Consider the following 72089-nt stretch of genomic DNA (forward strand, 5'->3'; position numbering starts at 1 on the left):
GTGTGGAAAAAGAGATAGTAACATTGTCCCCTTTTTTGGGCCTTTCTTTTTTTCTATTTGGCCTTTTTTTATTTGGCCTTTCTTTTTTTATTTGGGGACAATGCTCTAATAATGATGATCATCACACTTCTATTTATTTACAAATCATGAATTACAACTCAAAACTAGAACAAGATATGACTCTATATGAATGCCCGACGGTGTACCGGGATGGGCAATGAATCAAGAGTGACATGTATGAAAAATTATGCATGGTGGATTTGCCACAAATATGATGTCAACTACATGATCATGCAAGGCAATATGACAATGATGATGTGTGTCATGATGATAAACGGAACGGTGGAAAGTTGCATGGCAATATATCTCAGAATGGCTATGGAAATGCCATAATAGGTAGGTATGGTGGCTGTTTTGAGGAGGATATAAGGAGGTTTATGTGTGATAGAGTGTATCGTATCACGGGGTTTGGATGCACCGGCGAAGTTTGCACCAACTCTCAAGGTGAGAAAGGGCAATGCACGGTACCGAAGAGGCTAGTAATGATGGAAGGGTGAGAGTGCATATAATCCATGGACTCAACATTAGTCAAAAGAACTCATATACTTATTGCAAAAATCTACAAGTCATCAAAAACCAAGCACTACATGCATGCTCCTAGGGGGATAGATTGGTAGGAAAAGACCATCGCTCGTCCCCGACCGCCACTCATAAGGATGCACAATCTAAGAACACCTCATGTTTCAAATTTGTTACACATTTTTCACCATACGTGCATGCTACGGGACTTGCTAACTTCAACACAAGCATTCTTTAAATTCATAATCACCCAACTAGCATGAATCTAATATCACTACCTCCATATCTCAAAACAATTATCAAGTATCAAATTGATCACAGCATCCAATTCACTTCCTATGATAGTTTTTATTATACCCAACTTGGATGCCCACCATTCTAGGACCAATTTTATAACCATAGCAAATACCATGCTGTTCTAAGAGACTCTCAAAATAATATAAGTGAAGCATTAGAGACTAACAATTTCTACAAAATTAAGCCACCGCCGTGCTCTAAAAGATATAAGTGAAGTACTAGAGCAAAAACTATCTACTCAAAAGATATAAGTGAAGCACATAGAGTATTCTAATAAATTCCAATCAAGTGGGTTTCTCCCAAACAGTGTGTACGGCAAGGATGATCGTGGTAAACTAAAAATAAAAGACTAATATCATACAAGACGCTCCAAGCAAAACACATATCATGTGGCGAATAAAAATATAGCTCCAAGTAAAGTTATCGATAAACGAAGACGAAAGAGGGGATGCCTTCCGGGGGCATCCCCAAGCTTAGGCTTTTGTCTATTCTTGAATATCTTGGGGTGCCTTGGGCATCCCCAAGCTTAGGCTCTTACCACTCCTTATTCCATAGTCCATCAAATCTTTACCCAAAACTTGAAAACTTCACAACACAAAACTCAACATGAAATCTCATAAGCTCCGTTAGTGAAAGAAAGCAAAACCACCACATAAGGTACTGTAATTAACTAATTATTTATTTATATTGGTATTTAACCTACTGTATTCCAAGTTCTCTATGGTTCTTACCCTTACATACTAGCCATAGATGCATCAAAATAAGCAAACAATACACGAAAAACAGAATCTGTCAAAAACAGAACAGTCTGTAGCAATCTGTAACTCTCGAATACTTCTGGAAATCTAAAATTCCTACCAAAATAAGAAGCCCTGGGAAATTTGTCTGTTGATCTACAGCAAAAGGAATCAACGCAAAAGCATGTTTCTGTGAATTACTAAAATTATTTTCGTGAGCGCAAAGTTTCTGTTTTTCAGCAGAATTAAATTAACTATCACCATAGGTTATCCTCTAGGTTCTACTTGGCACAAACACTAATTAAAACATGAAAACACATCTAAACAAAAAGTAGATGCAAAATTTATTACTAAACAGAAGCAAAAACAAAAAACACAAATAAAATTTGGTTGCCTCCCAACTAGCGCTATCGTTTAACGCCCCTAGCTAGGCATAAAAGCGAGGATAAATCTAAGTAGTGCCATTGAGAATAATTAGCCATTGTAAGTGTATCTAGTGCCCCTTAGTGATTTTGGTGTATTGAAGACTTATAGGTTAAGGGACTAATGCGTTTGTGAGTGTACACAGGTCTATAAGTCTATGAGGAGTTTGATATTTACAGAGAAAGTCGACCCCTAAAAATGAAGTTCTTCAACTGAAGACTTTGATATTCTGAAGACTTTCTGAAGACTTTGAAAGTGAAGAAATTGGTGTGACCCTGAAGACTTGGTATTCATTTGAGGAACATGAAGCGTGAAGACTTTTGTTTTCGTAGTTTCATTTTCTCTTTCTTGAGTCATAGGAAACACCGTACTGTTAAAGGGGGTCGAGGAAATACTAAGGAAAAATTTCCATGTGATGCTCAACTCAGAATCCTACACGTACCAATCCCTTCGAGTGAAGCCTTTGGAAATCTCATACAGTTCAGTCACTTTCTTCAGTGACAGAGACGAAGTCCTTCTGGTCGCTGATGAATTTGTTCTGACTGAGGAGTTAGGAATTCGCCAGTGCGAATTACCTACACAGTGAGGAACATGATAGCCCTGAGGAATTTGAGAGTCAAATTTCCGACCATTGCTGTGCTGCGCGCCAGCTGTCCCAAAATATCTTATCCACCTAACGGTCATATCATTGAAGGGCATTTATGTCTTATCATGTCGGGCTACTCCCTAGGCTATAAATAGCTTCCCCCTACAACCACTAGCTGGTTGGCTGCTCCGAGAGAACTTGACACTTGTCATTTGAGAGCAACCCATCCTCCGAGGACTTTGAGCGAAAATCATCAAGTGAGGAAAAACCCCAAAACCAAACCCCTACAAACCCAAAGTGATTGAGCATCACTAAAGAAATTGATCCTGCGTGGATCCGATGCTTGTTACCTTTGAAGACTGTGCTTCTTCCAGACGGTTAGGCGTCAAGGTCTAGAGCATCCAAGAAGAATTGTGGATCGCCGAGTGACCAAGTCTGTGAAGGTTTGGAAGTTGCCTGAAGACTTACCACGAGTGATTGGACGGGATCTGTGTGATCTTAGTTCAAGGAGAATATGGTGAGGACTGGGTGTCCTGAGCTGCGTGCTCAGAGACTGGGTGTCCGGGACTGTGTGTCCTCGAGTTTAAATACTTAGCCGCTCCAACCAGACGTACAACTGAGACAGCAGTTGGAACTGGTCTACCAAATCATTGTCTTCACCAACCTAACTGGTTCTATTTCCTCAACCCTTTCATTTCCTCATTACTGTGTTGAGTGTTTGTTCATAACTGTGTTTGAAGACTTTGACTGAAGACTTTCTCAATTTCCTCAGTTCAATTTCTTCAGTCTGTTTGTCTTCATCTTGTGTTATCCTGTGATTATGCTTTCTGTACTCTGTGCTTGTCTTCATTTCATCATGATGACCATGTGTGTATTCTGTCATGCTTACTTCTGCGTACTTATTCCGCTGCTAATAGTTCTTCGCTAAGGAATTTCCTCACCGGCAAATTCCTCAGTGCAGAATTCATAAAAATCGCCTATTCACCCCCCCTCTAGTCGACATAACGCACTTTCAATTGGTATCAGAGCAAGGTACTCCCTTGTTCTGTGTGATTTTGGTTTAACCGCCTGTAGTTTAGTTATGTCGACCGCAGGTATGAAGAAAGTGACATGCCCTATCTTTGACGGTCGTGATTATCCCAAGTGGAAGGCCATGATGAGGAAGCGCCTCATGGCAAGGGACAGCGAGCTGTGGACTGTCACCGAGATTGGTCTTACTGATCTATGCAAGTCGGCGAATGCACATGATATTCGCAAATACACTCAACTTGACTGCATGGCGAAGGATATCATCTGTTCCTGCCTATCCAGAGACCAAATCAGGCACATTATGCATCTTTGCAATGCAAAGCTTATCTGGGACCGAATCTCTGATGTCTATGAAGGTCATCGAACCCGTCATGATCCTTGGTTTGAGGACTTCAAGGAATCTCTCAAAACGATGACTTTCGAGCCAGAATCATCATCGTCTGCATCATGTCTCATGGCAAAGGGTGACGAGGTAACCGAATGTTCCTCATCTGAATTTAGTGACTGTGAATCTGATGATGATGAATCTGATGATGATATTGAACCTTGCTATACCAAACTTGTTTGCATTGCCACCAAACAACAACATGCCTTGGAAAAGGTTTAAAACATGCTAGCTAAGAGTGATTATATGTTAGGTGAAGAAATGGATCGCACTAAAGCCCTGACTGAAAATCTTCAGAGAGTTCAGTCTAGGTTTGATAACCTTCAAAGTCATCATAACACTCTCTTATCTGATCATGAGAAACTTTCTTATGAATTTCTTCAAAGAAAGCAAGATCTTGAGAAGCTAAGAGTGAGTTATGAAGATCTTCAGAAGGAGCGCGATTCATTACTTGCTCAACAAATCAGCACTTCTCAGGAAGAATTTGTTCCTCCATGCTTAAAGTGCATTGAACGTGAATCTGCTAATTCTTCACCTGAATGTTCAAATGCTTCAACTGTTACAAATTCTTCATCTGCCTCTGCTATCACTAATTCCTCATCTGAGGACATTGCTAGTATCACTGACGATGCAGGGCTAAAGGAACTGTACACTACAGGCATGTACAAAAGCCTCAAAGGGCATCAGATTCTTTGTGATGTGCTCAAAAAGCAGATCCTAAACAGAAACCCTAGGAAAGAGGGTATTGCCTTTGAGAGAAACTCAATGCTGATGGAACATATTGGAAGCCTGAGCAGTACCCCAAAACCTCATGGGTTGCTGCAAAGGGACCTCTAGTTGATCCATCCTTGTTATCTGGCTTTACATGTGAATCTCCTCATTCTTCTGATGAGTCATTTGACTCCAACTATAAACTATTCAAAAATCAGAATGGTGAAGTATTTGCTAGATATGTTCGGACTAACTGTAGGAACGGTTCCCCTATGAAGAAAATATGGGTTCCCAAAAGTTATGTTGAAAGTCTTCAGGTGAATGTCCTCATGACACCACCTGTGAAGAATAGGAACCCCAGATCAAACTCTTCATATGGACCAAATTCTTCATATGGATCCAAGTCCTCATACGGACCAAATTCCTCAAATGGATCAAAATCCTCACATGATTATGTCAGGACCCCGACTCAATGCCACATCGATCTAGCATGTAACACCTCATATCACTTTGCGGCCTCACGCACGGTATTCCCACGGGTGTCGCCTTACCTTAGCCCGGGACCGTTTGCGCCTTTTGGCACACGTATATGACAGTGTCGCTAGCATCCATATGATAAGGAGCCCGGGCTGACATGGCTAGTCGTAAACCCAAAGTGGCACAGACTTACAGGGACAGGCATCCATGACCCAGCATCGAACGTGTCGGTCATCAGCGAGTGAATCCAGGCTGTAGCACTGGGCTAGCAGGACTCCGGTGAACCGGGCTGTAGCGGGCTAACAGGACTCCGGTATTCATCGCGTGACATTTCCCCGAAGGGACAGACACAGGAACGAAGAAGGACACATGCCGGCCAGCCTAAGTGTTCCGGAGCAGTAGCAAGCTACCATGGCTCAGTGGAAACACTAGGAGACATTTCCCGGTAAGAGAGGCTACTAAAGATAAACAACTAGATGGTCAGATCCCACACATACCAAGCATTTCAATAACATACACACAATATGCTCGATATTTGCAAATACAACATGGCATCACAACATGACTCTACGACTCAAGTATTTATTCAGTAGGCTCCGAGGAGCGAGATATTACAACCATGGGTCTCATGACCCAACACTCTGAGCATACAAATCAAAGCACAAGCGGAAGCTATCATGTCTGAGTACAGACATCTATAAATGAAGAAGGCTGAGGAGCCTGACTATCCACCAGATCCTGCCGAGGGCACAAGACCGTAGCTGAGGTAACAAGCTAAACGTCGAAGTCCACGCAAAACTACTAGTGAGATCGAAGTCTCTCTGCAAAAACATAAAATAGGCAAACGTGAGTACAAATGTACCCAGCAAGACTTACATCAGAACTAACTACATATGCATCATTATGAACAAAGGGGTGGTGGGGTTTAACTGCAGCAAGCCAGCTTTGACTCGGTGGCTATCTTAACTACGACTGCAAGTAACTCTTTTGAGGTGGCGCACACGAGTCCACATATTCACCATATCAATACACCACTATGGATCCGCTCCCGTCTCCCTACGAGAACGCCATCCATAGCACTCACGCTTATCTTGCGTATTTTAGAGTATCCACTTTCACTTGTCTATGAACTATGCAAGGGGTCCAAGTTTCCATATCCGAGGAATCCGGCTATTCGAATAGATGATGTTAACCCTGCAGGGGTGTACTTCTTCACACACGCTTTCGCCACTTATCGCCCTGTACACGTCATGTACCTCGGCAACCTTCAAGCGGAAGCCGGGCGAGGGAGTCGGCCACGACCTGACTAACCGAACAAGTCTCTAGTCCAGGTTTATCGCCTATTCAGGTTCCATCCGCAAGGAGATCCGGTCGGGGTGTCACTTACGGCCCCAAACGATGTGTGCAGGGTTCCCAAGCCCACCAACCGGGTGCCACTTGGTACACCGTGCCACTGTGCCTAGTCTGTCCCAAGCCCACCTGTACCGGGTGCCACTTGGTAGACTACTAACCCTACCTACAAACACCAGAAACTAGTTGCAACTCCTGGACAGAGATCAAGTTGATTAATAAGTCGAGAGAGCTTGGAGCGCCCGGAGCCCAATGTGTGGTAGTAACTGGTCATGGATCACAAACACAGAACTCAGTTCCTGAGGACGGCTGCAATGAGACAACCCACCATGTACTCCTACATGGCCTCTCACCGCTACCTTTACCAAATCGTGTTCACACACTTAGCTCACACACAGTAGGACATGTTCACACGCCTCTGATTCATCCCCGATGAATCAGACCTGACTCAACTCTAAGCAATAGCAGGCATGACAAACAAACATGAATGAGTAGGCACAACAGGGCTCAAACAACTCCTACTCATGCTAGTGGGTTTCATCTATTTACTGTGGAATGACAGGTCATGCAAAGGATAAAGGGGTTCAGCTACCGCAGCAAGTAACAAATATGTCATTGTTGTCCTAATGCAGTAAAAGAGAGCAGGAGCGAGAGAGTGGGATTTTATCGGAATGAACAAGGGGGTTTTGCTTGCCTGGCACTTCTGAAGATAACATTGAGTCTTCATCAGTGTCAACGATCACATCATCGGTATCACGTCTATCGAGAGGGGACAAATACCGGCAACAAGGAAGAAATACAATCAATGCAATGTACAATATGATGCATGCTCATGACATGGCAATATGAATGTGTTTTGGGCTAATGCACCTAAAACCAGATTAAATGAAGTTGGTTTGAATCCAAGATTCAAATTCAAACTCCATATGTGGTTATTTAAATGTCATTCACTTCATTTGTCCTAAACAGTAGTGATAAGTTGTTCTAACATGCATGAAAATGGTACAGATGGATTCCTTGAATTTTTCTGATAATTTTTCATATATAAATTATTTAATTTGGAGTTACGGTTGAATTTCTATGATTTATTGAAGTTTATACAATTTTCTGGAATTTCTGATTTATAATAATTCCAGTAATTCATTACTGCGTCAGCCTGACGTCAGTGTGACGTCAGCAGGTCAACAGGGACTGGTCCGGCTCAAACCTGACCAGTGGGGCCCACTGGTCAGTGACTCAGGTGACTAACAGAGTTAATTAACTCTAACTAATCAAATTAATAGCCACGGGGCCCACTGTCAGTGTCAGCAGGGGGTAGTTAGTTTAACTAATTTGATTAGTGCTAATCCTAATTAGCTAACAGGGCTGGGCCCACCTGTCATGGACATAGGGGGGGGGTCCCGCCGTGGTCAGAGTGAGTCAAACCCACCGGCGACATGACGCCGGCGAGGCCCGAGACGGCGGCGCGAATCGGAAACGCGCTACAGGGCACGGGCGAGGCCGTGCTTGGGCTCGTTGGAGAGCCCTTGCTGGTGCGCATCGAACGGTGGTGGTGGCCGTGCCGGTGGTGGCCGGTACCGACGACGGCGAGCTCGTGAGCGGCGGCCGGAGTTCGGGTGCGGTCGGGTTCGGCGCTGCTGCTCACAGACGAGGGAGCTGAGGTGCTGGAGGGGCTCTACGGGTCGCGGCAAGCACAACGGGTGCACGCCCGTGACCAAATGGTCACCGGGGTTTCGCCGGCGACGATCCCATGCGGCGGCGGCTGCTGTTAGCAAGGGGGCGGTGGCTACGGCAAACAAACGAAGGCGGGATTAGGGGGAAGAGGACCGGGGGCTCACAGCGGTGCCGACGGAACGCTCGGCAAGGTCGGGGACGGTCCGGAGCCGACGAATTTGACGGTGATGGCCGGCGGGTCCGAGGTAGAAGACAACGGCGATGGCGACGAAGCAAAGCCCTCCGGCTCGTTTCCTTCGGCTTGGGGATGTGGTGCTCGATTGCGGAGCTGCTGGGCACGGCCACGGGACGAGGGGTGGCCGATGGTCATGGCTACGGCGAGCGGCGCTCTCAGGTGCGTTCGGTGACGAGAGGGAGGAAGAGCAGAGGAGGAGGAGGGGGTCCAGAGAGCGAGGGAGAAGTGAGAGGGGGTCGGGGAGGCGCGTGGCGTCACCGGAGCGTCCAGGCGGAGGAGGAGGCAGGCAGGCAAGGAGGAGGTGGCCGGGGCGCGTGGCCGCGCGCGCCGGGCGCGTGCTCATCCTCCTGGCAGAGGAGGAAGGCGACAGAGAAGGAGGCGGTGGGCTGGGCCGCACAGTGCTGGACCAGCACAGGAGCTGGGCCGGCTCTGGTGGGCTGCACGGGTAAGGCCAGGTAGGCTTTCTGCTCTGTTTTATATTTTTCTTCTGTTTTGTTTTTTATTTAATCTTTTGCCACTGTTTTGAATTAAAATAATAATTCAAACAATGCCAAAGCTCCTCTGAATATTTTTTTATTTTTGCTAGATGGACTTTTCCAAAAGCTCATAAAATATTTCAGGGGTATTTGAAATTATATTCTAATTATATGAATATAATTCAAATTCAAATAGCTAATGATTTAAATTCAAAGTCCCAAAAATAAATCCTTAAAAATGTTCAATATTTTGGTGGGGACCAGAACCCTTGCCAAAAATTATCAAACATTTAAGAAGAGCATTTTGGAACAATGAATGAGATTTTAGGGTTTTTGCCCTTCTATTATTTAAATTTTTGAGGCTTCCAAAATTCCTCAGTTCAAATTTCAGAATTTAAACATGATGCACACATGAAGCTAGCCTAGAGCATTACCAGAAGCTAGGGATGTGACAACTCACCCCCACTAAACAAGAATCTCGTCTCGAGATTCAAGCGTAGGGTAGGATGAAGGGGAAACGCAAACTAGTATAATCTTCACGATCCAGGTTGCACTTCATAGGAACGTTGATTTGAACACCATCTTTGTTTTGTCGTCTTGCTCTGAGAACTCCAGCTAATCATGACAAGAAGAGGAAAGGAAAACTCTAGAAGGGTCGATCATCTCGAAGATCGAACAACTCACGGAATGAGACATAGGACCATTTCTCGGGTTGAGACACGAGATACACATCGAGAGGGGTGGAAAGAAACGGATGACGAAGGTTCACTAGGTAGACAACGATTCCACACCTAAGAAGGTGGTAAACGATTGTCCACGTAGCGAGGAGTTGAGTTGCCATGATACCACGACGAAACATCCTGAAGGAGGGTGATTCATAGATTATTACCTTAAGTGGCAGAAAGAATTACCTTTGATATAGAGATCATTGAGACTCTTTATACCAGCCTAAGGCAATCACAAGCGATCATTTGGAGGGGGTCGGTAGAATGGCATACTCGGACTTGGATGATGTGGATTACCTCGTTGAAGACAACGTAATGGATGAATTTGCTTATCACCGGAGATGGGAGGGACCCGTGGTAGAATGGCACATTGGCGGTGCAAGCTGGGAACAAAATGCAAATGCTGGGAATGATTCTGGTAACTGGGGAAGAACCCAACAACAGAGAGTGAATTCACGGTTTGAAGAGATCATAGCATTGCCGAGGAAACTGAGAGCAAACCCAGTTAGTGCCGATGATAACACGTAGCGCTTGTGCGTGCTCTCAAGAACTTGAGTATTTCCATATTCATCAAGGTTTTACCAACATCCGTATCAAGGATCCTGGCAACACAACATACCACCATGATGAACAACGATGGGCGATGCAGATGCATAGGAAGATAACACTTTCTCAGATTTCACCTTAGCGAGGCCAAGGGAATGAAATCTGGGTGATCGACCCAGAGACATTTAGCACTCCGCTTCTAATGTTCTCCTTGATGTGTTAGCGTATCCCATTCATAGACATGGTTTGATAACTAGAACATCAAGTAAAAGGTCGGACTTCGGGAACACAAAAAATCCATAGGGGCAACTAGGGAGTAAACCCTACGAAATCCCTATGGGAAGGTGGCCAACTTCATCAATCAAGATATTATAATAACAGGTCTTCCAGCTGGGTGTGTTGGGCACGACATCCACTCTACCGGTTATTGCGCGACCAATATTATAATTCTTGGGAAATATTCCAACCATCATATCTGCCTGAAATTCAGATCTGGTTGGTGGCAGGATATTCCAGACTCATCGAGTCTAGGAAGAAAAATGAAAGTTTGCAACACAAATCGACGAGATGACGTTGTGAGATTCTCGAGGGACGAACTGCGATAGCCAGCTCCAAAACATGAGCTGGTTCTGCTAAAAACATGTGAACACGCTGTCCTAGACAAACATTATCACATGGTAGTCTTACAATAAAACACTACCGAGTTCAGGTGGGGAATCATAATCGAGGATATTGAAGTCTTGTGCATGACCTAGGATTAGCACATCAACTCCTTTTCCGTGAACAAATCAATCAGTGGCTTGGTGTGCTAGGATATACATATGGAATGAAGATGATCAGTCTAACAGACCACAGAACTCTTCGCACGTGCAGGACCGACTTGGGATGATTCCAAAGGAGCAAAAACAAACTTTCTCTAATTCATCACGGCAACTTACATCAAAATGCACGTGAATCAAAGGAAGTCACTCCTTTCATCAAACAAGTACTTCATGAGCTAGCATGAAGAAAATGCTTTCAAAAGTTTCCAACACTAACTTAATGTTCAACAACATCATGGAGGAGATAAGGATGTTGTCAATGGGCTCAACAACAACTCATCGGAATTTCCATATCACTGGACTTCCACCATCATGTGAACACGGTGATAGCATTGGTCAGACCCAAAAGATATAATGGTGTATGCTCGAGGGATCAACCACGAGTAAGACAACATTACGAACATCGTTGGTTCTGACTTGATTTGACGATAGCCCACACTCAAATCAAAGGATTGATAAGACAATAGGTCCAGCAACTGATCACAGGGACCAATCGATGAAGATATCATCTTTCTTCAACACACACTACACAGGAATATCCCTTTGGAACGAACTAAGTCAGGCAAGCTTTTATCTTCCAACCCTCCAAGTTGTCGTTTAGCTTAACCAACTAGCTCAGGGATATCTAACACCGATTCTTGGAGAGAAGGTGGTTCACAAGAAACCAACTTGATCACGAGCTCAACATAGCGGTCAGGTGACAACCTGGTAATACTTCCGAGAAGATCTTCGGAAATCACGAACCACCGATATGTTACTAAGCTCGAGAACAATCTTGCTTTTCAGGGCAAGACGATATGATCAAATGGGTGAGGACTTGACAAGATCCTAACTCATCAATCGAAGGGTGCACCAAAATAAGGACTAGGTAGCACGATCAATCTTAGAAGGATGATTCAAAAACCAACATGCTAAGAATGAAATTATTATCCTTTAACTACCAAGCAACGAGGTTGCTGGGAGTATTGATTTCACACATCACAATTCATTTGTCGGTATTCCGGTTGCATCAACACGAGGCCCGAGGAATGACTAATGATGGTGAGAAGTATCACTACGTCAAAATTCACAAAAGGTGGTGCAATTCTCATGAAATTCCTGTCATAAAGAAGGTAATACTTCAGGGTAGAGCAGACCAGAAGCTAGATTGTAACTTGATCTGCGGAACACAACTACTTTGACCCAATCCTAGATATGGATGAGGTACTGGAGTTTGTTTCTCCTAGCCACTCTCTGGAGTAGAATGGCTTGACGGACCACAAGAGTAATAAGCATTAACAACACGAATGCACAATTACTTCTGACTATCAATTGATAGACGAGGGCCAGAAAACAACTAAAGAGGGACAACTCAAAGGAACATATGATTTTCTGAGTGGTGAATGCATAGATTAGCATGTCGAACGAGTTCAACATATTTCTCCCGGACAATCCATGCGGAAAGTTAGAACTGGCAGAGTCACAATTATGAATGGAGAACCCATCGAGAGCACTCCAGTTGTGATCTTTTGATCCAACAAACTTTTGCCGTAAGTGGTTCATGGTATTTGGAAGAAGGATATACCACGGACCTCGAGAACTACTGCAAAGGTTACTAATAACCTAAGGGAGCTAGCAATTACTATCAACATGAAGTAAGTAGGGTGAATCTCGGGTTCAAGAACCCAGGAATAGAATACCTACTACTAAGTAGCATCACGGAATGCTTTTGCGAATAAAGGCCAGGATCATCACACTAGGACACAAATCATGGCTAGACCACTAGATGATCCCCTAAGCACTTAGGGTCATACTTATTAACTCCATCATATATGTCGAGGCAATAAAGTACCTCAACTCACTAATTTGTGTGATTAATCTGGCCCAAAGGACATCGGGAACGGAAAGAAGGGATTTGCAAATGCATCAGACTGTTTGGAAACCTGGGATGACTCGGACAGCATAACGGCTGTAAATGCTCAGAAAAGAATTGAGACATTCACAAAAATGGTGGCATAACCACTCGGAAGCACAATATCAAGGTTTCGAGATCAACAGTTAACATACAGAAGTCGTAGGAACTGAACTTAAGCTTAAATCCAACAATCTTATAGGTCTACGGATTAGTAACACGTGATCCTAATAGAAGAAGAGATAGCCTAGTTCTTAATCCTCGCAGGAAAGATAAGATGGCTCAGATCAGAAGGGCATAAGGTATAAGGAGTAAAAAGAGCCTTACGTTCCATCCCACAATCAATTCCCTTATATAACTAAAGAATTTCTAGACTCAACTTCGACCAGTTTGGCTTGGTAATCCTGCAGGCAGTCAAGCTCTGATACCAACGCTGTCAGGACCCCGACTCAATGCCACATCGATCTAGCATGTAACACCTCATATCACTTTGCGGCCTCACGCACGGTATTCCCACGGGTGTCGCCTTACCTTAGCCCGGGACCGTTTGCGCCTTTTGGCACACGTATATGACAGTGTCGCTAGCATCCATATGATAAGGAGCCCGGGCTGACATGGCTAGTCGTAAACCCAAAGTGGCACAGACTTACAGGGACAGGCATCCATGACCCAGCATCGAACGTGTCGGTCATCAGCGAGTGAATCCAGGCTGTAGCACTGGGCTAGCAGGACTCCGGTGAACCGGGCTGTAGCAGGCTAACAGGACTCCGGTATTCATCGCGTGACATTTCCCCGAAGGGACAGACACAGGAACGAAGAAGGACACATGCCGGCCAGCCTAAATGTTCCGGAGCAGTAGCAAGCTACCATGGCTCAGTGAAACACTAGGAGACATTTCCCGGTAAGAGAGGCTACTAAAGATAAACAACTAGATGGTCAGATCCCACACATACCAAGCATTTCAATAACATACACACAATATGCTCGATATGTGCAATACAACATGGCATCACAAAATGACTCTACGACTCAAGTAGTTTATTCAATAGGCTCCGAGGAGCGAGACATTACAAACATGGGTCTTATGACCCAACAATCAGAGCATACAAGTCAAAGCACAAGCGGAAGCTATCATGTCTGAGTACAGACATCTATAAATGAAAAAGGCTGAGAAGCCTGACTATCTATCAGATCCTGCCGAGGGCACAAGATCGTAGCTGAGGTATCAAGCTAAACGTCGAAGTCCAAGCGGAACTACTAGTGAGACTGAAGTCTCTCTGCAAAACATAAAATAGGCAAACGTGAGTACAAATGTACCCAGCAAGACTTACATCAGAACTAACTACATATGCATCATTTTCAACAAGGGGATGGTGGGGTTTAACTGCAGCAAGCCAGCTTTGACTCGGTGGCTATCCTAAACTACGACTGCAAGTAACTCTTTTGAGGTGGCGCACACGAGTCCACATATTCACCATATCAATACACCACTATGGATCCGCTCCCGTCTCCCTACGAGAACGCCATCCATAGCACTCACGCTTATCTTGCGTATTTTAGAGTATCCACTTTCACTTGTCTATGAACTATGCAAGGGGTCCAAGTTTCCATATCCGAGGAATCCGGCTATTCGAATAGATGATGTTAACCCTGCAGGGGTGTACTTCTTCACACACGCTTTCGCCACTTATCGCCCTGTACACGTCATGTACCTCGGCAACCTTCAAGCGGAAGCCGGGCGAGGGAGTCGGCCACGACCTGACTAACCGAACAAGTCTCTAGTCCAGGTTTATCGCCTATTCAGGTTCCATCCGCAAGGAGATCCGGCCGGGGTGTCGCTTACGACCCCAAACGATGTGTGCAGGGTTCCCAAGCCCACCAACCGGGTGCCACTTGGTACACCGTGCCACTGTGCCTAGTCTGTCCCAAGCCCACCTGTACCGGGTGCCACTTGGTAGACTACTAACACTACCTACAAACACCAGAAACTAGTTGCAACTCCTGGACAGAGATCAAGTTGATTAATAAGTCGAGAGAGCTTGGAGCGCCCGGAGCCCAATGTGTGGTAGTAACTGGTCATGGATCACAAACACAGAACTCAGTTCCTGAGGACGGCTGCAATGAGACAACCCACCATGTACTCCTACATGGCCTCTCACCGCTACCTTTACCAAATCGTGTTCACACACTTAGCTCACACACAGTAGGACATGTTCACATGCCTCTGATTCATCCCCGATGAATCAGACCTGACTCAACTCTAAGCAATAGCAGGCATGACAAACAAACATGAATGAGTAGGCACAACAGGGCTCAAACAACTCCTACTCATGCTAGTGGGTTTCATCTATTTACTGTGGAATGACAGGTCATGCAAAGGATAAAGGGGTTCAGCTACCGCAGCAAGTAACAAATATGTCGTTGTTGTCCTAATGCAGTAAAAGAGAGCAGGAGCGAGAGAGTGGGATTTTATCGGAATGAACAAGGGGGTTTTGCTTGCCTGGCACTTCTGAAGATAACATTGAGTCTTCATCAGTGTCAACGATCACATCATCGGTATCACGTCTATCGAGAGGGGACAAATACCGGCAACAAGGAAGAAATACAATCAATGCAATGCACAATATGATGCATGCTCATGACATGGCAATATGAATGTGTTTTGGGCTAATGCACCTAAAACCAGATTAAATGAAGTTGGTTTGAATCCAAGATTCAAATTCAAACTCCATATGTGGTTATTTAAATGTCATTGACTTCATTTGTCCTAAACAGTAGTGATAAGTTGTTCTAACATGCATGAAAATGGTACAGATGGATTCCTTGAATTTTTCTGATAATTTTTCATATATAAATTATTTAATTTGGAGTTACGGTTGAATTTCTATGATTTATTGAAGTTTATACAATTTTCTGGAATTTCTGATTTATAATAATTCCAGTAATTCATTACTGCGTCAGCCTGACGTCAGTGTGACGTCAGCAGGTCAACAGGGACTGGTCCGGGTCAAACCTGACCAGTGGGGCCCACTGGTCAGTGACTCAGGTGACTAACAGAGTTAATTAACTCTAACTAATCAAATTAATAGCCACGGGGCCCACTGTCAGTGTCAGCAGGGGGTAGTTAGTTTAACTAATTTGATTAGTGCTAATCCTAATTAGCTAACAGGGCTGGGCCCACCTGTCATGGACACAGGGGGGGGTCCCGCCGTGGTCAGAGTGAGTCAAACCCACCGGCGACATGACGCCGGCGAGGCCCGAGACGGCGGCGCGAATCGGAAACGCGCTACAGGGCACGGGCGAGGCCGTGCTTGGGCTCGTTGGAGAGCCCTTGCTGGTGCGCATCGAACGGTGGTGGTGGCCGTGTCGGTGGTGGCCGGTACCAACGACGGCGAGCTCGTGAGCGGCGGCCGGAGTTCGGGTGCGGTCGGGTTCGGCGCTGCTGCTCACAGACGAGAGAGCTGAGGCGCTGGAGGGGCTCTACGGGTCGCGGCAAGCACAACGGGTGCACGCCCGTGACCAAATGGTCACTGGGGTTTCGCCGGCGACGATCCCATGCGGCGGCGGCTGCTGTTAGCAAGGGGGCGGTGGCTACGGCAAACAAATGAAGGCGGGATTAGGGGGAAGAGGACCGGGGGCTCACAGCGGTGCCGACGGAACGCTCGGCGAGGTCGGGGACGGTCCGGAGCCGACGAATTTGACGGTGATGGCCAGCGGGTCCGAGGTAGAAGACGACGGCGATGGCGACGAAGCAAAGCCCTCCGGCTCGTTTCCTTCGGCTTGGGGATGTGGTGCTCGATTGCGGAGCTGGTGGGCACGGCCACGGGACGAGGGGTGGCCGGTGGTCATGGCTACGGCGAGCGGCGCTCTCAGGTGCGTTCGGTGACGAGAGGAAGGAAGAGCAGAGGAGGAGGAGGGGGTCCAGAGAGCGAGGGAGAAGTGAGAGGGGGTCGGGGAGGCGCGTGGCGTCACCGAAGCGTCCAGGCGGAGGAGGAGGCAGGCAGGCAAGGAGGAGGTGGCCGGGGCGCGTGGCCGCGCGCGCCGGGCGCGTGCTCATCCTCCTGGCCGAGGAGGAAGGCGACAGAGAAGGAGGCGGTGGGCTGGGCCGCACAGTGCTGGACCAGCACAGGAGCTGGGCCGGCTCTGGTGGGCTGCACGGGTAAGGCCAGGTAGGCTTTCTGCTCTGTTTTATATTTTTCTTCTGTTTTGTTTTTTATTTAATCTTTTGCCACTGTTTTGAATTAAAATAATAATTCAAACAATGCCAAAGCTCCTCTGAATATTTTTTTATTTTTGCTAGATGGACTTTTCCAAAAGCTCATAAAATATTTCAGGGGTATTTGAAGTTATATTCTAATTATATGAATATAATTCAAATTCAAATAGCTAATGATTTAAATTCAAAGTCCCAAAAATAAATCCTTAAAAATGTTCAATATTTTGGTGGGGACCAGAACCCTTGCCAAAATTATCAAACATTTAAGAAGAGCATTTTGGAACAATGAACGAGATTTTAGGGTTTTTGCCCTTCTATTATTTAAATTTTTGAGGCTTCCAAAATTCCTCAGTTCAAATTTCAGAATTTAAACATGATGCACACATGAAGCTAGCCTAGAGCATTACCAGAAGCTAGGGATGTGACAGATTATCATAGTGCTAACAACTCTGTTTCGTAGGGTAGAGCTAAGGGCTATGAATATGCACATTATTCTTCAAATCATTATGCTCATAAGTCCTCGAAGAATTTCTCTGCTTATTCATATGCTTACCCTAACCCCTCTTATGTGAAACGAAATGGTCTGGCTTCTATGCCACCATTCTCGTATGGTGCTCACAGAGTGATGAACTCTTTGCCACCCCTTCAGATGTGGGTGGTGAAGAAAAAGAACTAATCTCTTCTGCAGGGTCAGGTCTCCAGACGTGCCTTAACGTCTGAAGAATTTGCTGGGGACCTGACAAAACTGCCTGAAAGGACGCAGGCTAACCATGATGAAATGAACTTTCATTTCACATGTCCTCATACTACTATATCTGTTTACCGCTTGATGAAATTCATCTGATGAACTTGATATCATATTCTTCATTGATGAAGCATATGAGATTGTAAGTTACACTAATTCATCTGCAGGATGATCAACCCAAAACCACTGAATGGGTCCTCGATAGTGGATGTACAAATCACATGACTGGTGACAAGAATCTTTTGATGGATGCTCCCTTATCACTGTCACATCTGAAGCATATCATCTTTGCTGACAAAGGCAAAAGTCAGGTATTGGGTCTTGGTAAGGTTGCGATCTCTAAGGATAAACACATGGACAAAGTCATGCTTGTTGAGTCCTTAGGATACCATCTCATGTCAGTCTCAATGCTTTGTGATCTTGATATGGTTGTTGTCTTTGGCAAGTATCGCTGTGTTGTGATTATGGAAGCTGACAATTCCAAAGTCTTCGAAGGCTTTAGGAGAGGAGATTTGTGTTAATTTCTCTACAGGACCACAACCAGCCGTGTGCCTACTTGCAAAAGCTTCAGAAGGCTGGCTATGGCATCGACGACTTGGTCACGCAGGCATGAGGAATTTGCACACGCTTGCGAAGAAGAAGCATGTCATTGGCATTGAGAATGACAAATTCCTCAAGGATCACTTATGCGGAGCCTGTGAAGCTGGAAAAATGACCAAGGCCAAGCATCCAGCGAAGACTATCATGACCACTACTCATCCATTCGAATTGCTTCACATGGACCTCTTCGGACCAAATCATTACTCAGCATTCTCTAATGCTGCATCTCTATATGGTTTTGTCATTGTTGATGATTACTCTCGATATACTTGGGTACACATTGTTACTTACAAACATGAAGTGCAGGAAGTCTTCAAACGATTTTTCTCGAGGGCTTCAACCACCTTTGGTGTGAAGATCAAGCACATCAGAAGTGACAATGGAACTGAGTTCAAGAATTCCAGTCTTGATGACTATCTTGATGAACTTGGTATTACTCATGAGTTATCTGCTCCTTATACTCCTCAGCAAAATGGCGTCGTGGAGCGCAAGAACAGAACTCTTGTTGAGATGGCTCGCACTATGCTTGATGAATACAAAACGCCTTATCGTTTTTGGATTGATGCAATTGATACTGCGTGCCACATCATCAACAGAGTATATCTTCAAAAATTCTTCAAGAAGACGGCCTATGAACTCCTCACTGACAAGAAACCCAATGTGAGTTATTTCAAAGTCTTCAGCGCAAAATGTTGGATTAGAGATCCTCACCACAATTCTAAATTTGCACCGAAAGCACATGAAGGTTTTATGCTTGGTTACGGAAAGGACTCGCACACCTACAGAGTCTTCAACATCGCTCTTCACAAGATTGTTGAAACTGTAGATGTGCGGTTCGATGAAACTAATGACTCGCAAAGAGAGCACCTATCTTCTGTGTTATATGAACCAGCACCTGAGGATTCTATCAAGTTCAAGGCAACTGAGGATGTCATTCCTACTGAAGAAATTGCTGAAGAATTCATTCCAGTACGTGAAGAACATTGAGCTGACGCACCTGAAGATAATGCTGAAGACAATGGTGCTGAGGAAAATGATCAAATACCTCGGCGTCAACCAGCTCATCCTCGCGTTGCAAAAGAAGTACAAGTTGACAAGATCATCGATGACATTGAAGCGCCAGGTCCTCTCACACGCTCAAAAGCTTCACATTTATCTAACTTTTGTGGGCACTATGCTTTTGTTTCTATCACAGAGCCCACTAAGGTAGATGAAGCATTTTTGGAGCCGGAGTGGATTCAGGCTATGCAAGAAGAATTACATCAGTTCGAGCTCAACAATGTCTGGGAACTGGTCAAACGTCCAGATCCTCGCAAGCATAATATCATTGGCACAAAGTGGATCTACCGCAACAAGTAAGATGAAAATGGCCTTGTGGTAAGGAATAAGGCACGACTAGTAGCTCAAGGCTACACACAGGTTGAAAGAATTGATTTTGATGAAACTTTTGCACCTGTTGCTAGACTTGAGGCTATTCGCATATTACTTGCTTATGCTAATCATCATGATATCATCTTATATCAAATGGATGTGAAAAGTGCATTCCTCAATGGTAAGCTTGAGGAAGAAGTATATGTTGCTCAACCCCCAGGTTTTGAAGATCCAAAGAATCCTGACAAAGTCTTCAAACTTAATAAGGCACTCTATGGCCTCAAGCAAGCCCCTCGGGCGTGGTATGATACATTGAAGGAATTCTTCGTGAAGAATGGCTTCACACCCGGTTCACTCGACCCTACTCTCTTTACTAAATCTTATGATGGTGAACTGTTTGTGTGCCAAATATATGTTGATGATATTATCTTTGGCTGTACTGACCAACGCTATAGTGATGAATTTGCCTATATGATGAGTGAAGAATATCAAATGTCTATGATGGGAGAGTTGAAATTCTTCTTAGGTCTTCAAATTCGTCAACAGCGCAATGGCATATTCATATCTCAGGAGAAATACCTCAAGGATGTACTGAGGAAATTCGGCATGCAAGATTGCAAAGGCGTCAAAATTCCTATGCCCACAAAAGGCCATCTATGCACTGATGAAAATGGTATTGACTTCGATCACAAGGTATACCGCTCCATGATTGGTTCTTTATTGTACTTATGTGCATCTAGGCCAGATATAATGCTTAGTGTTTGCATGTGTGCCCGATTTCAAGCTGCACCGAAGGAATGACACCATAAGGCTGTCAAGCATATTCTTCGATATCTGGCTCACACACCAACACTAGGATTATGGTACCCCAAGGGCTCTGTCCTTGATCTCATTGGATATTCTGACTCTGACTATGCTGGTGATCGTGTGGACCGCAAGTCAACCTCTGGCACTTGTCATTTCCTCGGACGATCTTTGGTCTATTGGTCCTCGAAGAAACAGAACTGCGTATCACTATCCACTGCGGAAGCCGAATACATTGCTGCTGGCTCTTGCTGTGCTCAACTACTTTGGATGAAGCAAACACTCAAGGACTATGGAGTCAACGTGAAGAATGTGCCTCTCCTTTGCGACAATGAGAGTGCCATCAAGATTGCTCACAACCCAGTTCAGCACTCGAAGACAAAGCACATCCAGATTCGTCATCATTTTCTTCGTGATCATGTGTTGAAGGGCGACATCTCTATCGAGCACGTGAAGACTGAAGAACAGCTAGCTGATATGTTCACTAAGCCCTTGGATGAGAAGAGATTTAGCAAGTTGCGGTGTGAGCTAAATATCTTAGAATCTTCGAATGTTCTTTGAAAAGGACACACATCCTAACACTTATGCAAAATTGATGACTTAGATGTGCAACACATGAAGAAACGTTTTTCTTCAATCAATGAAGAATAACACTCTAAGTGTGAAGAAATTAATGAAGAATTTGATTCTCAGAACCCTACGACAATTGTACGCGGTGTCTGAAATCATCATTCTAATACGGTGGGTCACGCCACCACAAAAAGTTGAAAATTTTCAATTTGAGTTTTCCCTCAGTTTTGAATGTCTTCAGTTTTTCAAATTCTTCAACTTTGCAAATTCTTCACTGTTCCCTTCGGTTTTTTTTCATTGGCTATATACATATGTGAGTTTATGTCCTCTACAGCATTCACTTATAGCTATTTCTTCAAGTTGTTGTTTTTTGCTAAGTGAATGTGATCGGACCCTTCCCCCTCTATGCTATACTCAACCCAATCTATTCACAAATTCTTCATGTGCGTTCTATTTGAAACTCGTTCAAAATCTTCACTATGTCCTTGTCAGCTGAAGAAATTGCGAACGAAACTTTAAAACAAATCTTATCCAAATTTTCGGTTTTTGCCGCTCAAACTGTTCCGCATTCCACGATGCATTATTCTATTCACCCACGATCGTACACGATCTCCACTACATAGTACGTGGGTGACACATGTCGTGTGAAGGAGAAAGGGCAGGGGCACGTTTGTCCCAAATCTTCGGGCGAACAGTTTTTCACCATGTCTATAAATACCCCTCTCCCCTTCCTCACTTCATTTACTCCGCTCGACCATCTCTCTCCCGCTCGAGCTCCTCAAACCCTAGTGCCACCGCTACTCCATCATCGCCGGTGAGGAAGAGCTTCGCTGCCTCGACCTCGTCGCCGCCGTACTCACGCCGATCGCGGAAATCTTCACTCCGCCGCTGCCGTAGCTGTCTTCCTCCGCCGAGTTAGGGCAAGGAAGATCTAACCTGACGAACTTCCCGTCTGTTCTTCTCAGTTCTCGTGTTCTTCATTTCGGGTAATTAAACGTTACTTTTATTACTCGCCTTGATTCTCAAGCTTTCCTGAAAATCTTCAAAGGTGTTTATTCTTCAAATCTTCACATATATGAACACCTCAAACAAACTATGCTCTTGATTCGTTTCTCTAAGCAATGATTTACCTCAAGATTCCTCAATTGTGTGGATCCTCGATCTATACAACTCTGGAACCTAAGACAAAGATCGCTTAGTGAAATTCTTCAAGGCTCATCTGGTCAAATTCCTCAAAACTTGTTCTTTTCAAAAACCTTCTCAGAACGCATATGACCTCTCCAAATTCCTCGCACCTGTACTCTGTTCACGGGTACTCATGTCTGCTGCTGAATCACTAGGTTCTCATCAACTTAACTCATTTGCAGCGTTCCTCGAAGAAAAACTGCATACTTCTTTAGAGAACTCATTTGTTCAAATTCCTCAACTGAAGAATATGGCAGACGGTAAGAAGCCGCAGAAAGGAGGAAAGAAACCTGAGGTTATGACTGTGTTTGAAATCCCTGAGGAAATATATGCTGACTATTGCACACCTGATGAAGCAAAATTTGGCAAAGAAAACAAAAATCAGCGCAAGGTGCGCATTCAGAAGATTGAACGGAGATGGGCAAGGGAATGGAGGGAATACAGATATGTGACTCCAAAGTACATGAAGAAATTCGCCCTCAATCCTCCGTGCCCAAGAGCTCCATTGGCACCTGGCCAAGTAGCTGATCCCACAAGCATCAAACGTGGTGAGGATTTTCCTGAAGAATGGGCTAAGCGCCAAGCCAAATTGGCAAGACAAGCCAAGGAGGCAGTGAAGAAATTCAATGAGGATTCTGCCACTGCTACTGCTACTGAGGCCTCGGTCCAACCGAGGAAATCCATGCCAAAGAAGCCCGCTCGTAAGCCAAGTGCTTCACCATCAGCGCACTCACGGCAAATTCCTCACACTGCTCCTGCTCCTCCCAAGTCCTCAGCAGTTCCGACAAAGTCCTCAGCACCTGTGCATCTGACTACATGTCAAAGGACTACTGGTTTCTCGATTGCCTCTGGTGTCTCAGCAAGTTCCTCAGCTGCACCAATTTCATCATCTGGCCTGACTCTGCTGAAGACCAAAGCAACAGCTGGACGAGGTCCTCGGCCAAGTCCAAAGAAGAAACAGGTTGCATTTCATGTGCCATCTGATGATGAAGCTTCTGATGACGAACTTGCAGAAATCATCAGAGACAGACAGGTGAAGGCCGCTAGAGCCAAAGGCACATCTGTGCCATTGCTGTTGGATCCGAGGAAAATCCTCGATTATATTGATCTCTGGCACAAGGATCCAAACACCCCCATGCCTGATTTCCATCTGACCGCTGGTCAAAATCACATGCTGACCCATTTCATCACTGAAGAGAAATGGAAGTTTGAAAAGGCAAGAGAGATCAAGAAAGATCAATACAGAAAGGAGAAGTTCCTGAAGAAAAACGTTGTCAAAATGACACCTGAAGAACTTCTCAAGATCCAGACTGAAATTCAAGACCTCAGCAAAAACTTCGATGCTTATTATGCTGATTTGCAAGGGGCCAAGGTCAGATTTGTCAACCTAACGAAGAAATTCACCAATGTTGCAGCCCGAACGCAACATGAAATTCCTCAGGCTGAAGTGTCAGCTCAGCCGACTGAAGAACATGCCAGCACCGCTGATGAAGTTCCGGCTGCTGATGAAAATGCTAGTTCCAGGGCTGATGATCCCATTCCAGCCGCTGAAGAAATTCCCAGGGCATCCACTAGTGGTGCGCCTGAAGAAACTGAAGAAGTCAGGGCAACTGCAGCAGTTGCGCCTGAAGAAATTCAACCAGATTCCTCAGCTCCTCCTGCGCCTACACCAACTCCAATTCTTCCATGTGCATTTGATGTGAAGAAAACCAAGGCTGCAGAGCGAGCTGCAGTGAAGAAAAGGAAGGCATCAGCTGTGTCAAATTCTTTGGCTGCGAAGAAAATGAAGCCAATGACCAGCTCACTTGAAAATCCAATTGATGCTATTCCAATTTCCTCCAAGCCGTCAAAGGACCTTGTTCCTTTTGGAGAAGACTATGAGATCCCCATCGGATCTGATGAAGAACATCATTCTGCTACTTCGTCAGAGCAGATTGATGAAGAAATTGAAGTGGACGCAATCCCTTCAACGCCAGTCATTTCCTCACCTATGCCTCAGTTCACAGCTGAAGAGGCTGGTGTTGAGGAAATTGAAGATGAAGATGTGGATATAGGATGCACCACACCTATGATGAATGATGACTTTTGGGAAAGTCAGCATCCCAATACTCCTCTCTTCACCCCGCTCCAACAGATTCCTCAGTCCCCTGCACCAACAGTTCAAATGGGCTCTGAAGAAACTCAACCCACTCTCTCTGTGCATGAAGAAATTCCAGCCACTAGTGCTGATGAACCTGCTGCTGCTGATCCTGAGACTGCACCTGTTGAGGAACAAGAAATTCCTCAGCCTGAAGAACCTGAGCTCGCGATTCCTGAGGTGGTGATGCAACTCACTGACACCCCTCTGCTAAAGCAAAAGAATCCGTTCTCAAGCAAACAGAAGTTCAAGGCTGAAGATTTCTTTGCCGAGCACGTATTCTTCACTGATTATAATCCATATGATTCTGCTCGCATAAGGAAGAGGCGTTTCTGGACTGCCAGCCAAGCCAATTTCTATTCCTCAGTACTCTTCAACAAAGACAAAGTCTTCGATCATGCACATATTCCTCATGTGGACATGGAGTCTCTGCCCGGCTTTGAGCCAGTCCTCAGTGTTCTTCACGATGCAGGACTTCTGAATTTCTGCATTGATATCTGTCACTAGAATGAAGAACTCATTCTTCAATTTTATGCAACCCTGCACATCACCGGAAACGCTGAAGACGTGTACACATGGGTATTAGACTGGATGTCCGAAAATACTCACTAGAAGGCACCTGCAACTGAATTGCTTCATGCTCTACCACTCAGTCCTCCACTTGATGATGCTCGTTGTATCTACAACGAACCAGAACTTTCAAATCACTATATGCAAGTGCTGATGAAGCCTTTGAAGCCAAGGCAGGCCCCAAGAACCAAATTCCTCGTCAAGGAATTACTCTATGTGCCTCGGACTGTCTATCGAATTCTGACGAAGACAATGAGTCCTATCAAAGGCCATGACTCAAATGATGAAGAAGTCGTTGGCATCATGAAGAATATGCTTTTCAACATCATTCATGGCGTTCCCATAAACTTCCATGATTTCTTCATGAGGACTCTGGCCAATATTGCTATGTCACCATTCGAGCTGAAGCCCTATGCTCCTTGGATTATGAGATTCATCAGGGCAAGATCTTCGTTGAATTACAAAGCTGACACTCTGAACCATGGTAGCTACTTGCCTCCCATTGAAGTCCTCAAACGAACAGTTTCATCAGCTGATGATAAAGGCAAGGCCGCTGCTGTGATCGATGAAGGCATTCGTCCTTTGGATGGGCAATTTCGCAAAGCTACATCTTACTCTACCAATGATGATTCTGCCACACATGACTCTGCCCCCAATACCTGAGCCAAGCAAAATCCTCAAGCCACAGCACCCAGGGTGATGACTGATTGTGAGTTACTCCTCAGTCTTCATTAGAAGGTTGATCGCAATCATAAATGGGTCAAGCGTCAGTTTGGTTCAATTCTTCAGAACATGACCTCCACACACAATGCAGTGAAGAAGAACCACTACTACCTCCATGAAACCCTCAACCGCACCTGGGCTGTTCTCTCTCATGTCTACAACGCTGCAGATCTGAAGAATATGGGTCTCAAGGAAGACTTTGACTGGTCTGCACCTCCACCGAAGAAATTCAAGAAGGTAAAAGTTCCTTCCTTGGTGGCCAGCTCTTATTCTTCATCGCGTGCCACTAATGAGTATGAAGATTTGGACGACACTGCGGCAGGCCCTGCTCCAACACACAACCCCGACAACGCTGACGCTCCTCCATCAACTTGAAATTCTTCAGGGGCGTTAGTCCTTAGTTTCAATCCTTTTGGTCATTTGATGACAAAGGGGGAGAAATCTGAGTTAGTCTTCAAGCGGGTCTATATTAAGGGCAATTTTTTGTTAAGTTACAACTCTCGTTCTTCTCAAACTTTTATTTGGATCGAGTTGTAATCTTAAACCCGATGGTGCTCTGACACTTTTGTTGCATTATGCTCTGCATGCTTATTTCCTCGTTAATGACATTGCACGCATGCTGAACCTCATTAGGCACCATATTTCATCATGCATTTCAAATTCTTCATATTATATATCAAATGCGTGTATGAATTACAACATATAGGGGGAGATCTCCATGATTCAACTCTTCAAATGTGCATTGTCTCAAAAGCAAATTCCTCACTATGCACATCTTTAGGGGGAGTTCTACTATATCTTGTAATCAGATTCCTCAATATCAGTGTATACACTTCATATATTTATCCCCGTTGAAAACATAACCTATGTTGTCATCAATCACCAAAAAGGGGGAGATTGTAAGTGCATCTAGTGCCCCTTAGTGATTTTGCTGTATTGAAGACTTATAGGTTAAGGGACTAATGCGTTTGTGAGTGTACACAGGTCTATAAGTCTATGAGGAGTTTGATATTTACAGAGAAAGTCGACCCCTAAAAATGAAGTTCTTCAACTGAAGACTTTGATATTCTGAAGACTTTTTGAAGACTTTGAAAGTGAAGAAATTGGTGTGACCCTGAAGACTTGGTATTTATTTGAGGAACATGAAGCGTGAAGACTTCTGTTTTCGTAGTTTCATTTTCTCTTTATTGAATCATAGGAAACACCGTACTGTTAAAGGGGGTCGAGGAAATACTAAGGAAAAATTTCCATGTGATGCTCAACTCAAAATCCTACACCTACCAATCCCTTCGAGTGAAGCCTTTGGATATCTCATACAGTTCAGTCACTTTCTTCAGTGACAGAGACTAAGTTCTTCTGGTCGCTGATGAATTTGTTATGACTGAGGAGTTAGGAATTCGCCAGTGCGAATTACCTACACAGTGAGGAACATGATAGCCCTGAGGAATTTGAGAGTCAAATTTCCGACTGTTGCTGTGTTGCGCGCCAGCTGTCCCAAAATATCTTATCCACCTAACGGTCATATCATTGAAGGGCATTTATGTCTTATCATGTCGGGCTGCTCCCTAGGCTATAAATAGCCGCCCCCTACAACCACTAGCTGGTTGGCTGCTCTGAGAGAACTTGGCACTTGTCATTTGAGAGCAACCCATCCTCCGAGGACTTTGAGCGAAAATCATCAAGTGAGGAAAAACCCCAAAACCAAACCCCTACAAACCCAAAGTGATTGAGCATCACTTAAGAAATTGATCCTGCATGGATCCGACACTTGTTACCTTTGAAGACTGTGCTTCTTCCAGACAGTTAGGCGTCAAGGTCTAGAGCATCCAAGAGGAATTGTGGATCGCCGAGTGACCAAGTCTGTGAAGGTTTGGAAGTCGCCTGAAGACTTACCACGAGTGATTGGACGGGATCTGTGTGATCTTAGTTCAAGGAGAATACAGTGAGGACTGGGTGTCCTGAGCTGTGTGCTCAGAGACTGGGTGTCCAGGACTGCGTGTCCTCGAGTTTAAATACTCAGCTGCTCCAACCAGACGTACAACTGAGACAGCAGTTGGAACTGGTCTACCAAATCATTGTCTTCACCAACCTAACTGGTTCTATTTCCTCAACCCTTTCATTTCCTCATTACTGTGTTGAGTGTTTGTTCATAACTGTGTTTGAAGACTTTGACTGATGACTTTCTCAATTTCCTCAGTTCAATTTCTTCAGTCTGTTTGTCTTCATCTTGTGTTATCCTGTGATTACGCTTTCTGTACTCTGTGCTTGTCTTCATTTCATCATGATGACCATGCATGTATTCTGTTATGCTTACTTCTGAGTACTTATTCCGCTGCTAATAGTTCTTCGCTAAGGAATTTCCTCACCGGCAAATTCCTCAGTGAAGAATTCATAAAAATCGCCTATTCACCCCCCCTCTAGTCGACATAACGCACTTTCAGCCATAAAATTATCAAGAAGTTTGGTAGCTTCTCCTAAGGTGATTTCATAAACGTGCCTCCCGCGGCCGAATCTAAAAGATTTCTAGAAGCAAAATTCAATCCGGCAAAAAAAATTTGTATGATCATCCATAAATTGAAACCATGAGTAGGACAATTGCGAATCATAAATTTAATTCTTTTCGAAGATTGGGAAACATGCTCATGATCAAGTTGTTTAAAATTCATAATATCGTTTCTGAGAGAGATGATCTTAGGGGAGGAAAATACTTATTCCATGAATCAATACTATTCTGAGGAAAAGACAAAAACCAAACTTTAGCATGATCTCTAAGTGAAAACGGAAATAACTTCAGTTTGACAATATCATTATCTGTATCTTTCTTCTTTTGCATCTCACACAAATCAACAAAGTTGTTTAGATGGTGTCGGTGTTCGGGAACGGGGATCCCCAGACTTGCCTGGCTACAGGCTGCGGCGTGGCTCAAGTGGGGGCCCAGTGCAGCCCAGCTTCATTAGCTCAAGCTCAAGATCCTCGCGAGGGGCCAAGCCTCGCGGGGCGGACGACAGGAAGCTTCCTCACGAGCGGCCTCATCAGACAGGCTCGCGAGGAGGCGGAGAGATCAAGGCAAGGGCACCTCACGAGGAGCCCGTGACGCAAGCCATGACGATCGAGACCAGGCGGGCGCCAGGCGGGCGCCGACCTGCGCAGTGTCCTTGTTTCCCCTTCGGTGCAAAGGGGGTAAGCACAGGCCAAGGCATCAGGCAAAGGTTACCGTTTCGGTGCAACAAGACCAAGACCTGCAGAACGGTAGGATGGAGGTCATTGTGTAGCCTAGGACAGCATCATCATCAGAGCCTTTGGCAGCCGAAGACCGACTTTAGTCAGGATAGGTGTACTATATGTTCCCCTTCAAAATGGCCAATTGTTGTCGCCCTTCCCGCTCAGTATTTGGGAAGAGGCCCAGGGCCTCCCTCTATAAATAGGACTAGCCACCACAGTAGAGGGGACGGATCAATCAGAAAGAGAAAGAGAGAGAGAGAGAGAGAGAGAGAGAGAGAGAGAGAGAGAGAGAGAGAGAGAGAGAAGCGACTGAACTCACCCAAGCAGTTCATCGCACCAGCTCAAGAACAGCCCCTCGCGAGGCTGTTCTCCCATGTGGCAATCCACCACACCACACACTGGAGTAGGGTATTATACCACAATGGTGGACTGAACCAGTACAAACATCATGTCCCTTGTGTGTTCTTCTTTCTAGCTTAGATTCCTTGCGAGCCATCGAGACGAGAGTTGGTAGGGGAAAGATCTTCGTGCGCACCCCAGAGTTCGAACCTCAAGAGTCTGCCGGAACCCGAAATCCGACATTTGGAGTGCCAGGTAGGGTGCGCCGGAATCTTTCTTCCGTTGTTCGCATGTGATCTTCCGTCGTATCCATGGCTGACGCTCATCGGGCTCGCGCCGAGCACCGGGCTGCTCTTGCCACCCGCGTCGGCAAGATGGCGCCCGTCGGCGGTCGCCCCCGTCGTTCCCCGTCGCCTGCCGCCAACACCGCCACTGGCCTGGCGGGGAACGAGCAGCAGGCCTCATCCATGCATCCTTCGGTGCGGTGGGAAGGCCACACCGCCACCCCGTCGCTGACTCCAGTCGGTTCGTCGTCCCACGCCCGTCGCGCCCCCACGGACGCGCACGCTGCGCTGCTCCTGGCGCGTGAGCTCCTGCACTACCGTCCTGTCGACGACCTCTACGAGGAGTGGCTCGCCTGCATCACCGAGCTCATCAGTGCCGTAGGGGGCTCCCCTACGCCGTCTCTCTCGCTGCCTCGCCCTCCATCCTGCGCAGGAGGCGAGGATCAAGAGGTGCCTCCGCCACCTCCTCCCCAAGAAGGCGCCCTAGGTCCAAGGCACGCGACCCAGGATGAGACCCTCCATGTCCGGCACCCGCACGACAAGAAAGGAGTTGCCTAGAAATCCCTCGCCCCCAAAAGGTGCCCGCGTGCTCCCAGTACCGGTGCGCCATGACCGCATCCCTGCACCACCACGTCAAGACCCCGCGCTGCTCCAAGCGGCGACGTGTGGGAATTTCCAGGAGCAAGCCCAGCACCAGCAAAGGGCTCCGGTAGCCACCGCAGGCTGCCGCGCCTTCACCCCTGAGCTGCGCAATGTCGCATGGCCAGGCAAGTTCAAGCCAGACCTGCCCCCTCGCTATGACGGCACTGCAGACCCCGCGGAGTTCCTATAGCTCTACGAACTAGGCATCGAAGCCGCCAACAGGGACAAAAAGGTCATGGCGAACTGGTTTCCCATGGCGCTCAAGGACGGTGCCTGCACCTGGCTCCTGGACCTGGCTGCTGGCACGATCTCCTCCTGGGACGAGATGCGCACTCGCTTCATCGCCAACTTCCAAGGCACTCGCGACCGGCCTCCGGCCATGAGTGACCTGCGCCACATCAAGCAACAGCCAGGAGAGACCCTGCAGAAGTACATCCAGTGCTTCAACAACGCTCGCCTCAATATCCCCAGGGTGACCAAGGAAGCCATCATCTCAGCCTTCTCCGATGGCGTGTGTGACATCAAGATGAAAGAGGAGCTAGCAATCCATGAAGACCTGTGCACATCCCTAGAGCTGTTCAACTTGGCGACCAAGTGCGCCAGGGCTAAGGAAGGGCGCCACTCCCTCCTCGAGCTGCCGGCTGCCGATCCAGAAGAGAAGAAGCCCAAGGTCAAGGACGTGAAGCGTAAGGGAGCTGCTGTGCTCGCAGCGGAGCCAGACACCAAGCGAGGCAGGGATCAACCTGAGTCATCCAAGGGCAGCCGGTACTGCGTGTACCACGACCTCCACACCCATAACACCAACGAATGTCAAGAGCTCAGGGCCGTGCGAGATGGGCGTATTGGCCGACGCCCCGAGCGCAACGACCGGGGCTATGGCCAAGGAGGAGGAAGAGGTGGAGGACAATGGGAAGACCGTGGCCCTCGCCAAGGGTGGCGTGACTGACCTCGCGAGGACCGCTGGCAGGACCAGCCTCCCGAGGGAGGTTGGAGCGATCAGCCTCGTCAGGATCGCCCGCAAGGCAATGCAGGCCTCCCTCCTCTGCCGCCACCGCCAAGGAGGAATGAGGACCAGCATCAGGATGAAGGGGCTGGGGGCTTCCAGGAGCCACGCGCAATCGCTTGCATCTTGGGTGGCACCCAGGCCCCAGCCTCACAGCGTATCTTCAAGTAGTTTGCTCGTGAGGTGAATGCAGTCCTCCCCAATCTTGAGGCCACATGCCCTTTGATGTGGTCTGCGTGCGCTATCACGTTCAGCTCAGTGGATCAGCTCAAGTGCGCAGCAACGGCCGGAGTCCTCCCAATGCTTTGTTCCCCAGTCATCAGCAATGTGCAAGTCACCAGGACCCTCATCGATGGTGGAGCAGGACTCTGTCGGATTTCGGGTTCTGGCAGACCCTTGAGGTTCGAACACTGGGGTGCGCGCGGAGATTTCGCGCTCTACCTAGCTGCTCCTCGCTGACTCGCTAGGATCTAAACTACGGAAGGAACAACACAAGAGACACCGAGTTTATACTAGTTCAGGCCACCATTGTGGTGTAATACCCTACTACAATGTGTGGTGTGGTGGATTGCCTCTTGGGCTAATGATGAACAATACAAGGAAGAACAGCCTCGCGAGGGTCTGTTCTTGGCTGGTGCGATGAACTGCTAGGAGGAGTTCAGTCGCTCTCTCTACTGGTTTCTTAGTGAGGATCCAGATGCTCGATGCCTCTACCCTGGCGGTGGCTAGTGCTATTTACAGGCAAAGGCCCTGGGCCTCTTCCCAAATATTGAGCGGGAAGGGCACCAACAATTGGCCATTTTTAAGGGGAACATTGGGTACACTTATCCTGACTAAAGTTGGTCCTCGCCTGTCAAAGGCTCTGGCGATGACGCCTGCTTGGGCTCCATAATGACTTCCTTCCTGCCGTTGGGCTGGTCTTGGTCTTGTTGCACCGAAATGGATGCCTTTGCTTGATGCTCTCGCCTGCGCTTGCTACCTTTGCACCAAAGAGGAAAGGAGGACACTGCGCGGGCTGGCACCCGCCTGGCGCCCTTGGTCGTCATGGCTTGCGTCATGGGCACCTCGTGAGGTACCCCGCCTTGATCTCTCCGCCTCCTCGCGAGCCAGCCTGATGAGGTCGTGCCTGAGGAAGCTCCTTGTCGTCCGCCCCACGAGGCATGGCCCCTCGCGAGGGTCTTGAGCTTGCGTTGATGAAGATGGGCCGTGCTGGGCCCCCCTTTGAGCCTACCGCAGGCCGTAGGCAGGCAAGTCTGGGGACCCCCATTCCCAGAATGCCGACAGTAGCCCCCGGGCCCAAGGTGCGCCCGAACTTGGCCGAGCAGAGAGGCGAAAGGGCAAGTGCGAAGCACCGCGGGCCCTAACAGCCTGCGGCCTTGGGCGCCACATGGCGGTTGATTGGACGTGGGCGCCTCAGCAACTGTGCGAGTTGATAAAGGAGCGGCATCTGTCTAGGCTTGGCCTCCTTTGCTTTCTCCGGTTGCTGCTCAGATCCCCTTTCTTGCACCTCTCCTTCCTGCCTCCAAAATCTCCAGATCTACTCCGTTCGCACGCCCTAGCGGGACATGGCGCCTTGCCAGGCCCCAGCAGGAGCTTGGTATTTGTCCGCCTTGGACTCGCCGAACATGTCGGAGGCGAGTCTTGCCCGGGTGCGCCAGATGGCGGCGGCACAGGGCATCAACGGGGCGAAGTTGTTCAAGGCCGGCTCTGCCCTCCCTGAGGGCCAAGGGAGCACCTTCTACCCGCTCTTTGTGAGCGCCATTGTTGCCGGATTGATGCCTCCCTTTTCTGAATTCTTCTTCTCTGTCCTCTGCCATTACAAGCTTCAAGCTCCGCATCTCCACCCCAACTCTGTCCTTCTCCTGGCAATTTTCGCCTACTATTGCGAGGCTCGCGTAGGGGTGAAGCCCTCGGTGGCCTTGCTGTGGCACTACTTCTCCCTCCGGACCTCTCGTGGTCCTATCTCTGCGTGCGCGAGCTTCTCGCGTACGGTAGCTCCATCGCCATTTCGAACCCCGGGAAGAGGATTGATGGCTTCAGGAGCAAGTGGGTCTTGGTAGATGCCGGGCGCATCCACCCTCGGCTGATCTTGCCCACGGGGCACCCCTTGAGCTCCGACGACTGGTCTCGAGTGGAGCTTGTGGACCCCCGTGCGAGGCTGGTGTTGGAGAAGATGGATGCGGATCTGAGGCTGGCCAGCATTGTGGCGGCGAAGCTGACTGGCGCATCGCTGCTAAGGGAATTCCTGGAGCACTAGCTAGCTCCGCTTCGTCAGTACCCACTTCCGACGTGGAGGCCCCACCCGAGCCCCGCGGTCTTGGCCGACGAGGATCTGGCCGCGGTTCTCCAGTCTTTGGTCGGGGGCGATGTGGCGAGGTTGGAGGGCGCTCCTATGCCCCTGTTCCTCCGCGAGGGCTCGGAGCAGGTAGTGGAGTCCATGCCCGTCTTCAATGGGGACGGGCCCGTGCCCGCGGAGGCTCCCGAGGACCCGGTGGACGTGTCCTCCGGCGACTCCAGCGAAGAGAAGGAAGAAGGAGAGCGGGAAAGAGGGCCTGACTCCGAGGCGACCGACGGATAGTCGAGGGCTCCCCCCCTTCGGCATAGGTCTTGTGCTCTCCGCCTCTCTCTGAGTGATGACGACGAGGATGATGACGAGCAGGGCGGCCGGAGCCTGCCCCCGATCCCGAAGAAGGACCGGACCGGGATGATCTCCCGCGGGTCTGCCCCAGTCCCGAGGCGATCCGCGGACGCGCCTCCTACTCCCGAGCTCCTTGAGGCTGATCCTTGCAGCCGACTCTCGGGCTTCAAGTACGGCCGGAGGCTTCTCGAGCTTGCGAGCGACGACCTGTAAGTGCTTGATTCCTGTCTTATTTCTTGTTCTGTTGCTGAGGCTTGACGTCCGTATCTCCTGGCTAGGCTGGCGCCCGCGGCGAAGAAGTCAAAGGGAGCTCCTGAGGTTCCATCTGGGGCAGCGCCTCTGCCCGCGAAAGAAGGTGACCGTGACGCACGGGCCTCTCCTGCCCGGGCGTCCTCGCGAGGCCTGGCTGAGCCGGCTGGGGCGAGCTCTGCCCCCACGGCCCAAGCAACTCCCGAGGCGCCCTTGCCTGATGCCGCCACCTCAGCCGCTGGGGCGCAGCAGGCTCCACCTTAGGATACTGTGGTCACGCTGCCGTCTTCTCCTCCTACTCCACCGACTGCTGTTTCCCCGACTCCTCCTACTGTTCTGGATCGTGCTGCTGCTGAACTGGACCGTTTGCGGCAGGATCTTCTGGGCGCTGATCCTCGTTTAGTGGCCGGGCGTCTGGAGCTGGCTTCTGGCTGGATTCGCTCCGACGCTTCGATTTGGGCGGTGCTGGTCCAGGCCTCGACGGCTTGTGATGAGGAGAAGCAGGCCATCCTTGGGGCGAAGGCTGCTCGCGACGCCGCCTTGGGGGAGGTGGCTAATGTCCGAGGTCACTGCAAGGCGCTGGAGAGTGAGCTGCAGGGCCTGTGGGACCAACTCGCCGAGGAGACCCGCCTTCGCCAAGAGCAGGAGGAAGGCATGAAGGCTCGCGAGGAGGCCGTCAAGGACCGGGACGCCAAGCTGATGAAGCGCCATGACCACCTAGGCGCGCTGGAGCAAGAGTTGGAGGCGAGGAAGGTCGAGCTGGATGGCAAGGCACGGGTTCTTGCCGAGGATCGCGTGGCCTTCGCGGAGATGGAGGAGAAAGCTCGCACCTCGCTGAAGACGCTTTATGACAGCGGCCTGGAGAGCCCGCTGGCCGGCGACGAGGACGGCCCCGCCAAGCTGCTTCCCTTCCTAGTTCATGCTCTTGAAGATGTCACCCTTGGCCTTGGCCCTACGGCTGAGGCTGAGGCACGTGTCTTGTCTTCTGCAGCGCTGACGCGGATCCTTACCCACATCTATCTTCGCGACCCCAACATTGACCTCGACAACCTGCTGGAGCCAGCGAGCGGCGAGCTTGCCGCTGCCGCTGCTGAGGCCGTGAAGGGTCGCGCGGAGGCTCTGCTGGGGAAGTTCCGGGCCTTCAGCACCAAGCTGAAGCGGGGCGCTGCCGGCCCTGCAGCTCCACAAGGCGAACCCGCTCCGTGCAGCTCCACCGCCGGCAAGTGACTCCGTCGTGGCTCCCGTCCTGCTTTTAATTCCAGCACACGTACCATGCCTCGGGGAGGCGTTAAAACTTGCATTTAGTGTTGTGATAACAGTATGGACTGTAATATTTGCTTTTGAATTCCTTGAAATTTGCGCTATTCCTTCCTACTTGCTTATGTTCTACGCTGGCAGAGCCCGGCCCCGCGCATACCTCTACCGCCGTTAGCCCCGACTGGAAACCAGGGCGGGACCAAGGAGTGAGGGGCTACGTGAGAAGTTAGGCTCCTGAGTCGCGATGCTCAGGAGTCCCCCTTGGCGCTCGAACAGCAAGTAGGGAGGTGAGATGTAGGGGTGACTCCTTAGGGAGGTGAGATGCGGGTGGATCTACCATTCTATGTCTGCAGAGCCCGGCCCCGCGCATACCTCAACCGCCGTTAGCCTTTCGGAACTAAGGAGTGAGGGGCTATGTGACTAGTTAGGCTCCTGAGTCGCGATGCTCAGGAGTCCCCCTTGACTCTCAAATGGCTTTCATACCTTGGCCCCACTCAGGGAGGGACGTGCGACGAACCAGGCCCGGGGGGCCTGGCTGGGTGGCATGCGTCTGGGCGTGACCCAGGCGCAGCCCCCGTGCCCAGCCCCCTCGCGCGGCACTCCCGAGGGGAGGCGCTGCTATGAGGCTAGACACTGAGCTCTGGGCTCCCTGAGGTTGATGCCGCCCGGGGGCCACCCTCAGTTGTTTATCACCAGCGCGGAGCATAGCGCTTCCGTATGTGTACGGGCATAGCCGCTCCTCTTCAGTGTCGTCAGCCAGCGCGAAGCATGGTGCTTCCACTGGTGATTGGGAGGGGGCTCCCCTCGGGGAGGATCCCCCGGGGCGTGTACAGCCCCGCCCTGACACGTGGCTGGCACGATAGGACCTGACGAGGTGTATCTTGGGGTGTGTTCCTGCAATTTTGGTTAGATGCCGGTGCTCTACGTCCTTGGGTCCCGGCCCTCGAGCTGGTCTCAGCCGTCGCTAGTATGCCAGGTCACGATGCCATGGACAAGGCCAGAGGGTGAGGGCTGGAGTGCCGGTAGGAGCCCTGAGTCGCGATGCTCAGGCACCCCCCCTTTAACGTGCAAGCTTTGCTTAGGTGTCGAAACACTACGCCCTCGGTTCCAGGCCCTCGAGCTGGTCTCAGCCGTGGCTAGTATGCCAGGTCGCGATGCCATGGACAAGGCCAAAGGGTGAGGGCTGGAGTGCCGGTAGGAGCCCTGAGTCGCGATGCTCAGGTACCCCCCCTTTAACGCGCAAGCTGCCGACACCCAGGGAGAAAAGGTGCCACGGACAGGCACCAAATAACAAGCATGATGGATCAAAAGCATGGCCCGAAGATAAATGCAAAAGGGGTACACGCCGCTGGGTCTGACCCGAGCGACTTGGGGATGATGTAGCCCGAGGGGCGCCCCCAACAAAGTAAGCTAAAAACACGAGAAAAAGGGATACACGCCGCAGGGACGGACCCATGCGGCCTGGGAATGATGCAGCCCTGAGGGCGCTCCCAGCTGGAAAAGAAACTTGAAAGATGTCACCTAATAGTGTTGACGACGAAGAGGTGTTGGTGTAGCAGACTCGGTTGTCTGCGGTAGCCGATCCTCATCAGCCCCCAGGCCCTGAGGCCTCGGGAGGCTCCGGAGGCGCTCGTGGCTCCTCGCGGACCATCTCCATCTCCGCCAGGGATGCGGAATGCCTGACCTCTTGAGCCTCCAGGATGCCCCTCATGAGGCGCTGGTACGTGGCAGCCGCGTTCCGCAAGCCATAAGGCATGTGAACGTAGCTGTGGGGTGGACCTTCGCAGCGCCCCACTTGCGAGGGCCAGAGGCGCTCCTGAGAGGCGGCTCGGTTGAGCCCTGGTATGTCGATGTAGACGCGCAACCCACCATCCTCGCCTGGATGGGGGGCCACGGCGGGTAAGCGGTGGCTTCCTCTCATGACTCTTGACTCCTGTAGCTCCTGAATGGCCTTGCTGACGAACTCCTGAGGGTTTGGCCCCCCTTGCCTTGCTCCTTCTTGAGGGAAACGTGCTTCGAAACACGCCTCCAAGTGGTGCCCAAGCGCCTCCCTCGTGACCTTGGCGAGGTCGGCGGCCCTCCAGGGGAGAGCCCCCGAGCCCTGCCTGAGGAGGGCATCGGGCGCGCTTCCCTATGCGATGGAAGGGGGTTCCCCCTGGGCAGGCGCGGGCCCTGAGGGCCTGCCTCCCGAGGGGCCGGTCTGGATGCCCCGCGCGACGCCACGCGCCGCCCCGACCGCTCTCACTCTCCCCCGGTTCTCTCCCTCGCCGTTTCCCCACCGTGCCCGAACGCTGCCGTCGCCGCCGCACGCCATTGCCGTAGCCACCGCCTCCCCCTCGCCTCTCCGACACGCGCAGGAGCTTCGCCTCGTCGCTCTGAAGCTCTTCGCCGAGCCACACAAGCCGGAGCGCCCCGTGGAGCCGTCGCTGTCGCCTTCATCACCTCCGGCCGCCGTGGATCTCCGTCGCTGCTCGCCGCCATCAGCGCCTCCCCCGAGCTCGTCGTCGTCTCTTCCGGTCCCCTGTGAGCTCTCCCGCGTCGGTTCCCCTTCCTCTCCTGCCTCCCCGTGCGCCATAGCCGCGCGCCCGCTTGAGCCGAACTCCAGCCGCCGCCGCGAGCTCTGCTCCGGCGAGCTCCGGCGCCCCCGCGGCTTCCCGTCTGCTCCCCTGGATGCGGACGAGCCCAGGATACGCCCCGGTGCCCTTAGCCACCGCCCCCGTGGCCTGTAACGCGGGCACCGCCGCGTCCTGAGCTCGCCGCCGACGACCTCGCCGGCCTGACGTGTGGGCCCGACCTGCCAGGTGATTAGCTTAAGCTAATCACCACTTAGTTAACCTTGAGACACTCACAGTGGGCCCCAGCGCCACTAATCTAAGTTAGATTAGAATTAACCCCCCTGTTAACTAACTGTGACACTAACATGTGGAGCCCACACGTCAGGTTTGACCCTGGTCAGCCCCGGTTGACATGCTGATGTCGTGCTGACGGCATGCTGGCGCAATAATATATTTTATGGAATTAAAATAAATCAGGAAACTCCATAAAATGTTCAAAACTTCAAAAATTCATATCAATTCAACCGTAGCTCAGATTGAAATAAATTATATATGAAAAATTATCAGAAAAATGCAATCTATCCATCTGTACTAGTTTCATGCATGAAAAACCAACTTATACCTACTGTATAAGTGAAACACTAAAATGGCTTATATAAAGAGCTTATTTTGGAGATGCATTTGAACCTTTGGTTCAAATGGACTTCAAACCAAATGAATACTAGTTGCATTAGCTCAAACAACATCACATCTTCATACCATGTTCATGCATCATATTGTTGCATATGCTTGTGTATTGATTGTTGGCACCGTTCCTTCTCGATAGGTCTTGCTCCGGAGACCGTTCCAGAGTACCTGTCTATGAAACAGTGCCTCCCTCGTTGATCCACCAGGCAAGCAAACCCACTTGTTCATTCTGATAAAATCCTACTCTCTCGATCCTACTCTCAGTTATTGCATTAGGACAACAACGATTCATCTGCTACATTGTGCTGCGGTAGTTGAACCCATTCCTCTGCATGACCTGTCATTGCCACAGTAAATAGTTGAAACCCACTAGCATGTGTAGGAGTTGATTGAGCCATGTTGTGTTCCTACCATGCTATGCCTGCTATTGCTTAGAGTTGTGTCAGGTCTGATTCATTGGGAATGAATTGGAGTGTTATGATATGTTCTGATGCTGAGAGTGAAGTGTGTGAACACGATTTGGTAAAGGTAGCGGTGAGAGGCCATGTAGGAGTACATGGTGGGTTGTCTCACTGGAACCGTACTTAAGCACTGAGTTCTATGTATGTTGTCCAATGACTCGATACTACCACACATTGGGATCCTTAATTGACTCTCTCGACTTATTAACCAACTTGGTCTCTGTCCAGGAGTCGCAACTAGTTTCTGGTGTTTGTAGGTAGTGCTATTTTTCTATCGAGTGGCACCCGATAGGGTGGGCTTGGGACAGACTAGGCACAGGTGGCACGGTGTACCAAGTGGCACTCAGATGGTAGGCTTGGGAACCCTGCTCACATCGTTTGGGGCCGTGAGCGACACCCCGGCCGGATCTCCTTGCGGATGGAACCCGAATAAGCGATAAACCTGGATTAGAGTCTTGTGTGGTTAGTCAGGTCATGGCCGACACCCTCGCCAGGCTTCCACTTGAAAGTTGCCGAGATACATGACGTGTACATGGCGGTAAGTGGCGAGATCGTGTGTGAAGAAGTATACCCCTGCAGGGTTAACATGATCTATTCGAATAGTCGGGTCCGCGGTTATGGACTTCTTGGATGCTTACATGGTACATAGACAACTTGAAGTGGATACTATAAAATGCTCAAGACAAGTGTGAGTGCTATGGATGGCCTTCTCGTAGGGAGACGGGGATGAATCCATAATAGTGTATTGTGTGGTGATTAGTGGACTCGTGTGCGCCATATCACCTCAAGAGTTTCTGGTAGTCGTAGAACAGGATAACCACAGAGTCAAAGCTGGCTTGCTGCAACTAAACCCCACATTACCCTCTTGATACAAATGCATGTATGATAGGATCTGATGTAAGTCTTGCTGAGTACCTTTGTACTCATGTTGCTTTATTTATGTTTTTGCAGCGGAGACTTCGGTCTTACTAGTGTTCTCATGGACTTCGACGAGTAGCTTGTACCTTAGCTACGATCTTGATCGGATGTTGTAGATAGTCAGGCTCTTTAGCCTTTTTCATTTGTAGATGTCTGTACTCAGACATGTAATGCTTCCGCTTGTTGCTTGTATGCTCTGTATGATGGGCCGTCTGACCCCTTTTTGCAATAAATGCTATGATGGCTCTTTGAGCCTTAGCTATATGAGTTGTTGAGTTATGCTGTGATGCCATGTTGTACAACACATACTTGCATGTTATGCGTACGTGTAATGTGTAGTGCTATGTGTGGGATCTGACTATCTAGTTGTTTATCCTTAGTAGCCTCTCTTACCGGGAAATGTCTCCTAGTGCTTCCACTGAGCCCTGGTAGCTTGCTACTGCTTCGGAACACTTAGGCTGGCCGGCATGTGTCCTTCTTCGTTCCTGTGTCTGTCCCTTCGGGGAAATGTCACGCGGTGTCTACCGGAGTCCTGTTAGCCTGCTACAGCCCGGTTTACAGGAGTCTTGCTAGCCCAGTTGCTACAACCCGGATTCACTCGCTGATGACCGACACGTTCGATGCTGGGTCATGTATGCCTGTCCCTGTAAGTTAGTGCCACTTTGGGTTCACGACTAGCCATGTCAGCCAGGGTTCTCTGTCATATGGATGCTAGCGACACTATCATATACGTGTGCCAAAAGGCGCAAACGGTCCCGGGCATGGTAAGGCGACACCTGTGGGAATACCGTGCGTGAGGCCGCAAAGTGATATGAGGTGTTACATGCTAGATCGATGTGACTTAGGATCGGGGTCCTGACATCCCAAGGATCCCTTCTACGTTCGGCGGGGGGTTAGTTGCACGAAGAGCAGATCGAACCGTTAGCACACAAGGGATTTTTTATCCAGGTTCGGGCCGCAAAGATGCGTAATACCCTAGTCCTGCTTATCTGGTTATATGTGTGTTCTTGAGCTTTTGAACTAGCTATGGTGCGTGCTTTGTCCAAAAGTACGAATCCCCCCTCTGTATGCCTCGAGCCTCCTTTTCTATGCAAAGGGGTTGCCACAGTGGCACACAGGAGGTGGCAAGCTACAGTTGCACGAGCTTATCGCTCGACCAACATAGGACAAGCGTAGTGTCCTCTCGCTTTATTGGGGACGGGGACAGAGGCCATCTAATCCTTCACCGCTCCTCCTCGCCTTGATGCGCGTCCAGGTTTACAAGGCATGTAGTGCCACGCTGGCTAACTAGTTGTTGTGTTGACGTAATGGTAAGCTTCCATGAAGATCTGCATGCCGCCACGCAGACGCCTACTTAGTTGTCCTGCATATCGTCACGCTGGGGTGGTGGTGAGGTGGCGAAACCTTGCCGGGCGCGGGTCTGGCCGCGGCCCAGCGGTTGTCCCAGGCAAGGCTTGTCGGGGGCCTTGGAGTCGTCCCCAGCAAGGGTCTTTCCGGGGGTCTTCATCTTCTGATCCCACGTGGATCTGTGGGCCATCAATTTTTATGAGGATTTGCATGTTGTCGAGCATTTTCCTTCCAGATCTTGGTCTTAATGTTGTCGATGGTGTCAGAGCCCTCAGCCCCAAGGGTGGTGGTCCAGCTTGCCCCTCGCCCCTTGTGCTTTGAATGCCTGTTTTGGTAGTCTTCGGGCTTTGCTTTCCCCTGCCTTGCCGGGCCCTGCCGCAGGAGTGGCTGCGACTGCCCATGCACTAGTAAGGGATATAGAAGTACCCATACTTTTGTACATCAACAGGCACCAAAGATGTCGGGAAACCGATCACCTATGGGGTCACAAGGATCCCTTCTACGTTCGGCGGGGGGTTAGTTGCATGAAGAGCAGGTCGAGACGTCAGCACACAGGGGATTTTTTATCCACCGGGCCGCGAAGATGCGTAATAACCTAGTCCTGCTTATCTGGTTATATGTGTGTTCTTGAGCTTTTGAACTAGCTATGGTGCATGCTTTGTCCAAAAGTCCGAATCCCCCCTCTGTATGCCTTGGGCCTCCTTTTATATGCAAAAGTGTTGCCAAAGTGGCACACAGGAGGTGGCAAGCTACAGTTGCACGAGCTTATCGCTCGATCAACGTAGGACAAACGCATTTAATGTGTTGTCTACGTGTCCTCTCGCTTTGGAGACTACAACAGAGGCCATCTCATCCTTCGCTGCTCCTCCTCGCCTTGACGCGCGTCCAGGTTGACAAGGCATGCAGTGTCACGCTGGCTAACTAGCTGCTGCGTTGGCGCAATGGTAAGCTTCCACGAAGATTTTCATGCCGCCACGCAGGCGCCTACTTAGTTGGCCTGCCTATCATCGCGCTGGATTGGTGGTGAGGTGGCGAAACCTTGCCGGGCGCGGGTCTGGCCACGGCCCATCGGTCATCCCCGGCAAGGCTTGCCGGGGGCCTTGGAGTCGTCCCCGGCAAGGGTCTTGCTGGGGGTCTTTGTCTTTTGATCCCATGTGGATCTGTGTGTCGTCAATCTTTATGAGGATTTCCATGCTGTCGAGCATGTGTCTTCCAGATCTTGGTCTTAATGTTGTCGATGGTGTCAGAGCCCTCAGCCCCAAGGGTGATGGACTTGCTGGTGCTGGTGTAGGTTGCCCCGGTAAGGCCCTCGCCGGGGCGGTCCAGCTTGCCCCTCGCCCCTCGTGCTTCGAGTGCCTGTTTTGGTAGTCGTCCGGCTTTCCAAGCCCTGCCGCAGTCGTGGCTGTGACAGCCCATGCACTAGTAAGGGGTACAAAAGTACCCATACTTTTGTACACCGACAATGGTGAACATCTCTATGTTGATCGTATCTACTATATGACTCACGTTTGACCTTTCGGTCTCCAGTGTTTCGAGACCATGTATGCACATGCTAGGCTCATGAAGTTTAACCCAAGTATTCTGTGTGTGCAAAACTGTCTTACACCCATTGTATGTGAACGTAGAGTCTATCACACCCGATCATCACGTGGTGTCTCGAAACATCAAACTTTTGCAACAGTGCATACTCGGGGAGAACACTTATATCTTGAAATTTAGTGAAGGGATCATCTTATAATGCTACCGTCGCTGTAAGAAAAATAAGACGCATAAAAGATAAACATCACATGCAATCAAAATATGTGACATGATATGGCCATCATCATCTGGTGCCTTTGATCTCCATCTCCAAAGCATCCTCATGATCTCCATCGTCATCGGCTCGACACCTTGATATACATAGCTGGATCGGGGTCATCTCGCCAACTATTGTTTCTACAACTATTGCTAACGCATAGCAATAAAGTAAAGCAATTACATGGCGCTTGCATTTCATACAATAATTAAGAGACAACCCTAAGGCTCTTTCTGGTTATCGATATTACAAAACATGATCATCTCATACAACAACGTATATCACATCACATATTGACCATATCACATCACAACATACCCTGCAAGAACAAGTTAGACATCCTCTACTTTGTTGTTGCAAGTTTTACGTGGCTGCTACGGGCAACTAGAAAGAACCGTTCTTACCTACGCAAAAACCACAACGGTGATTCATCAAGTTTGTTGTTTTAATCTTCTTCAAGGACCGGTTGTAGTAAAATTCGATTCAACTAAAGTAGGAGAAACAGACACCCGCTAGCCACCTTTATGCAAAACAAGTTGCATGTCAGTCGGTGGAACCGGTCTCATGTGCATGGACATGTAAGGTTGGTCCGGGCCGCTTCATCCCACAATACCGCCGAATCAAAATAAGAAGTTGGTGGTAAGCAGTATGACCATCACCACCCACAACTCCTTTGTGTTCTACTCATGCGTATCATCAACGCATAAACCTGGCTCGGGTGCCACTGTTGGGGAACATTGCATGGAAAACAAAACATTTCTACGCACACGCAAGATCTATCCATGGAGATGCATTGCTATGAGAGGGGGAGAGCATCTTCATACCCTTGAAGATCGCTAAGCTGAAGCATTTATCAACGTTGTTGATGTAGTCGTACACTGATACGTCCATTTTGCATCATGTTTTTATATCAATATTTATCGCATTATGGGATGTTATTACACATTATATTTAATTTTTATGGCTATTCTCTCTTATTATCCAAGGTTTACCATGAAGAGGGGGAATGCCGGCAGCTAGAATTCTGGCTGGAAAAGGAGCAAACATTGGAAACCTATTCTGCACTGCTCGAAAAATCCTGAAACTGAGTGGAAGAAACACCTCAGGGGGCCCACACCCTGGCCAGGAGGGTGGGGGGCATGCCCAGCCCTACTGGGCGCGCCCCCCTGTCTCCTGGGCCCCCTAGTGGCCCTCCGGTGTCCATATTCTGCTATATGAAGGCTTTTACCCTGGAAAAAATCATGGGCAAGCTTACAGGACGAAACTCCGCCGCCACGAGGTGGAACCTTGGCGGAACCAATCTAGGGCTCAAGCGGAGCTGTTCTACCGGGGACACTTCCCTCCGGGAGGGGGAAATCATCACCATCATCATGACCAACGATCCTCTCATCGGGAGGGGGTCAATCTCCATCAACATCTTCACCAGCACCATGTCCTCTCAAAACCCTAATTCATCTCTTATATCCAATCTTGTATCCAAACCACAAATTGGTACCTGTGGGTTGCTAGTAGTGTTCATTACTCCTTGTAGTTCATGCTAATTGGTTTACTTGGTGGAAGATCATATGTTCAGATCCTTAATGCATATTATTACCCCTCTGATTATGAACATGAATATGCTTTGTGAGTAGTTACGTTTGTTCCTGAGGACATGGGTGAAGTCTTGCTATTAGTAGTCATGTGAATTTGGTATTCGTTCGATATTTTGATGAGATGTATGTTGTCTTTTCCTCTAGTGGTGTTATGTGAATGTTGACTACATGACACTTCACCATTATTTGGGCCTAGAGGAAGGCATTGGTGTCAGGACCCCGACTCGATGTCACATCGATCTAGCTTGTAACACCTCATATCACTTTGCGGCCTCACGCACGGTATCCCCACGGGTGTCGCCTTACCTTTGCCCAGGACCGTTTGCGCCTTTTGGCTCACGTATATGATAGTGTCGCTAGCATCCATATGATAAGGAGCCCGGGCTGACATGACTAGTCGTAAACCCAAAGTGGCACAGACTTACAGGGACAGGCATCCATGACCCAGCAACGAACGTGTCGGTCATCAGCAAGTGGGTCCGGGCTGTAGCACTAGGCTAGCAGGACCCCGGTAAACCGGGCTGTAGCGGGCTAACAGGACTCCGGTACTCAATGCGTGACATTTCCCCGAAGGGACAGACACAGGAACGAAGAAGGACACATGCCGGCCAGCCTAAGTGTTCCAGAGCAGTAGCAAGCTACCATGGCTCAGTGGTAACACTAGGAGACATTTCCCGGTAAGAGAAGCTACTAAGGATAAACAACTAGATAGTCGGATCCCACACATACCAAGCATTTCAATCATACACACAATATGCTCGATATGTGCAAACACAACAACGCATCACAACATGACTCTATGACACAAGTACTTTATTTAAGGCTCAGAGAGCCATACATAACATACACAAAGGTACGGGTCACACGACCCAGCATTCAAGTCATACAGTCATACAAACCAGCAGCGGAAGTAATTTGTCTCAATACAGACAACTAGAAAAATAGAAGAGGCTTGGAAAGCCTAGCTATACTACGTGGTCCTTCACAAGCTCAGGATCACCACCTGGGCCTTAGCCTACTCATTGATGTCAACGTCTACGTAGAACCCATCAGAAGGGGTTGCAGCGTCTTCTGTAAAAATGTAAATTATAGCAACATGAGTACAAAGGTACTCAACAAGTCTTACATCAGATCCTACATACATGCATATTATCAAGAAGGGTTGGTGGAGTTGTTGCAGCAAGCCAGCTTTGACTCTTGGCTAGGCTAACCTACGAGACTCCAACTTGAAATGGTTTTGCGTACACGAGTCCACTACTCACCAATTCAATACACTACCGAGGATCCACCTCCGTCTTCCTACGGAAGAGCCATCCTCGGCACTCACCCTTATCTTGAGGCTTTTAGTAGTTTCCATTTACTTGTCTATGAACTGTATAGGCAACCAAGTAGTCCTTTACCGCGGACGCGGCTATTCGAATAGATCATGATAACCCTGCAGGGGTGTACTTCTTCATACACGCTATCACCACTTACCGTCGTTTACACGACATGTACTCGGCAACCATCAAGCGGAAGCCCAACATGGGTGTCGGCCACGACCTACCTAATCACCTAAGCCTCCAGTCCAGGTTTATCGCCTATCCAGGTTCCATCCGTAGGGAGTCCGGTCGAGGTTTCCCATACGGCCCCGAACGATGTGAACAGGGTTCCCGAGATACCTAACGGGTATTCGGTACACCCGGCCACGTACATACCGCATCACAGCCCACCCCTACGGTTAGCGCTGTCCACGGCCTCCAGTAGGCTACAAACACCAGAAACTACTTGCAACTCCTGGACGGAGAACTAGGGTGAATAAGAAGCCGAGAGGGTCCATTGGTTTCGGGCCCAATGCATGGTAGTAGCTGATTCTTAAATCACACATACAGATCTCAGTGCTTAAGGTCGGCTTCAATGAAACAACCCACCATGTACTCCTACATGGCCTCTCATCGATACCTTTACCAAATCGTGTTCACCACATCACTCTCATTACCGACATAATCATTTCACTCTAGCCCATCACCCAGATGAACCAGACCTGACACGACTCTAAGCATAGCAGGCATAGCAAGGTAGGAACAACACATTCATATGGCTCAATCAACTCCTACACATGCTAGTGGGTTTCATCTAGTTACTGTGGCAATGACAGGTCATGCAGAGGAAGTGGGTTCAACTACCGTAGCACACAGCAGTTTGAAACGCGTTGTCTTAATGTAGTAAAAGAGAGCAGGAGCGAGAACATGGGATTGTATCGATATGATCAAATGGTTGGTTGCTTGCCTGATGGTTCGATGCACTGATATGGTTCTTCGTTAGGGTAATCACGGTACTCCTCGGAGGCAGAACCTGCCGCAAAGAACACCGATACACAACCATCACCAAACAATGTGCAACAATATGATGCATGCATGAAACATAGCAATATGAGTGTGTTGGGCTAATGCAACTAAGACCAGAAGGGTTTGAACCAATTTGAATCAAAGATTCAAATTTCAAACTCAAACATGGCCCTTTAAAGTGTTTTTCCTTGTTCTGTATTAAACATCAGGTTAACTTGTTTAATCATGCATGAAAATAGTACAGATGGATAGATTGGATTTTTCTGATCATTTTTCATATATAATTTGTCTGATTTGGAGTTACAGAAAAAAAGTTATGAATTTTTAAAGTTTAAACTATATTCTGGAATTTTCCTATATTAGATTAATTCCAGAAAATCAATTATTGCGTCAGCCTGGCGTCAGTGTGACGTCAGCAGGTCAACGGGACACGTCCGGGTCAAACCTGACAGTGGGTCCCGCGTGTCAGTGTGATTAGATTAATTAAAGTTTAATTAAAACTAAACCTGTTTAATTAACAGGGCTGGGCCCCACCTGTCATTGACTCAGGGGAGTCAACCAGGGCCCACCCGTGGTCAAACCCGGGTCGGCTGCACCGGCGTTTAGCCGCCGGCGAGCCCGACGCGGCGGCGGAAGTGGTTTTGGCTGTTTCGGCCGCCAAATGGATCGCGGAGACCACCGGAGTGGAGCTGAGGACGAGCCGCAGCTCTTGGTGGAGTCCGTTGGGGTCGGGGTGGCCGGAGTTGGCGCCGGCGACGACTTTGGCGGCCACCGGGGTTCGGCCGAAGACGAACTTGACGCTAGAGGGGTCGGTGAGGCGCGGGGAGTAGCTAGCTAGGTGCTACGTGACACGGTGACCATGATGGACACCGTGGAGTGGTCGGAGGGTGACCGGGAGCACGTCGGCGACGAGCTCCATGGCGGTGGTGCGGTTGAGCTCCGGGAGGTCGCTACACAGCTCGGGAGCAAGAAAAGGAGGGGGGAAAGATGGCTAAGCTCACAGTGAGTGTGACGAAGCCCTTGGTGCGGCCGGAGATGGACCGGAGCGACGACGGCGTTGAAGGGGATCTCCGGCGACGGTGGTTTGGGCGAGGTCGTTACGGTGGACTCGGGCGTTGCGAGTGCTCGGGGCTCGGCTTGCTCGATGAAGTGGACAGCGGCGGAGCTCCTGGACACGATATGAGGACGCACGGGCGGCGGGGAGCACGGCTACGACGAAGGCACGGCGATGGTGGCGTCGGTCATGGCGGGGGAGCGCGAGGGGGAGGAGCTGGAGAGGAGAGTGGTTGTCTGGGGGGTTCGGGGAAGCGAGGGAGGCCGATCCACGACGTCACCGGGCGAGGGGAGCGGCGAGGCGGCGAGTAGGTGCGTGGCGCGCGCTGTGGTCGCCGTCGGGCACCTGCCTGCCTGCCTGGCCGGCAAGCAGCTCGCTGGAGTGGCGCTGGGCTGGGCCGGCAGGTGGGCCGGGAGCAGGCGTCAGGTAAGTTTTTCCATTTTCTTTCTGTTTTCTGTTTTTTTAATACTTCTGCAACTTTGTTGAATTAAATAAAATACTTAGGCAACTCCTAAAATCACCAAACTACTCCTGGTCCATAGTTGGATTATTTCCAACATGAAACATTTTAGTTTGGAGATATTTGAGCATTTAAATATTTTATATAATTTTAAATGCCCAAATTCAAATATTTATGATTTAATTCAAAAACCCTAAGATGGCCTAGGAAAATGTGCATCACTTTTGGCAGAGGTTCTGAACCAAGACAAAAATGATGGGCATTTTAGAAGGGCATTTCAGGTTCATTGAAAAAGTTTTTAGTAAACCCTAATTGGTTTCAGAGGGGACTGGGGGTTCTGTCATCCCCATTTTAGGTTTCTGATGAAAGAGTAAACATGGTGCAACACTCTAATGCATGGCTAACTAGGGTGTGACAACTCACCCCCACTCAAAAGAATCTCGTCCCGAGATTTGGGTTCCTCCGGAAAGAAGGCGGGATACTCAAGTCGAAGACGATCCTCCCTTTCCCAAGTTGCTTCATTCTCAGAATGGTGCGACCATTGTACTTTGAGAAACTTGATATTATGACGTCGAGTGGTACGCTCGGCCTGATCGAGGACACGAATGGGGTACTCTCGATATGTAAGATTATCTTGGAGATCAAGCGTTTCGTAGTCCACTCCACGGATAGGATCCGAGAAGCAACGCCTGAGTTGAGAAACGTGGAAGACATCGTGGACTCTAGAGAGGTGCGGAGGTAGTTCCAACTGGTAGGCAACTTCTCCTCGTTTAGCGAGAATGCGAAAAGGTCCAATGTAACGAGGAGCCAATTTGCCTTTGATACCGAAACGATGGGTTCCCTTCAGAGGGGTAACCTGAAGGTAAGCCTTCTCGTCAACCTCGAAAGTCATAGCCTTATGTTTTTGGTCATATTGACTCTTTTGACGAGATTGGGCTGTTTTCAACTTTTCATGAACGATGCGAACTTGCTCTTCTGCTTCCTGAATCATATCCGGGCCAAAGAATTGTCTTTCCCCGGTCTCTGACCAGTTAAGGGGTGTTCGACACCGTCGTCCATAGAGAACTTCAAAAGGGGCTTTACCCAAGCTAGATTGATAGCTGTTGTTGTAAGCGAATTCGGCAAATGGAAGGCACTTCTCCCAATCCATTCCGAATGAGATAACAGAGGCTCGAAGCATGTCTTCTAGGATCTGGTTGACACGTTCCACTTGACCACTCGATTGAGGGTGAAAAGCGGTGCTAAAGGAAAGGCGGGTTCCCATGGCGTTTTGGAAACTTTCCCAAAATCGAGAGGTGAAAAGACTTCCTCTATCCGAGTTAATTTCCAAGGGAACACCATGGAGAGACACTATTCGGGAGATGTATAAGTCTGCCAGCTGACTAGCGGTTATACTCTCGCGAACAGGTAAGAAATGGGCCACTTTGGAAAGACGATCAACAATGACGAAGATAGCATTATTCCCTCTTTTGGTCCTGGGAAAACCGGTAATGAAGTCCATACCAATTTTATCCCATTTCCATTCAGGAATAGCTAAGGGTTGAAGGGTGCCAGCAGGCCGTTGATGCTCTGCTTTTACACGACGGCAGACGTCGCAGCTAGCAATATACTGAGCAATTTCTCTCTTCATCCTAGTCCACCAGAACCTCTGGCGTAGGTCCTGATACATCTTAGTACTACCGGGATGAATGGTGAGAGGAGATTCATGAGCCTCCTTAAGGATCAATCGCCTCAGGTTTCACACTTTGGGAACCACTAGTCGATTCCCGAAGTATACGACCCCTTGATCATTAATGGAGAAACAATTCGCAACTCCTTTCTTGATGTTTCTCTTGATGCGGGAAATTCCCGGATCTACCTTCTGTGCTTTGACGATCTGGTCCGTAAGGGTAGGTTTCGCCACCAAGGTGGAAAGAAAACCTTGAGGAACAATGTGAAGGTTAAGCTTCCGAAATTCCTCATGGAGAAACGGTTGACTTCGTTGTAGCATTAGGTTGTTACAATAAGATTTACGACTTAGCGCATCAGCCATGACGTTGGCTTTCCCTGTGGTGTAAGTTATTCCTAAGTCGAAATCTGTGATCAACTCAACCCAACGTCTTTGCCTGAGATTCAAATCCGGTTGGGTGAAAATGTACTTCAGACTTTGGTGATCAGTGAATATTTCGCAACGGTTACCGAGGAGGTAATGTCGCCAGGTCTTAAGTGCATAGACTACGGCTGCAAGTCTAGATCATGAGTAGGATAATTCTCCTCATGTGGGTGCAATTGCCGTGAAGCGTAAGCAATTACGTGTCGATCTTGCATGAGAATGCAACCTAGTCCTTGTCGCGAGGCGTCGCAGTAGATAACAAAGTCCTTGGAGAAGTCTGGCGGTACCAGTACGGGAGCAGAAGTCAGGCGTCTTTTCAGTTCCTGAAAGCTGTGCTCACATTGTGGAGTCCATTCGAACTTCTTATCTTTCTTGAGGAGTTCGGTTAGAGGTTTAGCAACTTTGGAGAAATTTTCGACAAAGCGACTGCAATAGCTCGCTAAGCCCAGAAAACTCCGAACTTGCTTGACCGATTCAGGTGGAGTCCAATTAAGGACGGCTTGAACTCGCTCAGGGTTAACAGCAATACCTTTACCAGATATTACATGACCCAGATAGGTCACTTCCGACAACCAGAATTCACATTTAGAAAACTTGGCATAAAGGCGATGCTCTCGAAGTTTCTTCAACACTAGCCTTACATGTTCGGCATGTTCTTCCTCGTTCTTGGAGTAGATGAGTATATCATCGAGATAAACCACGACGAATTTATCCAAATACTCCATGAAGATTGAGTTCATTAACCGAGAAAAGGTGGCTGGAGCGTTGGTTAAACCGAAGGACATGACGGTGTACTAGTATTGGCCATAACGAGTAACAAAGGCCGTTTTAGGAATGTCCCCGTTTCTGATTTTGATTTGATGGTAGCCCAACCTCAAATCCATCTTGGAGAAGACTGAGGATCTAGCGAGCTGATCATACAGGTCGTTGATCCTGGGGAGCGGATATTTGTTCTTGATTGTGACCAAATTGACAGGTCGATAATCTACAACCATCCGGTCCGTACCATCCTTCTTCTTGACGAATAGGACGGGGCAAGCCCACGGAGATGAACTAGGTCGGATGAAACCCTTTTTCAAGGACTCATCGAGTTGCTTCTTAAGCTCGGCTAGTTCTAGTGGTGCCATCTTATAGGGTCTTCTAGCAATCGGAACGGTTCCTGGAATGAGGTCTATTACGAACTCAACATCCCTGTCAGGTGGAACACCTGGCAATTCCTCTGGGAAGACATCCGGGAAGTCACGGACTACCGGAACGTCCTCAAGGTCTGGCAAAGGGCTGGCGTTAAGAGAATATAATTGTCGCTTGGCTAATCGGGTCAAGACATTGACTATCTTCCCCGAAGGATGAGTGAATTGAACAGTCCTAGAGAAGCAATCAATTTTGGCATGATGAGCTGACATCCAGTCCATACCCAAAATGATATTAATATCCAAAAATTTGAGAGCTATCAAAGATGCAAGGAAAACAAGTCTGTCGACCTGGATTTCATTTCCATAACTTACCCTGGAGGTCTGCCATCTAGAACCAGGAGTAGAAATTTCCATAGTGGATGGCATGTCACAAAATGCGGTGTTATGCAACGAGCATAGTTCTCGGATATAAATGAATGAGAGGCTCCGGTATCGAAAAGAACAGATGCCGGGTGGCAATTAACAAGGAGCGTACCGAGAACAACGTTGGGATCCTCTTGAGCTTCTTCGGCAAAGATATAGTTGACATGGCCACGTGTAGCGGTGGCCGGCTTGGCGTGGAACACTTTCCCTGTCGGCTTGCCACGGCCAACAGCTTTAGTAGATTGGTTGGGGTTGGTCTGGGGACACTCACGCATATAGTGGCCAGATTCCCCACACTTGAAACAAGTCACGGAACTGGTACGTGGAGGAGCATTGTTGGTTGGACCCCCATAGGGCTTGGCTGGTGCAGACTGTTGAACGGGGCGAGGCGCTTGGAAAGATGGCCTTGGTGTGAACCTGGGTGGTAGGGCGGTGTTGGGCACCCACACGCGGCGCTTCTGAGGACCAGCACCGGATGAGGAACCCATGTCACGGCCATGCTTGCGTGTTGCGTCATAATCAGTCTGACCAGTCTCAGCACTGATGGCCTTGTTAACAAGTTTCTGAAAAGATGTGCACTCATGCAGACGGAGGTCGCGGCGAAGCTCAGGACTAAGTCCCTTACGGAACCTTGCTTGCTTCTTGGCATCAATAGAAACTTCCTCAGTTGCATATCGTGCGAGGTTACCGAACTCCCTGCTGTAAGCATCCACAGAGAGTCGGCCCTGAGTGAAACTGCAAAATTCCTCACGTTTACGGTCCATGAGACCCTCCGGAATGTGATGTTCACGGAAAGCCTCACTGAATTCAGCCCAAGTAGTGACATGGCCCGCTGGGCGCATAGCTCCATAATTCTCCCACCATAGACTGGCGGGGCCTTCAAGATGATATGCAGCAAAGGTGACCTTGTCAGCCTCAGCTACTAGCGCGGAACGCAGCTTGTGAGAGATACTGCGAAGCCAGTCATCAGCGTCGAGAGGCTCGACGGAGTGGTGGAACGTGGGTGGATGTAACTTGATAAAATCACTGAGTGACACCACGTTAGTCCTCTGATGGTGTGCTGTGTTCTGTTCAATACGCTCCAACAAACGGTTGGTCTCCCGCTTGTTTCTTTCGGCTTCCATCATAACCTCGGCTAGGGAAGGAGGATGAGGCAGATTTGCATTCCTGACTTCACTGCCTTCGGCCTGCTCTTGAGGAGCAGGGTTAGTGCGCGTGTTGACCATCCTAGGTAAACAAGACAATGATTTAGTCAGAATGATAAAATTCCGACATAGGATACAGAATGTAAAGAATAACTCGGAATGCAAGATGATCATCCGTATGACATGGTAGATACAGAAACTGCTTCTTTATTCCATCGTCATACACACCATACAGGGTTTACTACAAGACCAAACAAGGTACTATTACGGTGAAAAGAGGATTACATCTCATCGGAGGCATTCCCAGCTCCTATACATTATTTTTCTACACCTCCGGAAGGCGATACAGCTAGGTCATATCCCACGAGTCACGCAGGACGATAGACGACACAGCTAACACGAACTAGTGATACTACCACTAACTCAGACCGATCCGTAGTAGTCCTCGTAGAAGTCACCTCCATAGCCTGGAAGCTCAACATGATCATCCGGAAACAGACGATCTCGTGGAGCTTGTGGACCATAGGGGCTAGGATGAGGTCTTGGACCAACAGACGGTGGCCTGCGGGGACCGCGAGGTGGGGTGATGCCTCCTACATCACGCCAACCCATCACGTCTGGCAGAGCAGATCTCATAGGATAGAGATCGCGCATATCCGAATATCCAGCTTGCACCGCCGGTGCAAACCGAGTCAATGTGGCCCAATGGTCAGCACGGGTATTGAAGAGCTCTAACCTCAAGGCCCGATTTTCACGGTCCTTATCCTCGAGCATCTCAGCAGTGGTGCGAGTCCGTGAATCCTCCTGGGTGGGGTCAGCATAGATAGCCTGGAGATACCCTTGTGCTCCCGGAAGTGATCCTGGCATATATCGGAAATCAGAGTCCCGAAATAGGCCAGACCTGACTCGCATGATGGTCATCATAGAGTAGGCGGCGTCCTGCACAGCCATCTCAATAGTAACCCCGAGTCCATAGGAGCAGTGAAGGGGCTCGGTGGACCCAGGATAAGATGGAAATATCCTGACAGTGCAGAGATACTGGCTTTGATTAAAGTCTCGGAATTGCTCTTCGACCGTGTACTCAGGATACCAACGGTATCCGGCCTCAGTCATTACCCTGACCAACATGGCAGTATGGCCGGGTACATCTAGGCATCGAGTCAGGCGAACCACTTGATTGAGGTCGCGAGTGGCCATCTGAAAACACAATCATAATGCAAAGGCATTAGAATTTCTAGCAAAATTTCGGCAGCATAACAGCTGTAAATGCTCAAGAAGGATTTTGAGACATTTGACAAAGGATTTCATACACACTCAACATCATCATATCAAAGTTCTGAGTCCATCCTAACAACATAATGTGGTAGTAGAACTGAACTAGGCTTGTATCCATCAACCCTATAAGGTACTACTGATTAGTAACACGTGATCCTGATAGAGAGGATAGATCCTAATTCCTTAACCCCCGGTGGAAGAATAGACTGACTCAGATCAGAATGTCATAAGATAAAGGAGTAAAAAGAGCCTTACGTTCCACCCACAAACAATTCCCCTACATATAACTAAAGAATTTCTAGACTCAACATCGACCAGTTTGTCTTGGAGAACCTACAGGCAGTCCGGCTCTGATGCCAACGCTGTCAGGACCCCGACTCGATGTCACATAGATCTAGCTTGTAACACCTCATATCACTTTGCGGCCTCACGCACGGTATACCCACGGGTGACGCCTTACCTTTGCCCGGGACCGTTTGCGCCTTTTGGCTCACGTATATGATAGTGTCGCTAGCATCCATATGATAAGGAGCCCGGGCTGACATGACTAGTCGTAAACCCAAAGTGGCACAGACTTACAGGGATAGGCATCCATGACCCAGCAACGAACGTGTCGGTCATCAGCAAGTGGGTCCGGGCTGTAGCACTGGGCTAGCAGGACCCTGGTAAACCGGGCTGTAGCGGGCTAACAGGACTCCGGTACTCAATGCGTGACATTTCCCCGAAGGGACAGACACATGAACGAAGAAGGACACATGCCGGCCAGCCTAAGTGTTCCAGAGCAGTAGCAAGCTACCATGGCTCAGTGGTAACACTAGGAGACATTTCCCGGGAAGAGAGGCTACTAAGGATAAACAACTAGATAGTCAGATCCCACACATACCAAGCATTTCAATCATACACACAATATGCTCGATATGTGCAAACACAACAAGGCATCACAACATGACTCTATGACACAAGTACTTTATTTAAGGCTCAGAGAGCCATACATAACATACACAAATGTACGGGTCACACGACCCAGCATTCAAGTCATACAGTCATACAAACTAGCAGCGGAAGTAATTTGTCTGAGTACAGACAACTAGAAAAATAAAAGAGGCTTGGAAAGCCTAGCTATACTACGTGGTCCTTCACAAGCTCAGGATCACCACCTGGGCCTTAGCCTACTCATTGATGTCAACGTCTACGTAGAACCCATCAGAAGGGGTTGCAGTGTCTTCTGTAAAAATGTAAATTATAGCAACATGAGTACAAAGGTACTCAGCAAGTCTTACATCAGATCCTACATACATGCATATTATCAAAAGGGTTGGTGGAGTTGTTGCAGCAAGCCAGCTTTGACTCTTGGCTAGGCTAACCTACGAGACTCCAACTTGAAATGGTTTTGCGTACACGAGTCCACTACTCACCAATTCAATACACTACCGAGGATCCACCTCCGTCTTCCTACGGAAGAGCCATCCTCGGCACTCACCCTTATCTTGAGGCTTTTAGTAGTTTCCATTTACTTGTCTATGAACTGTATAGGCAACCAAGTAGTCCTTTACCGCGGACGCGGCTATTCGAATAGATCATGATAACCCTGCAGGGGTGTACTTCTTCATACACACTCTCACCACTTACCGTCGTTTACACGACATGTACTCGACAACCTTCAAGAGGAAGCCCAACGTGGGTGTCGGCCACGACCTACCTAATCACCTAAGCCTCCAGTCCAGGTTTATCGCCTATCCAGGTTCCATCCGTAGGGAGTCCAGCCGAGGTTTCCCATACGGCCCCGAACGATGTGAACAGGGTTCCCGAGATACCTAACGGGTATTCGGTACACCCGGCCACGTACCTACCGCATCACAGCCCACCCCTATGGTCAGCGCTGTCCACGGCCTCCAGTAGGCTACAAACACCAGAAACTACTTGCAACTCCTGGACGGAGAACTAGGGTGAATAAGAAGCCGAGAGGGTCCATTGGTTTCGGGCCCAATGCATGGTAGTAGCTGATTCTTAAATCACACATACAGATCTCAGTGCTTAAGGTCGGCTTCAATGAAACAACCCACCATGTACTCCTACATGGCCTCTCATCGATACCTTTACCAAATCGTGTTCACCACATCACTCTCATTACCGACATAATCATTTCACTCTAGCCCATCACCCAGATGAACCAGACCTGACACGACTCTAAGCATAGCAGGCATAGCAAGGTAGGAACAACACATTCATATGGCTCAATCAACTCCTACACATGCTAGTGGGTTTCATCTAGTTATTGTGGCAATGACAGGTCATGCAGAGGAAGTGGGTTCAACTACCGTAGCACACAGCAGTTTGAAACACGTTGTCTTAATGTAGTAAAAGAGAGCAGGAGCGAGAACATGGGATTGTATCGATATGATCAAATGGTTGGTTGCTTGCCTGATGGTTCGATGCACTGATACGGTTCTTCGTTAGGGTAATCACGGTACTCCTCGGAGGCAGAACCTGCCGCAAAGAACACCGATACACAACCATCACCAAACAATGTGCAACAATATGATGCATGCATGAAACATAGCAATATGAGTATGTTGGGCTAATGCAACTAAGACCAGAAGGGTTTGAACCAATTTGAATCAAAGATTCAAATTTCAAACTCAAACATGGCCCTTTAAAGTGTTTTTCCTTGTTCTGTATTAAACATCAGGTTAACTTGTTTTCTTTTTATCATGCATGAAAATAGAACAGATGGATAGATTGGATTTTTCTGATCATTTTTCATATATAATTTGTCTGATTTGGAGTTACAGAAAAAAAGTTATGAATTTTTAAAGTTTAAACTATATTCTGGAATTTTCCTATATTAGATTAATTCCAGAAAATTAATTATTGCATCAGCCTGGCGTCAGTGTGACGTCAGCAGGTCAACAGGACACGTCCGGGTCAAACCTGATAGTGGGTCCCGCGTGTCAGTGTGATTAGATTAATTAAAGTTTAATTAAAACTAAACCTGTTTAATTAACAGGGCTGGGCCCCACCTGTCATTGACTCAGGGGAGTCAACCAGGGCCCACCCGTGGTCAAACCCGGGTCGGCTGCACCGGCGTTTAGCCGCCGGCGAGCCCGACGCGGCGGCGGAAGTGGTTTTGGCTATTTCAGCAGCCAAATGGATCGCGGAGACCACCGGAGTGGAGCTGAGGACGAGCCGCAGCTCTTGGTGGAGTCCGTTGGGGTCGGGGTGGCCGGAGTTGGCGCCGGCGACGACTTTGGCGGCCACCGGGGTTCAGCCGAAGACGAACTTGACGCTAGAGAGGTCGGTGAGGCACGGGGAGTAGCTAGCTAGGTGCTACGTGACACGGTGAGCATGATGGACACCGTGGAGTGGTCGGAGGGTGACCGGGAGCACGTCGACGACGAGCTCCACGGCGGTGGGTGCGGTTGAGCTCCGGGAGGTCGCTACACAGCTCGGGAGCAAGAAAATGAGGGGGGAAAGATGGCTAAGCTCATAGTGAGTGCGACGAAGCCCTTGGTGCGGCCGGAGATGGACCGGAGCGACGACGGCGTTGAAGGGGATCTCCGGCGACGGTGGTTCGGGCGAGGTCGTTGCGGTGGACTCGGGCGTTGCGAGTGCTCGGGGCTCGGCTTGCTCAATGGAGTGGACAGTGGCAGAGCTCCTGGACACGATGAGAGGACGCACGGGCGGCGGGGAGCACGGCTACGACGAAGGCACGGCGATGGTGGCGTCGGTCATGGCGGGGGAGCGCGAGGGGGAGGAGCTGGAGAGGAGAGGGGGTGTCTGGGGGGTTCGGGGAAGCGAGGGAGGCCGATCCACGACGTCACCGGGCGAGGGGAGCGGCGAGGCGGCGAGCAGGTGCGTGGCGCACGCTGTGGTCGCCGTCGGGCACCTGCCTGCCTGCCTGGCCGGCAAGCAGCTCGCTGGAGCGGCGCTGGGCTGGGCCGGCAGGTGGGCCGGGAGCAGGCGTCAGGTAAGTTTTTCCATTTTCTTTCTGTTTTCTGTTTTTTTAATACTTCTGCAACTTTGTTGAATTAAATAAAATACTTAGGCAACTCCTAAAATCACCAAACTACTCCTGGTCCATAGTTGGATTATTTCCAACATGAAACATTTTAGTTTGGAGATATTTGAGCATTTAAATATTTTATATAATTTTAAATGCCCAAATTCAAATATTTATGATTTAATTCAAAAACCCTAAGATGGCCTAGGAAAATGTGCATCACTTTTGGCAGAGGTTCTGAACCAAGACAAAAATGATGGGCATTTTAGAAGGGCATTTCAGGTTCATTGAAAAAGTTTTTAGTAAACCCTAATTGGTTTCAGAGGGGACTGGGGGTTCTCTCATCCCCATTTCAGGTTTCTGATGAAAGAGTAAACATGATGCAACACTCTAATGCATGGCTAACTAGGGTGTGACAATTGGGAAGTAATAAGTAGATGATGGGTTGCTAGAGTGACAGAAGTTTAAACCCTAGTTTATGCGTTGCTTCGTAAGGGGCTGATTTGGATCCATATCTTTAATGCTGTGGTTAGGTTTACCTTAATACTTCTTTTGTAGTTGCGGATGCTTGCAATAGGGGTTAATCATAAGTGGGATGCTTGTCCAAGTAAGGGCAGTACCCAAGCACCGGTCCACCCACATATCGAATTATCAAAGTACCGAATGCGAATCATATGAGCATGATGAAAACTAGCTTGACGATAATTCCCATGTGTTCCCGGGAGCTATTTTCTCATGATAAGAAATTGTCCAGGCTTATCCTTTGCTACAAAAAGGATTGGTCCACCTTGCTGCACTTTATTTACTTTCATTGCTTGTAACTCGTTACAATTTATCTTATCACAAAACTATCTATTAACTACAATTTCAGTGCTTGCAGAGAAAACCTTACTGAAAACCGCTTATCATTTCCTTCTGCTCCTCGTTGGGTTTGACACTCTTACTTATAGAAAGGACTATGATAGATCCCCTACACTTGCGGGTCATCAAGACTCTTTTCTGGCGCAGTTACCGGGGAGCATAGCGCTTTTGGTGAGTGGAACTTGGTAAGGAAACATTTATATAGTGTGCTGAAATTTTCTGTTACTTGTCACTATGGAAACTAATCCTTTGAGGGGCTTGTTTAGGGTATCTTCACCCCGACCAGAAGAGCAAAGAGTTTCTCCTCAACCTATTGAACTATCTCAAAATATTTACTTTGAGATTCCTTCAGGTGTGATAGAGAAACTGCTAGCTAATCCATATGCAGGAGATGGAACATTGCATCCCGATTTACACCTTATCTTTGTGGATGAAGTTTGTGGATTATTTAAGCTTGCAGGTATTCCCAATGATGTTGTCAAAAGGAAGGTCTTCCCTTTATATTTGAAGGGAGATGCATTGACATGGTATAGGCTATGTGATGATATGAGATCCTGGAATTATAAACGACTAAAGTTGGAATTTCACCAGAAGTTCTATCCTATGCATCTTTGTTCATTGTGATCGTAATTACATATATAATTTTTGGCCTCACGAAGGAGAAAGCATCGCTCAAGCTTGGGGGAGGCTTAAATCAATGCTATATTCATGCCCCAATCATGAGCTCTCCAGAGAAATGATCATTCAAAAATTTTATGCTCGGCTTTCTCTAAATGATCGCAACCTGCTCGATACTTCCGGTGCTGGTTCTTATATGCTGAAGACTATTGAATTCAAATGGGACTTACTTGAAAGAATTAAACGCAACTCTAAAGATTTGGGTTCCGATGATGGTAAGGAGACAGGTATGACACCTAAGTTTGATTGTGTTAAATCTTTTATGAATACAGATGCTTTTCGTGGATTTAGCGCTAAGTATGGACTTCACTCTGAGATAGTAGCTTCTTTCTGTGAATCTTTTGCTACTCACGTTGATCTCCCTAAAGAGAAGTGGTTTAAATATAATCCTCTCGTTGAAGTAAAAGTAGTTGCACCTATTACAGTTGAAGAAGAGACTGTCTCTTATAGTGATCCCATTGTTCCTACTACTTATGTTGAGAAACCTCCTTTTCCTGTTAGGATAAAGGATCATGCTAAAACTTCGACTGTTGTTCATAATAGTAATACTAGGACTTATACACCTCCTGAGCAAATCAAAGTTGAACCTAGTATTTCTATGGTTAAAGATCTCTTGGATGATGATTTAGATGGGCATGTTATTTATTTATGTGGTGAGACTGCTAATATTACTAGACCAGATACTAAGATACATAGACCTGTGGTAGGCATGCTTGTTATTTCTGTTAAATAGGAGATCATTGTTATAATGGCTTATGTGATATGGGTGCTAGTGCTAGTGCAATACCCTATGACTTATATAAAGAAATTATGCACGGCATTGCACCCATTGGATTGGAAGACATTGATGTTACTATTAAGCTTGCTAATAGGGACACCATTAAACCAGTTGGGATAGTTAGAGATGTTGAAGTCTTGTGTGAGAAGGTTAAATATCCTGTTGATTTTCTTGTTCTTGGTTCCCCACAATATGACTTTTGTCCCATTATTTTTGTAGACCCTTCTTGAATACAGTTAATGCTAGGATTGATTGTGAAAAGGATACTGTTACAATTGGCTTAGAGGGTATGTCTCATGAGTTTAATTTTGCTAAGTTTCGTAGACAACCTCGTGATAGAGAATCACCTAGTAAGGATGATATTATTGGTCTTGCTTCTATTGTCGTGCCTCCTACTGATCCGTTAGAACAATATTTGCTTGACCATGAAAATTATATGTTTATGAAGGAAAGAAGGGAAATAGATGAAGTGTTCCTTAAACAGCAACCTATACTGAAACACAACCTTCCCGTTGAAATTCTTGGGGATCCCCCTCCACCCAAGGGTGATCCCATGTTTGAACTCAAACAATTACCTGGTAATCTTAAGTATGCTTATCTTGATGAAAAGTAAATATATCCTGTTATTGTTAGTGCTAACCTTTCATAGCAAGAAGAAGAAAGATTATTGAAAACTCTGAAGAAGCACCGAGCTGCTATTGGATATACTCTAGATGATCTCAAGGGCATTAGTCCCATGTTATGCCAACACAAAATTAATTTGGAGGCCGATGCTAAACCAGTTAGAGATCCTCAACGACGATTGAATCCTAAGATGAAAGAAGTGGTAAGAAAGGAGATACTAAAGCTCCTTGAGGCAGGTATAATTTATCCCGTTGCTGATAGTGATTGGGTAAGCCCTGTCCATTGTGTCCCTAATAAGGGAGGTATTACTATCATTCCTAATGATAAAGATGAATTGATCCCGCAAAGAATTATTACAGGTTATAGGATGGTAATTGATTTTCGTAAATTAAATAAAGCTACTAAGAAAGATCATTACCATTTACCTTTTATTGATCAAATGCTAGAAAGACTATCCAAACACACACATTTCTGCTTTCTAGATGGTTATTCTGGTTTCTCTCAAATACCTGTGTCAGCGGGGGATCAATCGAAAACTACTTTTACTTGACCTGTCGTACTTTTTCTTATAGACGTATGCCTTTTGGTTTATGTAATGCACCTACTACCTTTCAAAGATGTATGATGGCTATATTATCTGACTTTTGTGAAAAGATTTGTGAGGTATTCATGGATGATTTCTCTGTTTATGGATCCTCTTTTGATGATTGCTTGAGAAACCTTGATCGAGTTTTGCAGAGATGCGAAGACACTAGTCTCGTCCTGAATTGGGAGAAGTGCCACTTTATGGTTAATGAAGGCATTGTCTTGGGGCATAAGATTTCTGAGAGAGGTATTGAAGTTGATAAAGCCAAAGTTGATGCTATTGAAAAGATGCCATGTCCCAAGGACATAAAAGGTATAAGAAGTTTCCTTGGTCATGCCGGTTTTTATAGGAGGTTCATTAAGGACTTTTCTAAAATCTCTAGGCCTCTGACTAATTTATTGCAAAAAGACATTCCTTTTGTCTTTGATGATGATTGTGTACAAGCATTTGAAATACTTAAGAAAGCTATGATCACTGCACCTATTGTTCAGCCACCTGATTGGAATTTACCCTTTGAAATTATGTGTGATGCTAGTGATTATGCTGTAGGTGTTATTCTAGGTCAAAGAGTTGATAAGAAATTGAATGTTATCCAGTATGCTAGTAAGACTCTTGATACTGCCCAGAGAAATTATGCTACTACTGAAAAAGAATTCTTAGCAGTTGTGTTTGCATGTGATAAGTTTAGACCTTATAGTGTTGATTCCAAAGTTACTATTCACACTGATCATGCTACTATTAAATATCTTATGGAAAAGAAAGATGCTAAGTCTAGACTCGTTAGATGGGTTCTCTTGCTCCAAGAATTTTATTTGCATATTATTGATAGAAAGGGAGCCGAGAACCCCGTTGCAGACAACTTGTCTAGGTTAGAGAATGTTCTTGATGACCCACTGCCTATTGATGATAGCTTTCCTGATGAACAATTAGCTGTCGTTAATACTTCTCGTACTGCTCCTTGGTATGCTGATTATGCTAACTACATTGTTGCTAAATTTATACCACCTAGTTTCACATACCAGCAAAAGAAGAAGTTCTTTTATGATTTAAGACATTACTTCTGGGATGACCCACACCTTTATAAATAAGGAGTAGATGGTGTTATTAGACGTTGTGTACCTGATCATGAACAAGAACAGATCCTACGCAAGTGTCACTCTGAATCCTATGGAGGACACCACGCTGGAGATAGAACTGCACATAAGGTACTGCAATCTAGTTTTTATTGGCCTTCTGTCTTCAAAGATGCTCGTAAGTTTGTCTTATCTTGTGATGAATGTCAAAGAATAGGTAATATTAGTAGACGTCAAGAAATGCCTATGAATTATTCTCTTGTTATTGAACCGTTTGATGTTTGGGGCTTTGATTATATGGGACCCTTTCCTGCCTGTAATGGTTACACACATATTTTAGTTGTTGTTGATTACGTTACTAAGTGGGTAGAAGCTATTCCAACTAGTAGTGCTGATCATAACACTTCTAGTAAAATGCTTAAAGAAGTTATTTTTCCGAGGTTTGGAGTCCCTAGATATCTTATGACTGATGGTGGTTCACATTTTATTCATGGTGCTTTCCGTAAAATGCTTGCTAAGTATGATGTTAATCATAGAATCGCGTCTCCTTACCATCCGCAATCTAGTGGTCAAGTAGAGTTGAGCAACATAGAGCTCAAATTAATTTTGCAAAAGACTGTCAATAGATCTAGAAAGAATTGGTCTAAAAAACTTGATGATGCATTATGGGCCTATAGAACTGCTTACAAAAATCCTATGGGTATGTCTCCGTATAAGATGGTTTATGGAAAAGCTTGTCATTTACCTCTAGAACTTGAACATAAAGCATATTGGGATATTAAAGAGCTCAACTATGACTTCAAACTTGCCGGTGAGAAGAGGTTGTTTGATATTAGCTCACTTGATGAATGGAGAACCCAAGCCTATGAGAATGCCAAGCTATTCAAAGAAAAAGTCAAACGCTGGCATGATAAAAGGATACAAAAGCGTGAGTTTAATGTAGCTGATTATGTGCTATTATTCAAGTCTCGTTTAAGATTTTTTGCAGGAAAACTTCTCTCTAAATGGGAAGGTCCTTATGTTATCGAGAAGGTCTATTGTTCAGATGCCATAAAAATCAACAACTTTGAAGGCACAATTCCGAGGGTGGTGAACGGTCAAAGAATTAAACATTACATTTCAGGTAATCCTATCAATGTTGAAACTAATATTATTGAAACCGTAACCTCGGAGGAATACATAAGGGACACTTTTCAGAATGTTCCAGACTCCGAAAAGGAATAGGTATGTGGTACGGTAAGTAAACCGACTCCAAAGCAATTCTGATGGCAATTTTTATCAGTTTTGGAATATTTAAGAATTTTAGAAAGAAAGAAGTAGTCCGGGAAGGACACGAGGCCTCCACGAGGGTGGAGGGCGCGCCCACCCTTCCTAGGTGCACCCCCTGTCTCGTGGCCACCTAGTGTGCCTCCTTGACTCCGTTTTCTTGCACATTACGTATTTTGGTTGGTAAAAATTCATTATATAAACTCCCGAAGGTTTTGACCACCGTATCACGCGAATATCCTTTATTTTCGTTTCGAGCTGTTTCTGTTTCAAATCTAGAGCATCATGATGTCTCCAAGTGCTCCCAAGGACAACTTTCCAGAGGGTTATCAACCCCTATCTCGCGGAGGTGCTGCAACACCCTCAAACCATTGAGATGCATGAGGGGGTGCTGCACATCCGCGATGTGGAGGGACCAAGGCGTACCGAAAGTGTGGAGACAAAGCTCGAAGCCATGGAGCAGCAAGTCTTCAAGTGCCAAGGGATGGTGGAGTGTGGACTCAACGCCAACCAGATGATGATCACGGAGTTCATCAACAACCACAAGCTAGATGCCAAAGTCATTGGGGAGACCATCTTCAAGCTTCAAGAGAAAATCGAGCACCTCCAAGCCTAGATCTATGACCTGCAAAACCAGAATTGTGAGTATGAATATAGATTCAAGAGGATGAGTGTGGCTGCAGATTTAAGGATCTCGGAGACTCGATCATCCTTCTATGATGGTGAACCAATGCCTTGGAAGATGGACGACAAGCCTACATCATCAAAAACTCCTACTTCACCACCTCCGAGGACATAATCACATGGGTATGGGCACTCCCCTTGGCAACTTCCAAGCTTGGGGGAGGTGCCCCGGTATCGTATCACCATCACACTCCTATCTTTACCGTTTTATTTAGTTCGATCCTTTCAGTAGTTTCTGGATCTAGTAGATTGAAGTTTTAGTATCAAGTAGTTTTGAGTTTTGCTTTGTGATCTGTTTATGTAATCGAGTCCGTGAGCTATCTATAATAAAAAATAGTGTTCAGTCAAGGGCTTTGCTATCTTGCTATGATCTTGACAAAGTAGAAAGAATAAAATAGTTCATATTGATCTTATGGATAGTAATGACTTCACACATAGAAAGTATGAGGCATAAAAGTTGTTCAGAGTTGATAAATGTAGTTTTGGTCATCGTTGCAATTAATAGGAAGTAATAAGGAAAGAGGGGTTCACATACAAATATATTATCTTGGACATCTTTTATAATTGGGAGCACTCATTAAGTATGACATGCTAAAAGAGTTGATGTTGGACAAGGAAGACAACATAATGGTTTATGTTTTCTCACATCTCAGTTAAAGTATATTGTCATTGACCTTCCAAACATGTTGAGCTTGCCTTTCCCCCTCATGCTAGCCAAATTCCTTGCACCAAGTAGAGATACTACTTGTGCTTCCAAATATCCTTAAACCCAATTTAGCCATGAGAGTCCACCATACCTACCTATGGATTGAGTAAGATCCTTCAAGTAAGTTATCATGTTGCAAGCAATAAAAATTGCTATCTAAATATGTATGATTTATTAGTGCAGACAAAATAAGCTTTATACGATCTTGTTGTGGAAGCAATAAAAGCGACAGACTGCATAATAAAGGTCCACATACAAGGGGCAATATGAAGTGACGTTCTTTTGCATTAAGATTTTATGCATCCAACCCTAAACGCACATGACAACCTCTGCTTCCCTCTGCGAAGGGCCTATCTTTTACTTTTTATTTTTACTTTATGCTTGAGTCAAGGTGATCCTCACCTTTCCCTTTTTCATTTTATCCTTTGGCAAGCTCCTCGTGTTTTAAAGATCATGATATATATATCCAATTGGATGTAAGTTAGCATGGGCTATTATTGTTGACATCACCTAAAGGTGAATATGTTGGGAGGCAACACAATAAGCCCCTATCTTTCTCTGTGTCCGGTTGAAACTCCATAACCACAAGTATTGCGTGAGTGTTAGCAATTGTAGAAGACTACATGATAGTTGAGTGTGTGGACTTGCTGAAAAGCTCTATTCTTGACTCTTTATGATGTTATGATAAATTGCAATTGCTTCAATGACTGAGGTTATAGTTTGTTAGCTTCCAATGAAGTTTCTGAACCATACTTGACATTGTGAATTGATTGTTACTTGAGCATAAGAAGTCATATGACAAAATCTATTTATGTTGCTGTTATAAGAATGATCATGATGCCCTCATGTCCGTATTTTATTTTTATCGATGCCTCTATCTCTAAACATGTGGACATATTTTTCGATATCGGCTTCCGCTTGAGGAAAAGCGAGGTCTAAGCTTGGGGGAGTTGATACGTCCATTTTGCATCATGCTTTTATATCAATATTTATCGCATTATGGGCTGTTATTACACATTGTATCTCAATACTTATGGCTATTCTCTCTTATTTTACAAGGTTTACCATGAAGAGGGGGAATGCCGGCAGCTGGAATTCTGGCTAGAAAAGGAGCAAACATTGGAAACCTATTCTGCACTGCTCCAAAAATCCTGAAACTCCACGAAACTTACTTTTGGAATTAATTAGAATTATTGAGTGGAAGAAACACCTCAGAGGGCCCACACCCTGGCCAGGAGGGTGGGGGGCGTGCCCACCCCTACTGGGCGCGCCCCCTGTCTCCTGGGCCCCCTGGTGGCCCTCCGGTGTCCATCTTCTGCTATATGAAGGCTTTTACCCTGGAAAAAATCATGGGCAAGCTTACGGGACGAAACTCCGCTGCCACGAGGCGAAACCTTGGCGGAACCAATCTAGGGCTCCAGCGGAACTGTTCTGCTGGGGACACTTCCCTCCGAGAGGGGTAAATCATCACCATCGTCATCACCAACGATCCTCTCATCGGGAGGGGGTCAATCTCCATCAACATCTTCACCAGCACCATCTCCTCTCAAAACCCTAGTTCATCTCTTGTATCCAATCTTGTATCCAAACCACAAATTGGTACCTGTGGGTTGCTAGTAGTGTTTATTACTCCTTGTAGTTGATGCTAATTGGTTTACTTATGTCAGGACCCCGACTCAATGCCACATCGATCTAGCATGTAACACCTCATATCACTTTGCGGCCTCACGCACGGTATTCCCACGGGTGTCGCCTTACCTTTGCCCGGGACCATTTGCGCCTTTTGGCACACGTATATGATAGTGTCGCTAGCATCCATATGATAAGGAGCCCGGGCTGACATGACTAGTCGTATACCCAAAGTGGCACAGACTTACGGGGACAGGCATCCATGACCCAGCATCGAACGTGTCGGTCATCAGCAAGTGGGTCCGGGCTGTAGCACTGGGCTAGCAGGACTCCGGTAAACCGGGCTGTAGTGGGCTAATAGGGCTCCGGTACTCAATGCGTGACATTTCCCCGAAGGGACAGACACAGGAACGAAGAAGGACACATGCCGGCCAGCCTAAGTGTTCCGGAGTAGTAGCAAGCTACCATGGCTCAGTGGAAACACTAGGAGACATTTCCCGGTAAGAGAGGCTACTAAAGATAAACAACTAGATAGTCAGATCCCACACATACCAAGCATTTCAATCATACACACAATATGCTCGATATGTGCAAATACAACAAGGCATCACAACATGACTCTACGACACAAGTAAGTATTCATTAGGCTCCGAGGAGCGAGATATTACAAACAGGGGACTCATGACCCAACATTCAGAGCATACAAGTCAAAGCACAAGCGGAAGCTATCTTGTTTGAGTACAGACATCTATAAATGAAAAAGGCTGAGAAGCCTGACCATCTACCAAATCCTGCCGAGGCACAAGATCGTAGCTGAGGTAACAAGCTAAACGTCGAAGTCCACGCGGAACTACTAGTGAGACTGAAGTCTCTCTGCAAAAACATAAAATAGGCAAACGTGAGTACAAATGTACCCAGCAAGACTTACATCAGAACTATCTACATATGCATCATTATCAACAGAGAGGATGGTGGGGTTTAACTGCAGCAAGCCAGCTTTGACTCGGTGGCTAACCTGAACTACGACTGCAAGTAACTCTTTTGAGGTGGCGCACACGAGTCCACATATTCACCATATCAATACACCACTATGGATCCACTCCCGTCTCCCTACGAGAACACCATCCATAGCACTCACGCTCATCTTGCGTATTTTAGAGTATCCACTTTCACTTGTCTATGAACTGTACAGGCAACCCAGAAGTCCTTTACCGCGGACACGGCTATTTGAATAGATCATATTAACCCTGCAGGGGTGTACTTCTTCACACACGCTCTCGCCACTTACCGCCATGTACACCTCGTGTATCTCGGCAACCTTCAAGCGGAAGCCTGGCGAGGGAGTCGGCCACGACCTGACTAACCACAAGGAGATCCGGCCGGGGTTTATCGCCTATTCGGGTTCCATCCGCCTATTCGGGTTCCATCCGCAAGGAGATCCGGCCGGGGTGTCGCTCACGGCCCTAAACGATGTGAGCAGGGTTCCCAAGCCCACCATCCGGGTGCTACTTGGTACACCAGGCCACTGTGCCTAGTCTGTCCCAAGCCCACCTGTACCGGGTGCCACTTGGTAGACTACTAACACTACCTACAAACACAAGAAACTAGTTGCAACTCCTGGACAGAGATCATGTTGATTAATAGGTCGAGAGGGGTCGAGTTACCGGAACCCAATGTGTGGTAGTAACTGGTCATGGATCACAAACACAGAACTCAGTTCCTGAAGACGGCTGCAATGAGACAACCCACCATGTACTCCTACATGGCCTCTCACCGCTACCTTTACCAAATCGTGTTCACACACTTAGCTCTCAACGGTAGGACATGTTCACACACCTCTGATTCATCCCCGATGAATCAGACCTGACTCAACTCTAAGCAGTACCAGGCATGACAAACAAGCATGAATGAGTAGGCACAACAAGGCTCAAACAACTCCTACTCATGCTAGTGGGTTTCATCTATTTACTGTGGCAATGACAGGTCATGCAAAGGATAAAGGGGTTCAGCTACCGCAACAAGTAATAGATGAATCAGTGTTGTCCTAATGCAGTAAAAGAGAGCAGGAGCGAGAGAGTAGGGTTGTATAGGAATGAACAAGGGGGTTTTGCTTGCCTGGCACTTCTGAAGATAATATAGCTCTTCATCGGTGTCATCGATCACATCGTCGGTATCACGTCTATCGAGAGGGGGCAATCACCGGCAACTGAGGAAAAACACAATCAATGCAATGCACAATATGATGCATGAATGTGACATGGCAATATGTTGTGGTTTGTGCTAATGCAACTAAAACCATATTAAATGAAGTTGGTTTGAATCCAAGATTCAAACTCAAACTCCATATGTGGATATTTAAATGCCATTAGTATGATTTGTGCTAAACAACATCTATAAGTTGTTCTAACATGCATGAAACCAGTACAGATGGATAGATTGGATTTTTATGATCATTTTTCATATATAAATTATTTCATTCTGAGTTACGGTTGAATTTCTATGATTTATTGAAGTTTTAGCTATTTTCTGGAATTTCCTGATTATTTATAAAATAAACTAAATTCCAGAAAAGGAATATTACGTCAGCATGGCATCATGCTAACCTCAGCAGAGTCAACAGGGCAGCCTCGGGTCAAACCTGACCAGGGGGCCCACTGGTCAGTGACACACCGCTGGCATGAGTCACTGACGTGTGGGGCCGGTGAAAGGCCACATCAGCAAGTCAAACTGACGTGTGGGACCAGCTGGGTTAATAAGTAATCTAAACATAACATTAAGTTAAACTAAACAGGCACTGGGCCCACATGGCAGTGAAACAGTGGCTAAATAAGTTAGAATAAACTAAACTAATTAACAGGGGGCTGGCCCCACCTGTCATCGACCCAGGGGAGGTCAAACCCCTGGTCAACAGGGCCTAACCCGCCGGCGGTTCGTCGCCGGTTGCGACAGGCGCGGCGGAGGGCTCGGGCTCGCTCCTCCGGCGTCCAAATGGACGGAGGAGAGCGGCTACGGAGAGCTGGAGCTCACCCGCGCCCGTTTCAGCAAGCAGCAGCAGCTAGGGCGGCCGGAGACGATGGCCTCGAGCTCAGCAGCGGCGGACGGAGCTCGGGCGTGCTCGGGTTCGGCGTTACACGGCACGGCGAGATCAGCTGAGGGGCTCTACGGGTTACTGGGGTCATCAGGAGCACTCGGAGGCAACGAGCGCAGGTGGAGGAGCTCGGGAGCACGAAGCTCACCGTCCATGGCGGTGGCCGGAGCTCGGGTTCGGCGGGGCAGCTAGCTAGGGGACGAAATCAAGTGCACGGAGTGAGGGGAAGAGAAGAGGAGCTCACGAGGAGTCGATTGGAGCAGACGACGAGCTCGGGGAGGCGGCGACGGCGGCAAATCGACGGCGGCGGTCCTCGGTGGCCGAGGAGGGGAACGGCGGAGCTAGCGGCATCCAGGGGCTTCCGGTGCCTTTCGTTTGGGTGAGGATGAAGAGGGAGGCGAGGCGGAGCTTCCTGGGGCGTCGGTTTGGCGTGGGGGTGGCGGTGGCCGCGAGGGAGCTCGTCGGCGATGACGGCTGCGTTCGGGCGAGTGAGAGAGAGGAAGCAAAGGAGAGAAACGAGGGAGAGGGAGAGAGCGAGGGGGTCCAGGGGTTCGCGCTGGCGTCGTCTAGACACGACGAGGGGGAGCCAGGCAGGCTAGGAGGGAGGAGGTGGCCGGGGCAGCAGGAGGTGGCCGGGGTAGCGTCGGCGCCCGCCACGCACCTGTTCGTCCTCCTGGCAGAGGAGGTAGATGACAAGGGGGGCGCTGGGCTGGGCCGGCCAGATGGGCTGGCCAGCTGGGCTGCGACAGGTGAGTCCAGGTGAGGTTCTCTCCTCTCTTTTATTTAATGTTTCTGTTTTCTATTATTTCTGTAACTGTTGGGCTTTATTAAAAATATCTAGGCACTTCCAAAAATCATGAAACTAATCATGGCTACTGTTTAGAATATATCCAACAGTAAACATTTTAGTTTATGATTATTTGAACATCTTAAATATTTTATAGTATTTAAATGCCCAAATGCAAATACATAATGATTTAATTCAGAAATCCAGAATGACCTACAAAAATGTGCACCATTTTTGGGAGAGGTTCTAGACCAATTCAAAAATGATGAACTTTTGTGAAGGGCATTTTGGGTTCATTGAAATGTTTTTCAGTTGAACTTGGTATTTTCAGGGGGGGCTGGGGGTTCTGTCATCCCCATTTCAACTTTCATAAAATTTAAACATGATGCACACATGAAGGGAAACCCTGGTGCAAAGCCATAAGCTAGGGATGTGACAACTTGGTGGAAGATCATATGTTCAGATCCTTAATGCATATTATTACCCCTCTGATTATGGACATGAATATGCTTTATGAGTAGTTACGTTTTTTCCTGAGGACATGGGTGAAGTCTTGCTATTAGTAGTC

The sequence above is a fragment of the Triticum dicoccoides genome, chromosome 6B, assembly GCF_002162155.2.
Source record: "Triticum dicoccoides isolate Atlit2015 ecotype Zavitan chromosome 6B, WEW_v2.0, whole genome shotgun sequence".
Lineage (NCBI taxonomy): Eukaryota > Viridiplantae > Streptophyta > Magnoliopsida > Poales > Poaceae > Triticum > Triticum dicoccoides.